The sequence below is a fragment of the Mytilus trossulus genome, chromosome 13 (genome assembly GCF_036588685.1).
Source record: "Mytilus trossulus isolate FHL-02 chromosome 13, PNRI_Mtr1.1.1.hap1, whole genome shotgun sequence".
Taxonomy (NCBI): Eukaryota; Metazoa; Mollusca; class Bivalvia; order Mytilida; family Mytilidae; genus Mytilus; species Mytilus trossulus.
Window position 1 is genome coordinate 32937026 of NC_086385.1, and position 72089 is coordinate 33009114.

Here is a 72089-nt window from a genome sequence, read left to right on the forward strand (position 1 = left end):
GAGCAAAAACCTGCGCAATAATGCCATTAATTTAAGATCCCTTTGAAGTGGACCTCATAAAGATGAAACCTGTATTTAAAGACCACCTGTCGTATCATTTTGCTTTCATTTTTGATCTCTTTAAACAACACTTACAGCTGTGTAAGCTGAATCTTTTTAAAGATAAAGAAAAGTTACTGAAATTTAAATTGATGTACAGTTAAAAAAAAATTAAAACATTTTACAAATCATTATTTTTTTCAGATAATTTCAAGTCGTTAAAAGGAAAATGCAGAAAAAAGCATTTGTTTCAGTTACGTTCTAGTATTTAAAACAAGCAAAAACTTCATAGTTGATCTTTTAAAAAAGTTTTATTCATTATATAAATAATTCTAAGGCCAAGGTACTGCAAATGGGCGACATCTGTAATTCTTTTGATTGATTTAATTCTTTTAAAACGGTGATCGTGTCTAGAAAGTAATTAAAGCCGTTGAATAAGATTTTAAAGCTTTTTTTCCAAATCATCAAATTTCCAATTTTTAATTCATAGATTTTTCGGGAATTAAATGTATGCTATTGATACAGAAATTCAATAGATATGTTCAGTAACATAATGTTATAGTTTTGTCTCTGTCTTCATTCTCACGGTAAAAAACACATCATATATACCAGGATTGATTTATGCGAGACGCACATTTTGTCTACAAATTACCAATCAGTTAATCACGAATCTAATTCGAAGTTGTTTTTCGAGACAAAAGTGCACATTAAGTTGAAATGACTGCACGTCATTAAGTAGTTATTATCATAATGTCATTTTTAACGTATTGGTTTATTTTAATTATGCAGCATACTAGTTAATACAACCGCAACGATGAAGGTGACCATATTATCAATTTACATAGTAATTATAACGGCGATTTATGTATCATTTTGTGGTTTTAAAACTAATGAACCAAGGCCGTGTTCACACCAAACGCCGTGTAGAGTAAACATGTTTACAATTAGTTTAGTGTAGTTTACACTGGTTTCACATTACATTTGTTCACATCTATACACCTTGTTTAGCTACCTGTACATAAGATGTGTTCCCACTTGTAAACTATATGTCATTTAAATGTTCATTACGTAGAACTGAATTCAAAATTTTTGGACAATTTTTCTAGCGGTAAGGGAACAACCATTTGTCTTCAAACGGGGGGTGGGGGTGGAAATGGAAATATTCCGATCCCCAATTTGATAAAAACAAAAAAATGGTCATACAGATGATAAAAAAAAGTCATACAGATGATGCAATTTTTTATTCTGAATCAAGAGTTCCCCCATACATTAGTAATAGTTTTAAATATTGAAAAAAAGTATGTGATCACCAGCATCGAAAAAAAGGGATAAAAACGTACGCGCGAAAAAAAATTCTGACTCAGATAAAAACAATAACCCTCCCTCTTTTTTTAAGTTAAGTGGTTGCTACTTTATGAAAGCCATTTGTATTATTTGTAGTAGTTTGAATATACTAGAGATGTATCGATTACGCATTAGAAAACGTTAGCTGCAGTAGCGTGCTTACAGCCGAAAAAAAAGGATTGAGATATTAGGGATCACTTCATTTTTATCTTTTCTGCTTGTTTCAAATGGTATTTCTTCTCCAAGGAGTATTTGGTAAAGGAATAGGTTAACGTTTTTTTAATTTATTTTAAGTGTTATTTAACGGATCTGAGATACTAGACAAACATATCATTTACCTCACACTTTTTTTAGTCCTGCATTTATGCGTGAATCGTTGTTTGAGTAAAGACCAGTGGCGAATATTTCTGTGTACGTCAAGTCGATTCGGGAAGACCTTTTCGAATGAATTAGGCAGCAACTATTTACTTCATTTTTTTGGAAGGGGAGGGGGAGCCGGGATGGGGGGGTAGGGGGCGGTAGGCTATTGATTTTTTTCAGGACAAATTTTGGTGACAAGTCGAATCAATTTTAGCATTATGTATAGTGGCAGCTGAGGGTGAAACAAACAAAAAAAATTTCAGGGCCAAAAACGGGAAACATTTTTGGTTTCCAAAACAAAATCCGTAGCTCACCACCCCACCACCTTGCCTTTATGTTTTATACTCAACTATAATAGCCCCGCCCGAAAATCACTTGGTTGCTGCCTTATGGGTTCGGCAATGATGCTGCTTGAAGTCTTGATCAGGGGTTAATAAAGTACGTTAATTTTTTTTAACAAAACAAAATCTTAAAATTTAGACAATAATTTCTGTAAAGAACTATAATACTAATAATTATCAAAAAGAGTTTCCTCCTTAAATATATACACGGTAAAACTAATGTCCTAAATGCCTAGTTTTGTGTACACTTAACCTACACAAGGCCTACATTGACTATCGACTGTGTGTAGATAAAACATGATTTAAACTACATGTAAACATTGAGTTTTATCAATGGGAATGCAATTGTGTTTAGTTTACGTGTGAGTAACACTAACACAACACCGAATTTAGGTCAATGTGAACACGGCCCAAGATTGTCAGTTTTCCACTGGCTGCATGTATTATAACAAAATAACAGCCATAACAAAACAAAAAATAAATGTTGCTCAGTCATTAATATTATATTGTGTGTTGTGTACTGCTGTTTGTCATTTGTCACTTGGCTGTTGATGTTGGTTGTTCTCTTTAAGACAAATCTGATGAATTGGCTGTTGATGTTGGTTGTTCTCTTTAAGACAAATCTGATGAATTGGCTGTTGATGTTGGTTGTTCGCCTTTAGAAATATATGGTGAATTGGCTGTTGATGTTGGTTGTTCGCCTTTAGAAATATCTGGTGAATTGTCCGTTGGTGTTTGTTGTTCGCCTGTATCAATATCTAGTGAATTGTCCGTTGATGTTTGTTGTTCGCCTGTATAAATATCTAGTGAATTGGCTGTTGATGGTGGTTGTTTGCTTTTAGAAATATTTTGTGAATTGGCTGTTGATGTTTGTTGTTCGCCGGTAGAAATATCTAGTGAATTGTCCGTTGATGTTGGTTGTTTGCTTTTAGAAATATTTTGTGAATTGGCTGTTGATGTTTGTTGTTCGCCGGTAGAAATATCTAGTGAATTGTCCGTTGGTGTTTGTTGCTCGCCTGTATAAATAGCCAGTGAATTGTCCGTTGGTGTTTGTTGTTCGCCTGTATAAATATCTAGTGAATTGGTTGTTTATGGTGGTTGTTTGCTTTTAGAAATATTTTGTGAATTGGCTGTTGATGTTGGTTGTTCGCCTTTAGAAATATCTGGTGAATTGGCTGTTGATGTTGGTTGTTTGCTTTTAGAAATATTTTGTGAATTGGCTGTTGATGTTTGTTGTTCGCCGGTAGAAATATCTAGTGAATTGTCCGTTGGTGTTTGTTGTTCGCCTGTATGAATATCTAATGAATTGTCCGTTGATGTTTGTTGTTCGCCTGTATAAATATCTAGTGAATTGGCTGTTGATGTTGGTTGTTCGCCTTTAGAAATATCTGGTGAATTGTCCGTTGGTGTTTGTTGTTCGCCTGTATCAATATCTAATGAATTGTCCGTTGATGTTTGTTGTTCGCCTGTATAAATATCTAGTGAATTGGCTGTTGATGTTGGTTGTTCGCCTTTAGAAATATCTGGTGAATTGGCTGTTGATGTTGGTTGTTTGCTTTTAGAAATATTTTGTGAATTGGCTGTTGATGTTTGTTGTTCGCCGGTAGAAATATCTAGTGAATTGTCCGTTGGTGTTTGTTGTTCGCCTGTATCAATATCTAGTGAATTGTCCGTTGGTGTTTGTTGTTCGCCTGTATAAATATCTAGTGAATTGTCCGTTGGTGTTTGTTGTTCGCCTGTATAAATATCTAGTGAATTGGCTGTTGATGTTGGTTGTTCGCCTTTAGAAATATCTGGTGAACTGGCTGTTGATGTTGGTTGTTCGCTTTTAGAAATACTTTGTGAATTGGCTGTTGATGTTTGTTGTTCGCCGGTAGAAATATCTAGTGAATTTTCCGTTGGTGTTTGTTGTTCGCTTGTATAAATATCTAGTGAATTGTCCGTTGGTGTTAGTTGTTCGCCTGTATAAATATCTAGTGAATTGTCCGGTGGTGTTTGTTGTTCGCCTGTATAAATATCTAGTGAATTGTCCGACGGTGTTTGTTGTTCGCCTGTATAAATATCTAGTGAATTGTCCGTTGGTGTTAGTTGTTCGCCTGTATAAATATCTAGTGAATTGTCCGGTGGTGTTTGTTGTTCGCCTGTATAAATATCTAGTGAATTGTCCGACGGTGTTTGTTGTTCGCCTGTATAAATATCTAGTGAAATGTCCGTTGGTGTTTGTTGTTCGTCTGTATAAATATCTAGTGAATTGTCCGTTGGTGTTTGTTGTTCGCCTGTATAAATATCTAGTGAATTGGCTGTTGATGTTGGTTGTTCGCCTTTAGAAATATCTGGTGAATTGGCTGTTGATGTTGGTTGTTCACCCATAGAATTATCTGGGGAATTGGCTGTTGATGTTGGTTGTTCGCCTGTATAAATATCTAGTGAATTGTCCGTTGGTGTTTGTTGTTCGCCTGTATAAATATCTAGTGAATTGTCCGTTGGTGTTTGTTGTTCGCCTGTATAAATATCTAGTGAATTGGCTGTTGATGTTGGTTGTTCGCCTTTAGAAATATCTGGTGAATTGGCTGTTGATGTTGGTTGTTCACCTTTAGAATTATCTGGGGAATTGGCTGTTGATGTTGGTTGTTCGCTTTTAGAAATATTTTGTAAATTGGATGTTGATGTTTGTTGTTCACCTATAGAAGTATCTAGTGAATTGTCCGTTGTTGTTTGTTGTTCGCCGGTATAAATATCTAGTGAATTGTCCGACGGTGTTTGTTGTTCGCCTGTATAAATATCTAGTGAATTGTCCGTTGTTGTTTGTTGTTCGCCGGTATAAATATCTAGTGAATTGTCCGTTGGTGTTTGTTGTTCGCCTGTATAAATAGCCAGTGAATTGTCCGTTGGTGTTTGTTGTTCGCCTGTATACATATCTAGTGAATTGTCCGTTGGTGTTTGTTGTTCGCCTGTATAAATATCTAGTGAATTGTCCGTTGGTGTATGTTGTTCGCTTGTAGACATATCTGGTGAATTAGCTGTTGATGTTAGTTGTTCACTTGTAGACATATCTGGTGAATTGGCTGTTGATGTTGGTTGTTCGCTTTTAGAAATATTATGTGAATTGGCTGATGATGTTTGTTGTTCGCCTGTAGAAATATCTAGTGAATTGTCCGTTGGTGTTTGTTGTTCGCCGGTATAAATATCTAGTGAATTGTCCGACGGTGTTTGTTGTTCGCCTGTATAAATATCTAGTGAATTGTCCGTTGGTGTTTGTTGTTCGCCTGTATAAATAGCCAGTGAATTGTCCGTTGGTGTTTGTTGTTCGCCTGTATACATATCTAGTGAATTGGCTGTTGATGTTGGTTGTTCGCCTGTATAAATATCTAGTGAATTGTCCGTTGGTGTATGTTGTTCGCTTGTAGACATATCTGGTGTATTAGCTGTTGATGTTAGTTGTTCACTTGTAGACATATCTGGTGAAATGGCTGTTGATGTTGGTAGTTCGCTTGTAGACATATCTTGTGAATTGTCTGTTGATGTTGGAAGTTCGCTTGTAGATATATCTGGTGAATTGGCTGTTGATGTTAGTTGTTCGCTTGTAGACATATCTGGTGAATTAGCTGTTGATTTCGGTTGTTCGCTTTTAGACATATCTGTTGAATCGGCTGTTGATGTTGGTTGTTCGCCCGTAGAATTATCTGGTGAAATAGATGTTGATGTTGGTTGTTCGCTTGAAGATATTTCTGGTGAATTGGCTGTTGATGTTGGTTGTTTCCCCGTAAACATATCTTGTAAATTGGCTGTTGGTGTTGGTTGTTCCCTTGTAAACATATCTGGGGAATTGGCTTTTAATGTTGGTTGTTCACCTGCAGAAATATCTGATGAATTGGCTGTTGATGTTGGTTGTTCGCTTCTAGAAACATTTTGTGAATTGACTGTTGATGTTGGTTGATCGCATGTAGAAATATATGGTGAATTGGCTGTTGATATTGGTTGTTCCCTTTCAGACATATTTGAATTGGCTGTCGACGTTTGTTGTTCGCCTGTAGAAATAACTTGTGAATTGGCTGTTGTTGTTTGTTGTTCGCCTGTAGAAATGTCTGGTGAATTGGTTGTTGATGTTTGTTCATATGTTGTATCAATATCGGAAGAATTGGCTTTTGATATTTTTGTAAATGATGTAGAAATATCTGGTGAATTAACTGTTGATGTTTGATGTTCGATTGTAGACATTTCAGTAGATAAATCTGTAGATGTCACTACATTTGATGTTAACCCATGTGTGGACGATTCTGGATGTTCTATTGTTGATGTGGTTGGTACTGTAGCAGATTCTTTAGATGTCATTTCATTTACACTGATATCATGTGTAGAAGACATTTGCCTTTCTGATATGGTTCCTGTGGTAGTTCTTTGTGAATGTTTGTTTGGTTCCGCTACAATAAATAAAAAAAATGATTATCAATTGGATAAAAAATTCATAGGACGGTGAACAAAATTCTTGAAATATTAATACCTTTTAATTCAAACAATTAATAACTCGATTGTTAATCCTATAAAAACTATTTATAAAACATACAATGGTTGAGATGGAGAGTTTATCAATTTTTAAGCGTGAAAAATGGTTAGCTGAGTTATCCACTCGGAGCACATGAGATCACCCCAGGTTTTTGGTGGACTTTACTTTGCTAGTTTTGTAGGTTGTGTTTTATATACTGTTGGTTGTCTTTTGTCTTTTTCTGTGATTGCTTTGTCGTTGTCAGTTTTCTGTCGTTTAATGTGTTTAGATGTACATTAAGTTACTTGTGCCTTTCTTTTATAACCAACAATAATTCATGTAATTCTCAATTATCTGTTTAGATGTTTACTATATCTCTGACGACAATAAACTATAATGACTAAATTTTAATCTGTTAATGAAAACTATCAACAGATGTATTAAGTACCACAAAGTTTGTAAAGTTTAAACACAATGTATTTTAAATTCAATTTATCTTTTAACTTTAGTTTCCGTTGTATAGATGATTTGGTCACACTACATATTTCATAATTTTGTGACTGTTTAACGCATCTATGCCATCTAATTTGAAATCAAGACTACAACAGAAACAGTTGAGTCTGCCTGATATCTTGACTAACATTTAGAAACTGACAAAAGAGGGACGAAATATACCAGAAGGACAGTCAACCTAATAGATTGAAACTATCATAAATATACTGACAATTAGTATTTACTATAAATAAAAATAAAAATGATGCCTGGTTTCTAATTTTGAACATTCCATTACTATATAGTAACACAACGGCATCGCCTGCATTTGGAGTTTATATCTCTAAATGAATACGATATTCCTAGGTTTTTTTCCTGTTGTAGTTTCCATGATACAGGTTTGCTGCCCACAAAGAAGCTATGAACCCAAAAGTTCCAAATGGTTGAAGTTAAAACCATCCTTTCGCAAATTTTACGAACGCCATCCCGAGCTGGGTTATCGTAATGGAATATCCGTTTGTTTGTCGGTATTTTTCTTTTTCAGTCATGGCGTTTGTCAGTATATTTTCTACTTATGATTCTTAATGTCCCCCTGGTATAATTCGCCTCTCTTTTTTAACACTTCTGTATATAACTGTTGTAAACAGGCAATGAAATTACTGAAATAAATGTTTTACGTATAGCCACAGACTAACTACGTATATGTTCTAGTATATTTTAATATACTTGAATGATCTGTCAATTATCATTTATTCCTTACTCCTTGTGCAATACCATGTAATAAAACTCTTATTTGACTGACAGCAAAAAAATATTAAAAAAAAGAGGGGAGCACGATGGCCGTGCATATAAAGACACACAAAACAATGACAACATACTTCATGATCATGTAGCAACATATTCTCAAACAATCGTGGATCAACTCATGTGCTTTAGAGTAGTAACTCATTTAAAGTAAAGATTCTAAAATAATTCGCATTCGGAAATGTCATAGTCACCATGTTTAACTGCGATATTTGTTTTAATAAGAAAGAAAAAGCTTCAATATAGATAGAGTTACATATACTTATTGAAGCTTCAAAAAAAAGAAACCATTTCGGTTTTCTATATCTAGGTATACGCAATCTGGCAATTTGAAATTATTGTGACATTTTTTTAAGGGTTTATACACTCACGTATACTTTTCTCTGGAAACTGTAAATCCAATGGAATGCACAAGTTAATTGTTTTTGTTGGTACACACACTTCACTTAGATCACAGAAATGACCTTTGCACGGACCAGCAAGTTCCTGAATATTAGAAAGGACATAATTACATCACTCCATATATTTCAATCAATATCTTATGTTAAAATTGAGAATGGAAATGGGGAATGTGTTAAAGAGACAACAACCCTACCAAATAAAAAAAAACAACAGCAGAAGGTCACCAACAGGTCTTCAATGTAGCGAGAAATTCCCGCACCCGGAGGCGTCCTACAGCTGGCCCCTAAACAAATATATACTAGTTCAGTGATAACGAACGCCATACTAATTTCCAAATTGTACACAAGAAACTAAAATTGAAATAATACAAGACTAACAAAGGCCAGAGGCTCCTGACTTGGGACAGGCGCAAAAATGCGGCGGGGTTGAACATGTTTGTGAGATCTTAACCCTCCCCCTATACCTCTAACCAATGTAGAAAAATAAACGCATAACAATACGCACATTAAAATTCAGTTCAAGAGAAGTCCGAGTCTGATGTCAGAAGATGTAACCAAAGAAAATAAACAAAATGACAATAATACATAAATAACAACAGACTACTAGCAGTTAACTGACATGCCAGCTCCAGACTTCAATTAAAGTGACTGAAAGATTATGATTTCATCATTTGAACATCAGGCACAACAGGTTAGGATATTTATTGTTATCTATTATATATTTAATATTTATTATCTATTTAATTTCTATCATTTATTCAATATTTACTTATTATTTATCTACTATTTATTTAATATTTATTTAATTTTTATTTAATATTTATCTTATATTTATTTATTATTTATTTATTTAATATTTATTTATTATTTATCTTATAATTATTTACCTAATATGTATTTATTATTTATTAATTATTTATTAATTATTTATTTATTATTTATTTATTATTTATTTATTTATTCATTTATTTATTTTTTATTTATTATTTATTTATTTCTTAATAATTTATTCGTTATTAATTATTTATCTATTATTTATTAATTACTCATTTATTTTTTATTTATTCAATATTTATTTTTTATTTTTTTATTCAATATTTATTTATTATTTGTTTATTATTTATTCAATATTTATTTATTGGCTGTCCCTCTGGTAACTCTCGTCCCTCTTTTATAGTTAATATTCACATTTTATTCAAGCCTCAATTTCTGAAATTTAGAAATAGGTGTTTTTTTTAATTCATGACTCATGTTTCTAAAAGGGAGACAGAAAATACCATAAACAATACTGGCGTATATGCCACTTTTTTCTTATTTGCATAATGCACTGCCTCCTTGACATACCAGGCATTTCTTTTTACAATTTTCATTGTTAGGGTACTCTCTTATTGACGTAGAAGCAACACATTTTTCTAAATTATTATTATATATGTCGTATGACAAGAAAAAACTAAATTAAAAGAATCCATAAGGATGAACAGCATCAGCAAACAAATCATGCTTCTTAATCAAGACCAAGAGTAAGATTAATCTCTTATATTGATATAGAAAAATGTGGTATGAGTGTCAATGAGACAACTATTCATTCAAATAACAAATTTATAAAAGTAGACCATTATATATGTCAAGGGACGGCCTTGGTTTTGATATGTAAAAAAAAAAATACAAATAATTTGACATTGTAAAGAATAAATAATAAAATAATTTGATATTCATATAAATAAATTTTCAAAATTATAACACAGAGTGATAGATACATTAAGTACACATTTATCAGGGAAGATCAAGTTACAAAATGTATTAAAATTATAGAATCTTTCAGTGTAACGGGACGAATAAAAAGTAAAGACAAGATTATTTGATTAAAATAATATAGAATAACATGTACACAATTTTATATAATATTCAGTATAAATAAGAAATGACTGACCCATTCATCCTATAAATAAAAATTCTTTTAAAAGTACATGTATTGGTTACACACTTAACCGTGCAGGTCCAAATGTCTATTATTGGAGATTTTGAAGTAATTTGATGACAAGGAAACACGAAAACAATGAACAGAATTTATCTAATTTGAAGTAAAAACACATTTTAATGTATAACTTTTATATAAGTTTTTTCTAATTATTTAAACGCAGTGACTTCTTTCTTTTAAAAACAAAACCCTTGCAAGAACTTTTTTCAAAAATGAATATGAGCATGGCCAGAGAGCAAAAATGTTGTACAAAAAAATTAGCGGTACATAAAAAATTAAACAAATTGAAAAAAAAAAAATCAAAAAATAACTTAAAAAGGAAAGAAAGAAAGAATGACTGCATTATTTGAAAGATGTATGCTTGAGTGGCCTTTTTGTTTGAAACACTTTGTTTGAGTTGAACAATTATATCATCATTATGACTTTAATAAATGATGAATGCCACCTTTTTTTTTTATTATTGTTCTTTGGAGGGTTCCGTATCAGGGATAATGTATTAAGATCAAACATCTTGAAGGAAGTCTTCGTTCTAAATGCATCAAGTATTTGACTAATATAGTGTATACAATTGAGAGACGAAATGGGAAATGTGTCAAAGCGACGACAACCCGACCATAGAGCAGACAAAAGCCGAAGGCCACCAATGGGTCTTCAATGTAACGAGAAACTCCCGTACTCGTAGGTGTCCTTCAGCTGACCCCTTAAAAAGTATGTATACAGTGATAATGGACGTCATACTAAACTTTGAATTATACACAAGAAACTAAAATAAAAAATTATACAATACTAACAAAGGCCAGGATTCCTGGCTTGGGACAGGCGCAAAATTGCAGCGGGGTTAAACATGAATATGAGATCTCAACCCTCTCCTATTCCTCTAGACAATGAAGAAAAGTAAACGCATAACAGTACGCACATTAAAATTTAGTTAAAGAGAAGTCCGAGTTCGATGTCAGAAGATGTAACAAAAGAAAATCAATAAAATGACAATAATACATAAATAACAAAATACTACTAGCAGTGAAACCTGTTTAAACCGAACCTCTTCGGAACTGAAGATTTTGTGCAGTTTTTGCCGATATTCGGTTTTATCAGGGTAATAACAGAAACAATTTGATATGACGGTGCGTAAGAACATGTTTGGTTTATACGGGTTTTCGGTTTATGCAGGATTCGGTAAAGTCAGGTTTTCCTGAAGTAAGCGCAAGTATTGTATGTAGACCTATACTTTATTCTTATTACCTGTGGAAATGTTGACGCCGCTATAAAACTATTACCAACACTATCAAGTAGTACACTGTTAGTTCCGTCTGGTTCTGCATCATTTAATTGGCACGTTTTGTTCAATGCTATGAAGTTAATAGATTTACATGCTCGAACTCTAGAGCAAAACTGGGCACACAACGACCACATTGGCATAGAAACTTCCAACATCACATGACCTCCGTATATTCTGTCGTTTTGTTTTTGTATTACGACTATTTCACATAATGTCCAAGAAAAAAATAAAATTAAAGAGAATGAAAGGTGACACATGTAGCTGCTTTTGAAATTCCACGAAAAGTACATATATATGGGTGTATTTTTACCCAATAGGCTTAATATGTATTCTTTTTGACTGTGTTGGATAAATATCCTAGTAACTTTAGTTCATTCAATTTATAATGATGACGCTTTAAAATGCTTTTATTTGTCAGGGGATTATTCGTGAAAAAATATTAATTATTTAGTATCTTCCTTATGAACAAAAAGTTGATTTTTTTTATATTGATCAATTTAACACAGTTAAATAGACGACATTTTTACAATGTTTTTTTAATTCAACAAATACATCATATACTTTTAGCAATAGTACTAAACAATACATGAATACGTAAACAGGAAAGTCGTTTCAGAATATTTGTGCTTCGGTGAAGCCTGTGCAATTAGATGCATATTTATTGGTATCTGGAGATTCTATTCAAGTGGTTATCATTTCTAGACTAAAATTGAGTGTTTCCTTTGGGACTGTTCATTGTTTGTCTATAATTATATAAATATTTAACAGTCCGTTTAATCTACGACGCAAAAGTAACATAATTGCAGTCAGAAACTATCAATCCATAAAGTGTTTCCAGATAAAAAAAAAACAAAAAAAACCATTCATTTTTTTGCAATGTGTTTATTGTAAATACTTTATTTCTAGTTATATTCATCGGAGTTCTTTTTCAACTGATTTTTATGATATTTTGTTGTTGTATTGATACACCACTGTCCCATGTTAAGAGAATGATTAGAGCCTTGAAACTAGTTTAACCCGCCACATTCTGTATCATGTGTATGTGCATGTCCAAAGTCAGGAATCTGTTATTCAGTATTATTCATTTGTTGCTGTGTAACATATTTGTTTATCGTTCATTACTTTTAAAAATACAAGAAGAAGGCTATCAGTTTTCTCCTTCGAATTGTTTTAGATTTGGCATTTTTATGGCCTTCAATAGCTAGCCTAGATTTTCAATTTCTTGTCAATTAACAGAATATGCAATATCAAGGAGCGTCAATCTGATGGAACCCGACTCCAATCCCAACTATACACACATTGTATATTGGCTGTATTTTTTTCAAATCCTATTCCTTTATTTTGTCTACATTAGTTTTGAGACCAGATTATTAATCATGTATTACTAAAATATAAAAAGGGATGCATCTAAAAGTTTGCTTTTAAATTTCTTCCATAACACTCAAAATGATTGTTTTGTCCCCAAAAAAAAAATATATATCTATGCATAGCTTTTTTAATTTTCTAAGTAACAGAAAATTAGTGACCATAGGATAAATTTAATAACAAAGTATTACGAATTCCCCGACTTGATATTGAAGAACAAAGAATCTTTTAATGAAAATATTAAAATGTTCTCCCAAATGCAATATTTAACGAAATTCCCTTTGATTGATATGTTTGTAGCTTGTAGTTTTTACTAGTTAGTCAAAGGATTAATTTGAAAAAAACTTATACATTATTCTCATTTGCATTTTTCCCAGATCAGACATTTCGTTTTGTTAAACCTGGTACTTTATACACCACACTGAATTTCAAATTGATTACTACATTTTATATTATATATAATACTTCATATACAAATTGATAAAGCGTGAACTAAAATTGAATATGGCAGAAAACATGAGGAATTCTATATAGCAATTTTTATCAATAAAATGTCATTCAAGATATCTAATGATTTTGATTACCAACTGAATGATTGATATTTCATTGGAAGTGGTATTGAATGGTATTTCAATATGACTTGCAAATACTAAGTATTTATTATCACTGAACTAGTATATATTTGTTTAGGGGCCAGCTGAATGACGCCTCCAGGTGCAGGAATTTTTCGTTACATTGAAGACCTGTTGGTGACCTTCTGCTATTGTCTGCTCTAGGTTGTTGTCTCTTTGCTACATTCCCCATTTTCATTCCCAATTTTTTTTGTTAACAACATTGTGATAAAAATTCTTGATAAATATCTATACATGACGCAGTCTTCGAGATGTGCACATTTATAAAAGTTTTAATTCAACTCTCGCGTAAATCCATATATATTGTAGCGTATGTGCTTATATAACTGTTAATAATGATGTACTAGAATATAAATAAATTTGGTGTATTTAATGTCTTCTGACTGGATAAAAGTATTAGATTAATTTTCAATTTTGTCAATGTTTATGGCGACACGTCCACTCTGACGTTGTGTATTCATACGTCAACAGTCGTAAACGTTGTAATGGTTGATATACAAAATATAGACAGTTCTTTGAGCCTTATTTTTGATAGAAATATATTAATTATGAATGGCAATCATTTATTTTGAATTCATTGAACCATAAAAATTTTTTTTTACTCTTCACATTTTACATAATCCGCTTAAATAAATTTAAAATAAATAATAGCCAACAGATTTCAAAACATGTACAACATTCAAATTATTCTGCGATATTTTATGAAAGTTATTGGTGCATTAACGACAATCAACATCTGCAGGTACATAACGTCATACCAATTGATGCAAACTCTATAGCTGCACGTTATTCCATAGTTTACAAAAGAGGGGCGAAAGATACCAGAGGGACAGTCAAACTCATAAATCTCAAATAAACTGACAACACCATGGCTAAAAATGAAAAAGACAAACAAACAAACAATAGTACACATGACACAACATAGAAAATTGAAGAATAAACAACCCGAACCCAACAAAAAACTAGGAGTGATTTTAGGTGCTCCGGAAGGATAAGCTGATTCTGTTCCACATTTGGCACCCGTCGTTTTGCTTATCTGCATAACGTGCAACCTTAAAATAAGGATAAATTTGCAATGAATTGAAGTTTTGAGGTAGGTGTTGTTTTATTTTCTAATTTGTTTACAAAAAAAAGTAAAATAAAAAAAACACAGAACTCCGAGAAAAATTATACACGAAAGTACACAAAAATCAAAACCTCAAACACATTAAACGAATGGATAACATAATATTGAATTGGTACACACATTTTCTGGTGTAGAAAATGATAGATTAAACCTGGTTTTAAATCTAGCTACACCTCTCTCTTGTATGACAGTCTGATAAAATTACCTTATATTGACAGCGATGTGTGAACAAAACAAACAGACAAAAAAGAGATTAGAATGTCAAAAATAGGGGTACAGCAGTCAACATTGTGTTGTAATATTAATCACAAACAAATATGTAACAAAGACGCACAAAAAGGGTATTCTAACAATTATAAATCCAGCAAGTCAGTCTTGTTACAAAATGTCAACTGTGGATTTTAAGTTGAATATTAACCGACAAAAGAAAAGATTTGGAATGAAAATTATAGAATTTCAAAACGTGTTTTCTAGAATACATTTAAAAAAAACGTAGATTCAAAGTGAAATTAATGTGATATATATTTAGCTTGGTCCTACAAACTGTCTCTGATCATGGGATGTGTGAAACCAACCGCGTCTAAAAGGGAAGTTGATCTAATGTGTTTCTGAAGGGTTAGCAGTTCGAGCTCTATAGTGTCACATGTTTTGTTGACAAAAGGAAGAAAGAAAAACATTTGACTTTCCGTTCTTTAATCAGTTATATATCAAGAAAGGTGAACGTTTTGAATCGTTGGCACGACAAAAAGGCATTCATAAGCAAACACATTTATATCATAAAATGTGAATTTTATTTTCTTCTATGTTTATATCAAGATGAAGTTGTTGGAATTTGTGACATTTTATACAGTATGTTAATGAAATATAGTTTTGTTTATGTAAAAATGATGTACGAAATGTTTGCATGCATAATTTATACAATCATACAATTTTCATGTGATTTTTTTTAATCTAAACTGATGTCAATAAAATATAAAACAATAGTACCGAACATCAAGGTAAATTTAAACGGTGAAAACCATAAAAACTTACAAAATGAAATACTATTTACCTATACATGCTATAGAATGAGTGAAAAACAAATTTTATATTCATGACTTGGAATACCAGGTTTCATAACAAACGTATTAAACTCAGTTATTCAGGTAATTAAGATCTCAATTTTGATAAGTGTGTTAGTTATATAGCTCATATCTGCAAGTTTACAGTTAATCCTTCAAGAACTTGTCAATTATCCTCTAGAGGATTTCTTTCATTGAGATAATCTCTTACCAGTTAACCTATATAATAAGATTTTAGAAGTAGATTTCACCACTGCAACACGTGTGTGACAATATTTTTCCCACTCGAAACAGTTTAATTCTTATATTTAAAGCGCGAGGCCTGAAGAGCTTTTTGAATGATTAAAACGTAACTGTATCTGAAAGGAGAGATAGAGTAATACACGAGTTATAGTGGTGAAATCTGTTTTTCTTATGATTTTAATCCTTCTTTTTCAAAGATTTGCAAAAAGTTGTGTTTTTTATATGTGACTTTATCAGGTCTGGTCAACTTTTTTTTAAAGAAATCACAGTAGGTTATTCAAAAGAAAAACAAGAAAGATTGACGTCAGAAATAAATTTCGACTTTTCCATTACAAAAGTGTCAGTGAGAAGACCGAATAAGAAAAGTAAAATTAGCAGAAAATATAGAGAATTTATAGTTTTCACAACACCCCAATACGCGACTTTAAGGTATAACTGACTGTGTTGCTTGGTGATACTCTAAGCAGATAAGATATTAGATTGCTTAACTTTTAACATCGGCAAACTTTAGCATTATGAATTATATCCTTCATTATAATGTCCACCTAAGCAAGACATCGTATCACGTCCATTGTCACTAGGATGTGCGGCGTGTGTGCTGTTGGATTTAAAATACGATATTTTCAAATGGTCGACTGGCTGAGTATATGACTAGTTTCCGACAGATTCATCGAACGATTGAGATTAATTAAAACTATCGAAGACAATTCCATAATTTGTGCTCCCTTCATCGTCCGTGTACATTTACGCCAAACATTTTTCATTTTAAAAAGATTTTTTTTTTCAAATTGCTCTACAAAATTTAGAAGAAAAAAAACATATTTCAATCTCATTCTTAAAAGCAAATATTGAAAATACTGACCTTTAGCATTTTTCAATTTAGTTTACAATATTAAAAAATGGAAAATGATCTAACGTGGAGCATTTTTCAATTTGAATTACAATATTGAAAAATGAAAAATGCTCAAGCGTGCAACATTTTTCAATTTGTCTTCAAAAATGTTCATTATTTGAATGTCTAATAATGAGAACGAAATGTAAATTGTTTCAATATAGGCGTTTTAAATGTTTAAATTGTTGTCCCTTTTTATTAAATGTTTTACTATTTTCGTTTTCTTTTGTCTTGTTTTAAGCGCAATATGTCTTGTCTGGTTCTGCATCATTTAATTGGCACGTTTTGTTCCATGCTATGAAGTTGATAGATTTACATGCTCTTACTCTAGAGCTAAACTGGGCACACAACGACCACATTGGCATAGATACTTCCAACATCACATGACCTCCGTATATTCTGTCGTTTTGTTTTTTAATTACGACTATTTCACATGAAGTCCAAGAAAAATATAAAATATAAGAGAATTTTCAGGCGACACATGTAGCTGCTTTTGAAGTACCACGAAAAGTACACATATATGTGTGTATTTTTACCCCTTAGGCTTAATATGTATTCTTGTTGACTGGTTTGGAAAAAAATATCTCAGTTAATTTAGATCATTCAATTTTAAATACTCTTAAAAATGGTATTGAATTGTCAGGGGATTATTCGTGAAAAATATAGATATAAATTATTTAGTACAAAAAGTTAAGCTATTTGATATTGACAAATATTACATGGTTAAAAAGAATGTATTAATAAAAACATAAATCATATCCTTTTAGCAATAGTACTAAACAATACATGAATAAAGTAAACAGGAAAGTCGTTTCCGAATATTTGTCCTTCAGTGAAGCCTGTGCAATTAGAAGCATATTCATTGGTATCTGGAGATTCAATTCATGTGGTTATCATTTCTAGATTTAAATTGAGTGTTTCCTATGGGACTGTTCATTGTTTCAATTAGATAAATATTCAACAGTCCGTATAATCTACGACGCAAAAGTCACATAATTGCCGTCAGAAACTATCAATTCATAAAGTGATTTCAGATATAAAACCATTCATTTGTTTATAATGTGTTTATTATGAAAACTTTATTTGTATGTGTATTCTTCAGAGGAGTAACGCATTTTAACTTGATTTTTATATTTTTTTTTATGTTGTATTATTACACCACTGTCCAAGGTTTAGGGGATGATTGAAGCCTTGAAACGCGTTTAACCCGCCACATTCTGCATCATGTGTATGTTCTTGTCCGAAGTCAGGAATCTGTAAATCAGCGCTACTCATGCGTTGCTGTGTAACATATTTGTTTTTCGTTTATTATTTTGTTCATGAAGAAGGCTATCAGTTTTCTTTTTCGAACTGTTTTAATTTGTCATTCAGGGGGCCTGTTATAGTTGACTATGTGTTATGAGGTTTGCTCATTGTGTTAGACCCTACGTTGAATAGTTATTTTTTTTATCAATCTCTTTTAATTTGAATTTAAGTCCGTCAATAATTAAAATTTAAAAATTAAAAATGTCTTGTTAATCAACAGTATATTTAATATCCAGGAGCGTAAATCTGATGGTACCCGACTCAACACCCTACTTTATATACATTGTATCTTGGCGGTATTTTTTCTAAACCCTATTCCTTTATTTTGTCTAAAATAATTTTGAGACCAGATTATTTATCATATATTTCTAAAATACAAAAAGAGATGCATCTAAAGATTTGTTTTCAAATTTCTTCCATAACACTCAACACGAAATTTATAAGGGCAAACAGAAAAGAAATATATCTATGCATATCTTTTTAACTTTCCAACTAACAGAAAATAAGCGACCATAGGGTGAATGTAGTTGCAAAATATTCTGAATTTCCAGACTTGATATTGCAAAAAATTTAAGAAAGAATGTCTTAATGAAAAAATCAAAAAAATCTCTGAAATTCACTATTTTACACAATTTTTAATTGAAATGTTTGTAGCTAGTAGTTTTAAAGGATTGATTTGTGAAAACGTATATGTTATTCTCATTTGCATTTTTCCCAGATCAGACATTCTATTTTGATTTACCTGGTACCTAATACACCACATTGAATTTCAAATTGATTTTTACATCTAATATTTCATATAATATTTTATATGCAAATTTATAAAGCGTGAACTAAACACGAATATGGCAGAAACATGAAGAATACTATATAGGGATGACGACTTTTATCAATAAAATGTCATTTAAGATATCTGACTAATTGATATTTCATTAAAAGTGGTAGTGAATGGTATTTCAATATGACTTGCAAATGATGCAGTATTCATTTACACTGAACTAGTATATATTTGTTTAGGGGCCAGCTGAAGGACGCCTCCAGGTGCTAGAATTTCTCGTTACATTGACCTGTTGGTGACCTTTTGCTGTTGTCTGCTTTAGGTTGTTGTCTGTTTGGCAAATTCCCAATATTCATTCTCAATTTAATTTGTATACAACATTGTGATAAAAATTCTCGATATATATCTATACTTGACGCAGACTCCTAGATGCGCAAATTAATAAAAGTTATAATTCAACTCTCCCGTAAATCCATATATATTGTAGCTTATGTGCATACACAAATGTTAATTATGATGTACTAGAATATAAATAAATATGGTGTAATAACTAGCTTCTAATTGGTTAAACACATTAGTTTTATTTTCAATGTTGTCAATTTTTATTGCGCTACGCTTACTTTGACGTTGTTTATTCATACGCCAACAGGTGTGTACATTGTTATTGTTAATATTAATAATACAAAAGTTCTTTGACCCTTATTTTTTTTTAGAATTTTATTTATTATGAATGGCCATAATTTATTTTGAATTTACTGAACCATAAATTAGTTTTTGACTCTCCACATTTTACATAATCCGCTTCGATAGTAGTTCAATCAATTTAAAGTAAATAATAGCAATTCATTAAATAAATTGCTAGAAAATTACAGAAAGAACTTATATTCATATTCTAATGCAAAACACATATAATAAATGCATAACACATATAATAAATGCATAACACATAAAATAAATGCATAACATATATAATAAATGCATAACACATATAGTGGAGCGGCGAATGTTGAAAAAGTCGCTTAGTTAACGATTTTAAATTACCTAAATACCTCATGGAATTTTAGATCCTTAAATGTTTATCGATTATTCAGCTTTATAAAAATATTTGTCGTCAATATCAAATGTGGTACAAATGACGTAAAAAATAGCCTTTACTGACGTTACCCAACTTGCATGGAATACCCCACTGCCGATTCGGTAGTCAAATTTCACAACCAACCCGTTCTAAAAAATAATTTTTGAATGAAATTTGAATAAAGTTATTCGTGAACTTCATACAACGTACAATGTAAGGGCATTTCCAAATAGTCCTTAAATTTAATGCTTAATGCATCTGAAATTGGTTGAAAATTACACTGTAAAAATCATCGTTTTTCATCTAGCATTATTTGCACGTGCAGTATAGGTATATTTTAAAAGCACAACAATGAAGCCGCCGTATAATACTTCAATCGACCCGATTTACTTTTTGAAGTTAATTCCTAAAAATATAAGTATTTGACCAAATATCTGCTTTTTATCCAGATTTCAAGTTCGAATATTTGTCACAGATTTACCGACATTGTTGTGGTTTCTAGTTATAGTCACACATTCAGCGATTTAGCGAAGGTCATTTGTAGTCATTTTTAAGCATATTTCTTGTTCATTTTATAATTTCCAAAGCCTTGTGATTAATTTTAGTTGTTTGGTATTGTTGTATACTCGCTTTTGTTGAATTGAACTGGGAAAGTGAATTTCATTTTAGGGTTTGTTTGGTTTTCAGGTGTACGTGTGTTTGATTTGTTTTTTTATTCAATCACATGGACAATTTAACAATCTCGTTAAAACGGGTCCCGCTAAATGCCAAAAAAGACCTTATTCTTGACAAAAAGTCTTTTGTTTAATCATCACTTTTGACAAGGTATCAGTCTTTTTTACATGATAAAATAAGTAAGGCATTCTGTAATTCCTCTAAACATAAGGCTTAACTAAAGAGGTACTACAGGGATGCCATTGCCTTTTTTGCTCAACAAGGACAATATAAATCTAGCATTGTATTTGCTAGCGATATTTACATTGGAGACGCTGTTAAGACAGCGAATAACATCAAAGCATAATTAAAAATGGTTGAGATAAAAGCCGACTTAAGTATATGAAGCTCCACCAAAACCAACGACAAATCGGTATGCATGTACTTTATGAAGCAACCTCAATTTTATGACAAAAAATGGAAAATGTTTATATATCTAGGGATTATTATCGTGCAAATAACCAAGTACAAATGCATATCGTTGGAAATGTCAGAAGCAATGTTGTCAACCTATTTGATAAGTTTAGTTACTTGTCTCTTGACAAAGTCTTTTGAAACATTTTCTTCAGTATCAATGAATATTTCGCATGACATTCGGAGAAAATGTGCTACTCTCGTAGAGTGCCTGGTGTCAAATTGTAATAACATAATTACTCCATTTAAAGTCTTATTATGCCGGTCGGTCATGCTCTGTGTTGGTGTGACTTCACTTCAAGTTTTTTTTGGAATCGGTTAAAAGTCGGTATTCAACCTCTTTAGGACAAAACCAAGCTGTTTCGGTAATCATGTAGCCTTAGGTCACCTTACGGCCTTCAACAATGAGCTAATCGCAAATGGCCATACTGCAGTCAGCTATAAAAGGTCCCGATAAGACAGTGTAAAACAATTCAACCGAAAAGCTTTCGGCATGTGAATTCGTATTTAAGCATCACGTACTACGTACAATGTGGCAAAGCAAAGTTTGGATGTCGGCAAATCTAGCCAACCGAAGTAATGGCTTCCATGTGCCTTTGTTGGAAAACTGCGCAACATGACAAGTTAGAGCCAGTTTTCTTTGAGGGACAAATGGCATCGGACTTTCTACAAGATCTAATTAGTTCATGTAAGGGGGAAAACATGCTAGGCAGCACGTGTTTGCAAGGAGCAGGGTCTTCCTTGCACTGATTTATGTCTTTTTTTAAATGTAGGCAGTTGTAATGAAATACCATGAAAATAGTTCTTGTAATATTTGGTAAGTTTATTTTAATTTGCTATAATGTTTTCGACGTTTCATTTGGTATGAAAATAAACTCATCATAGATACCATGACGGTCATATCTCAATTTTAGGAATTTGTTCTACAACACGCTTGCACTAATTGAGTAATATATCAAACTCCATTAACTATAGTAAATGAAAAGGTATCTTGTATTGAGATAGTTTGAATTCATTTTAAGAAAACTCAGTGACACGTCGAATCCTTGAAAACTGAAACAAATGTTTTCATGGCTGCATATTTGGTTTGATATATTAGCTATGCATTTCAGATACTCTTTGAAAACTTTTCAACTATTAAAGTATTCAAGAAATGCTATTTGTGGATGTCAATTATCAATGTTAATATGTTCCTGTTTTCCATTAGGCATTAAAATGTGTATGTACCATGGACTACCTTTAAACAAGTTAAATGAAACGTTGTTCTGACGTCATGTGCAAATATGAAAAAGATTTTGTATGAACTAACGGTTTTCTACATAATACTACTCGTATAATTTATTGAATAGATTATTAATTTTGGAAATATCAATGGTATTGTTTCTTTAGATGAAAGTAGAATTTTTTTAAGTGATGACCTTTGACCTTGATTTTCGATATTATTGTACCAGATTTGATATTGACGACACATATTTTCAAAAAGTACAGGATTTCATCTTTCAAATGAGCTATTAAAATCCCATGAGGTATTTAGGTAATTTAAATTTCTAAAATTGTCCTCTCCGCCGCTCCACTAATATAATAAATGCATAACACATATAATAAATGCATAACACATATAATAAATGCATAACATATTTCAAAACATGTACAACATTCACATTATTCTGCGACATTTCATGAAAGTTCTTGGTGCATTAGCGACATTCAACATCTTCAGGTACATGATGTCATACCAATGCAAACTCTATTGCTGTATGTTATTCCATAAAGTGCAACCTTAAAATTAGGATCAATTTGCATTGAAATGGAGTTTTGAGGTAGGTGTGGTTGTAATTTCTTGATATTTTCAAAAAAAATAATATAAAAAAACCCGCTGAACTCCGCGGTACATCTGCACCCAAACCAAATCTCCAAAATCAAAAACTCATACACATCAAACGAATGGATAACATATTATTGACGTTGTACGCACATGTACTGGTGTAGAAAATGATAGACTAAACCTTGTTATAGAGCTAGCTTAACCTCTCAATTGTATGACAGTCGGATTAAATGACGTTATATTGACAACGATGTGTGAACAAAACAAACCGACAAAATAGGTAAGAATGTAAAAAATAGAGATACAGCAGTCACCATTGTGTTGTAATGTAAATCACAAATCAATATGTATCAAAGAAGCACAAAAAGGATATTCTAACATTAATGAATCCCAGCAAGTCAATCTCGTTACACAATGTGTGGATTTTACGTTAAATATTGGCCGACAAAAACATATTTGGGTTGAGAATTATGAAATTTCAAAACGTTTTTTCTAGAAGGTATGAGAAAACAGTTGATGCAAATTGAAATTAGCTTGATCATACAGTGACTTAAAAAGGTCAGCCATGGCCACTTTCGGTTTAAATTCTTAAATGACCGCATTTCTTGTATGAGATCCCTTTAACATATATCATTTATTATTATTACATGTCCTTCTAGACAGTAATATTCCTCAATTTTATCTCTGGTTAAAATCTGGATATGATTTTAATATGACTGACCAGGCCATGTGTTAATTGCTAACAAATATTTGGCATGCATGAATTACTTCTTGAGTATAAGCCAAATTGATTAAACAAATTAAAAGGATCAGTGTACACAGTTACTTTTATTGAATATAGTTTCAATACATAAAAAAGAAGATAGTATTGCATTTTCGTGTATCTAATTTTGTTGACTTTATTGACAACTTAAATTAAACATACTAGTATATCTTAACTAAATGAACTGCATGACTTTATTTAGAATACAGTATGCCTGTTACATGTATCTGTTGATTATGTTTAAATGATGCATTTTCGTGGTGATGTTTAGCCCATCAAATAATTTTAATGTACAAATGCAAGTACTATAAAAAAAAGTTTCTAATCGTTTTTTACAATGCTTTCTATCAATATATATTTCGAACGCTTGTTATGTTTCACGTTCGAAATTTTTATTCCAAATTTTACCGGTCAAACGTATTATAATCCTCGTACCGATGATAACGATCTATACATAGGCGTAATGTCGTTGAATATCCCAATACTGTTTGTCCCTTCATCATGTTCATTGTCGTTTTAATTGATTTTATAAGAGTAAATTGCACTGTTTATTACATAAAATATGCCATTTTTTTAAAACTATCTTAAAATCCGTATCTATATAATTTAATTTAGGATGTAACACGTCTTCTGATTGGTTGACGTTATTTTGTTATGAGCCCATAGCCATAATTTAGTCATGTGACCGTGACGTCATGAACGTTTTTTCATGGTTTTTTACGGTTTAAATGGAATTTAGAATTAAATTATAAGAAATGACTGTAATATTTTATCTGTCTATTCGAAATAACATAAAAAATATGGTGCACACTGTAAAAAAAACCGCTACGCGCGTTATTCAGTGTGCACCAAATTTTTTTTATGTTATTTCTTCATAGAAAGAAAACATATTACAGTCATTCCTTAAATAAATAACAGTTTCCCTAATAAAATGTTGCTGTTTACAATGAAGCTATTGGTCCAATGGTTCTTTTTGATATAGACGTATTCGTCTCTGTTGTATCATTAATAGAATATATGTGCAACAGATAATCACAGTAATCAAATCAGGATACCAGATTTAGAAAAAGGAAAAAAACCACTGGCAAGCAAACATTTAGAGAGTACCATGTTGATCAAGTATGATGCTTCATAAGGGACAGGATTCACTGGATCCTACATCCGACTATGTGCCACATGTGCAGCAGGATCTGCCTACCCTTTCAGAGCACCTAAGATCATCATTAGTTTTTGGTGGGGTTCGTCTTGCTCAGTGTTTAGTTTTTTATGTTTTTTTGAGTATTATTATTGTCTGTTTGTCTTTTTCATAGTCGATTTATGAGTTTGACTGTTTCTTTTGGGTATCTTTCGCCTCTCTTTTCCAATTGACATTGCCACAACGCCTTCTTGTATTCATCATTTATGACTGAATTGAAACTTATAATCCACGATTTTTTGTTTACATGAGAATTTGAACGGCCTAAAAATGAGAAGCAGGGTCTGCGTATCATTTCGGAGCAACATGCATCAGACATCAACCGACATTGCTCAGTCAACATTTTTAATGTAAATTTTTCCAGACTGTTGTGTGTCCTTTTTCTCTTTGTTTTGTTTTGGAAATGGTTCAAAAATAGTTTCGTTTTCTTCGACTTTTGAGTTCAATACTAATTTCTTTTAGGATTTAAACTTCTTTCACTACCACTTTGTAACACCCAGGTGGATTATATTTTTAGTAATAGAAAACATTTTCTTTCTCTATTCTATGGAATTATACATTGTACGATGCAGTTATATATAAAAAAGAAACTTCTGTTTTAAAATGATTATCATGCTTTGAAAAAAAAAGTATTAGGCCAAAAGAACAAACTCAAGATAAATAAATAAATAACACATAGGAAAACAAATAACAATTAATTCAGTCAGCAAGTATTGAGAATCTTTTATGATTTTATGACTTATTATAATAACTGATATAAAATATATTTGATATAACCCACGTGCATTATTCAGTCCCATTTTTGTACCAGTTGTCGCTATATAGTATTGGCCACAAGCGTTCACTTATTAATTAAGGATTAATAATATAAACAATGATTTTTTTAAAACAATTCAAATAATATTGTTTTTGATTTTAAAAGGATTTTTACACTGTGAAGTCACTTTGGAATGCGTAATTTTTCCGTAGTCAGATCTAACTTAAGATTTGAACAAAAACATCTGATTTGAGTCATCATAATCAAGTTGTGAAGCATCATGAATTATAGATTATTCCTTTTAGGGCACACGCGTTCTGTCGAAGCATTTAATAAGTTTTTATTTATGTACATATCATAGGAATATTAATATAAAATGTAAAAATGTAATTCTAAACGTAATTTCATAAAAAAAAAATTGCTGATCAATTTTAAAAGCAACAGAAAACCGTTTTGTTTTTGGTTAACGTCAGTAACCTACTTTACAAATAGAAATAGATTTTTAAAGTTTGATATGCCATTTAACTGTGATAAAAACTGATTAAACAACATATTTCATTATTTCTTTTTAATGTAAAGCAGTAATGTTGATTCTGGAAAAAAATATTACCGTTCTAATAACTCTGAATGATTATTTGAATTTACTATTAGCCTTGATAACTTGTCAACAGTCGATTGCACACTAAGTGGATCGGAATATCGCCATAATAGTAAACATAGACTTTTTGCACAATTACTTTTTTGGAAAAGTGAAATGGACGTGCAACAATTGAAGATCGACTACCTACACTACAAAACAGTATCATGCTATTTTATCGACTGAGCTGATTGTTACCTATCAGTCTGAATTTTTCTGTTATTTAATTGATAGCACTCTATGGTAGTTAGAACTTAACCATTTCATACGTGTCTTAACCATTTTCGAATAGTTTTTATATAACACATAGGAAATATGCCATTTTCATAGTTTCATAATTCATGGGTGTTACAAATGCGTCACTGATGAGTCTTATGTAGACGAAACGCGCGTCTGGCGTATTAAATTAGAATCCTGGTACCTTTGATAACTATTTACACCACTGGGTCGATGCCACTGCTGGTGGACGTTTCGTCCCCGAGGGTATCACCAGCCCAGTAGTCAGCACTTCGGTGTTGACATGAATATCAATTTTATGGTCATTTCTATAAATTTTCTGTTTACAAAACTTTTAATTTTTCGAAAAACTAAGGATTTTCTTACGCCCAGGAGTAGATTACCTTAGCCGTATTTGGCACAACTTTTAGGAATTTTTGGGTCCTCATTGCTCTTCAACTTTGTATTTGTTTGGCATTTTAACTGTTTTGATCTGAGCGTCACTGATGAGTCTTATGTAGACGAAACGCGCGTCTGGCGTATTAAATTATAATCCTGGTACCTTTGATAACTATTTTAACGATTCTAGACTAGGTCTGAACCATGCGCATCCTAGTTGAACTTTAATTGACCAAGTATTAACTAGCGTATACCTTTTTCTATATAATATTAATTTATTGCATTTCCTCAAATTATGAACTATTTGTTAAAGCTGCTTTTCTCCTTGGTTCGATATTTAAACATTTGTTTTAACCTAAAATGTAGAATTTACATATGTAGCAGTGATACCGAAATTTTACGACAAACATAATATTATCATCAACACCTTATTCTTTATCACTTATACCTATGTATGTACAGAAATGTTCCTTTATCATGTTTATTACTATATCTCAGCCTAATTGTACATTTTTAAACGGCACTTGAAAGAAATTTACACACCATCGTTTTGTCGATTATTCATTAATATGTAATAAAACCGAAGGCAAAATTTTAAGCAACGATTACATGTTACTAATGCACATATCAAATATTAAGAAACAAAAAATATGCATTTGTAATTTCCCTCTTATATAAAGTAGATAGTATACTTCAAAAATTGTTTGAAACATTTTAATATAAATGTTACAATTGACGCATAAATATGTAAACAACTTTTGAAAATAAATAAATAGAGCATAGTAAAACAGAGGTATTTTAACCTTTTTCATATAAAAAAAAAATTACCGACCGGCAGGGACAAGTACTAATTAAATTGTATATGCGTGCGCATTGAATTATTACACGGTTTTATTACTTAATGATTGAAGTTTGATAAAGATAAACACGTACACAAAAGGCCATTGGATGAAAGGAGGACGTTTGGAACGGTTGCCAAGACAATAAACGCACATAAGCAAAATATGAATATAAAATTATTCAAAAATTATATATTTTTTTAAGGATTGTGTTTATGTACAAAATGTTTGCATGCATGACATCATCAGATGATATTTTGAAAAAATGTGTCTTGAATAATGTACAAAAACAATAAACCTTCAAGATATTTTCAAAAAGTAAAAGTTAAAAAAATAATTTAACAGACGTATCAAACTTAGTTTTAAGGTAAATAAGATCACGTATTGATAATTTTTCACTCATTTTTCTTTATCTTCATACTCTAAGCAAATAATACACTATATATTCATTAACGCTTATTATGAGCGAGCTCCTGCCGTAAACTTTAAAGGCATTATGCATGATACCCTTCATTATGATGTCCTCCTAAACCAGACACTATTTCACGTTCATTATTACCAGAATACAAGGCTGACTATGGGTTGTTTGATCTAGCATACGATATAACCCTTGGATCGACATGCTGACTATATGATTTTTTTCCTACAGATTCATTGAACGATGGAGATTCATGAACACTATCTAGGGCAATTCCATAATTTTTGTTCCCTTCATACCGGTAATTTTTAGATGATTTCTTCGAACGCATACAACAAGTGATAATGCAAATTCCCATGCCTAATATGATAACTCCAGAAATTGCACTGATACCAATTAAAAGCGGCACTGTAAAAAAAGTTCATAGAAATGTTATCATAGGATCATATATAATTGAAATATATATATATTATTGAAACGAGCCTCTGTCAATTGAACAAATCAAGGTTCAGTGTTATATATAATCATAATATTAAAAGTAACAATAAGTGTGTTATATGAGCTAGCCTGAGGTATCAAAGCTACTTACTTTATTCTACGAGTCTGGTTTTTGAGTAAATATACGATGATTTAATGCTTGCACTAAAATTGAATGCTGAACTACTTGATTTTTGTTATAAGTAAATATTTTGATTGATGAGGATATATTGGCACCATTAATTGATGCAGACAAAATTTTGTAGACATTGTGTTACACTAATGTTGACATTTGTATCTTACAATCAATCCTAACATAACCAAAAAATAGTGGTCAGTTTTGGTTGATGTGGTCAAGTTATGTTGTTTAACGAGCCACTCTGAAATGTGAAAACCTCTGATTGTTGGTGATGATTCGATTGTCGGATTTACAAGAGGACATGCTGACACTGTTTTGATGCAGAAAAAGTAATGCAGACACTCTGAATAAGAGCCAACAATGAACATGATTTATATTAATAACTGTACACTAGTTGCTTTCATCTATCATAATTATTTTATATTTGCTATGCGCTATTGTCGTAGTGTGTTATGTTTATAAATTTATTGATAAAATACATATGTACATTAACTTTTCAACGACAAATAACGGAGATTTGTTCGTACTTAATTTACAAATGCATTTAAAAAGTATATTTGATATCGTTGGATTTCTGTGAAGTGTTTAGTGGACTTTTTTTCAGATGATAGTAATCTTCTTTCCATACCATAAAATTGTGCATTGCTCACCAGGTATCTTTTCCCATGTAGTTGCAAATTACTTACGTGATTCATCAACAAAACCGGACGAAGAAGGCGCTAATGGTCCTAAAGTAGTTGCTTGTAGCTTTGTAATAGTGTCTGAAGCTGTTGTAAGACGTTCTATTGAAGTGTCTGTTTCAGTAGTTGCTTGTTGTTTTTTCGTAATAATTAACTTAGAAGTTGTCAAAGATTCTTCGTGTTTATGAGTAGTTTCTGATTCTGTAGTTGTCATAAACCTTATCGTAGTAAATAATTCTGTATTTGGTTTGGTATTTGCTGTAGAAGCTGATCCAATTGTTGTTATATGTTCTTGTTCAGTTACTAATTTAGAGGATGCTGGAGGTTCTGTTGTAGTTTTTGATTTGGTAGGTGGTTGTGGCTGTGTTGTAATAGTTGATTTTAGATTTGACTGAGAGTCTGTTAAAGTACCTGCTTCTTTCGATGTTGAAGGTTCTGTTTTGGAAACAGATTCTAGAGTTGTAAGAGGCTCTATTGTTGAAACCGATTCAGTTATTATCCAATGTTCTGTTGGAGTAACTGATTCACTTGTTGCCTCTAGCTTTGCTGTAGTAACTGATTCTGCTGTTGTCACTGGCTCTGTTGTAGTTACTGATTCTGTTGTCAGAGGTTTTGTTGGAGTAACTGATTCTGTTGTTGTCATTGGATCTGTTGAAGTTATTGATTCTGTTGTTTTCAGAGCTTCTTTTGGAGTAACTGATTCAGTCGTTGTCACTGGCTTTGCTGTAGAAGCTGATTCTGTTGTTGTCACTGGCTCTGTTGTAGTGACTGCTTCTGTTGTTGCCATAGGTTCTATTGTAGTAACCGAATCAGTTGTAATCACAGGCTCTAATGTAGTTGCTGATTTTGTTGTTGTCAATGGCACTGTTGTAGTAGCTAATTTAGTTGTTGTCGCATGCTCTGTTGTAGTAACTGATTCAGTTGTTGTCACTTGCTCTGTTGTGGGAACTGGTTCTGTTATTGTTTCAGGCTCTTTTGTAGTAACTGATTCGATTGATGTAAGGGGCTCTGTTGTGGTACCTGATTCGGTAGTTGTCAGAAGCTCTTTTGCTGTTACTGGTTCTGTCGTTGTCAGAAGAATTGTTGTAGTAGCTGTGTCTATTGTCGTGAAATACTCATTTGTAGTCGATAGTTTACTTGTAGATCTGTGGGAATCTGTAGTTGCTGCAACCGTGGAAGTTTCTGGATAACAAGTTGCACAACATTGAACCGGTACAAGTACACAATTTCGAGGGTCCTTTCTATACATGTCTGCACATGTCCAACCGTTGAAAAATATCTGTCCTTTTCTGTCACCGTATAAACAGTTTTCTAAGTTTTAATATAAAACAAAATTATAATTCATTTAAAATTAAACATTCTTTGAATGATTATTTTTGATTATTATTGTTATTATTATCACACAACACTTCCCAGTCGAAATATGTTTTTTTTCATCTATTGTCATTATATTTGCGCTGGTAGTGTCGGTCTTTTATACTAATACAGTTGATTGCTTCTTCTATTTTCTTGATTGTAATCATTATCATAATAATTATCTCATCATTGTGATTATCTATGAATATTGATATATCTGATTATTTACCATATTTTTGTAATATAAATTTATGAGAAGTGGTCTACACGGAATTATTCTAAACAATTATACTAACAAAATTGAATAAATGAGTATTCATTACACTGTAATACATTTATGAAGATTTGTTTTATTCAAAATTATTTCGTTTTTAAAAAGAGCGATACACAATATGCGAAAATAAACTGACAACGCCATTGCTATATTTAAACTTATCGTGTTTAGCCATAAAATATGGAAGAGCTAACTCAATATAACACTTACCATTTCCAGCTGGTGCCTTTATATCTGAGGTACATACTCCAGAAACACACCACTGTGAACAAACATGATTATTAATTACATTGATGCGACTGACAAAAGACGTTCAAATCTTTGTAAACGGTTAAGACGAGACGAATGAAAGTAGCAACAGAACCGTATGCGATTGATTGAACTCCAATTGTCATATACATTTACACAGATGTTGAACAGGGAACTATGACACAATCAGCAAAATTCCAGTTCAGACAGTTGTATCTTACAATAAAACTTGAAAAATCAAGTTGCTAATAAACTAAAGATGACAAAGAAATAAATGTACTGAAAAGTGGCTACGATATAAACAAAAAATCAAAAGTAAAAAACAATCACTCTGATCTGAATTTGTTAAAATAATCTAAAAACGTCGTTGCTGTATTTTTGACTTTTAAACCTCATCGAAACTGTATCAAACGAATGTGACTTCAATTAAACCCCTTTACTAGAAATTGATTACGCATGGTGTAAATATTAAAAGTGAAACAAGGATGTACCTTTTTTTTTTAAAGATACAGGCGGAAAAAAACGACAGCGTTTTTAGTTTCTAAATAACATTTAACTAAACAGAACTGAATGATCAAATTGCTATTTCGTTTAGACATATATTTATGTCCATATGATATTATCAATATATGTGACAGTTGGTAGTCCCTTGAAATCATGTTTATAATAAATAAGATGGGTCCTTAACTAATACACAAACGAAAGGATGATACATGTTATAGAGTACATGCATTATTAGTTAGTATTTTCTTATTAAGTTACCAGTGAATATGACGTATGTGTTAACTCGTTAGACTAGATCTTTGACAGATATTGTCTTAATGATTAATGGTTAACAAAACTTATTCAACCAATTTACTTCAATCAGTCTTAAAATGCATGCACTTTCGACAATTTAATCCCAATCGAAACATGTATTTATGAATATTTAAATAAATGTACGCCAGATTACAACAGAACACATTTTTTACATAATATGTATCATGTGCATTTTTTCCCTATAGGAATTTAGGGAAATGTGTTGTGGTATGTCCATATTGTACTGAAGTGTAGTTTTGATTTGTTCGAACATTTATCATTTGAAGAGTGTTTCTTGACAAGGTAGAATGCCTCACTTAGAGTTCTTTCTTGTAGAGAAGGGGTTAATTAAAGATCATTGGTATGTATCAAAGGTGTTAGCATACAATCGTTCACAAAATGTATAACCCTGTTTTGCTCGACGCTTTTTTCCTAGATAATCCGGAATTTGATACTCTATTTTTCAAAAATACTGGATCCACATCGTATTATATGCATATCAGGTCTTCAAGAGTGTTAATGAAAGAAATGCTGTTATATATATTTTCAATTATTTGTCAAATATTTTAAAATATAGCAGTCAATATTACATATTTCAACACTGTTAGTATAAATTTGAAGCTTTTGGGGGATAAATCAAACGTTTACCCATTCAAAAAATAGATTTGTTTCCTTGTAAACATTGATATATAATATACCTTTTTATTGCCACAACGAGTGCCTTCTCCTGCAATTGATTTATAACAAGATGTAGCTTCTGGATTAGAGCACCATAGAACATTGCATATTGATTCATAATTACCCCCGTACTGTCCCTAAAAAAAGTTAAATCATTTTTATAAGTAAAGTCCGATATGAACGGTACAATATAAAAGTGAATTATTGTCAATTTTTGGAATATATACCGTTCAAATTAGTTAAAAATCATAGTTTCTTATGAAATATAATGCAGTACATAAATCTTCAACAGAATATTTTCTGACATGTCCTAATTCTTCCATTATATATGATGACAAAAAAACTGTGAAACCTTTCGAGTTATGTCGCTCTGTGTAGTTCGTAATTTTAAAAGGGCTTATATGACATTCCTAATAACTTAAAATACATAATAGTTCAATATGCTCACGTCATGAAACCCCGTTAGGTGACTGTAAGAATCTGTTTAACAGTGATTTGTTGTTTTTTGCTTCTTTTCCAGTAGCAATTTATTCATACATACTTATGTTTAGGATAGATTTTCAATATAAAGATAAATATAAAAAAAAGACAATGTGGTATGATTGCCAGTGAGACAACTTTCCACAAGAGACCAAAATGAAACAGACATTAACATCTATAGGTCACCATACGGCCTTCAACAATGAGCTAAGCACATACCGCATAGTCAGCTATAAAAATCCCCGATATGACAATGTAAAACAATTCAAACGATAAAACTAACAACCTAATTTATGTAAAAAAAGAAATGAACGAAAAACAAATATGTAACACATACACAAACGACAACCACTGAATTACAGGCTCCTGACTTTGGTCAGGCACATATATAAATAATGTGGCGGGGTTATTTTTGCCAAAGAAGGTCTACTTTAACACACGTTTTAAGTTGAAATGGGTGAATTGGTATTCTGATACATAAATTTTTCTTGATGATATATATCTAACCATTTGTTTTAGCTTTCATCCTATGTTGGCTTCCAGCACTACTGGCGACCTATATCAACTTGCGTACCGTACAACACTTGGAGGAGGCTTCCACATAATGCAAGCTCTGTCTCCACTCAACAGCTTGATAAATCCAATCATCGTCCTTTCAATAAACCATAGGATGTTTAGACCAAGACGTAAACAAAACTTATCAACTAAACTCATGTTGACAACGTCAAATAAAAGTCCAGGTCGTTCAAGGCGTGACTTGGTACTTGCACATACATAAATAATGAGGCGGGGTTGAACATGTTAGGGGATCCCAACCCTCCCTCTTATCTGGAACAGTGGTATAACAGTACAACATAAGAACGGACTATAAAACTATTTCTTTTTCACAATACTTGAAAAACTGCGCTTACCCTACACATGTATGATCCGATTCCGTTTATTTGAACGCACTGGGCATCGACATCATAAACCTGACCAGCAAGTACCTCTTCATATAATGCTAGTGCCGTTGGGTCAAAATTGGATCCCAGAGACTTCAAACAATTCCCGCTTGGACCTGATCTAAAATGTTGAAAAGGACCTTAAAAATCAGGTAATATTGTAAAGTTGTCGTTACGTTTAATTCTTGTACAAGTCCTGTTAATAGTTCATACTTCGATAAATTCCTCCGTGCATGTACCTCAAATTTGATTAAGGTGATAGTAAATATGTAATTGAAATGCATTATCTTGAACAGAACAGGAAATTTTAGGATTTAAACATTAGAGTGTGTATTAAGAAAATATGCAGACATTAACAACAATGTACACATACATTTTCGCATTTCATTACTTTTCTCAATGTTTTCAAATAAGATTCGAAAGTTTTAAAAGATAAAAGCTTTTTAATCCTCGCGGTTTAGAAATGTATTCCTATCAATATACCCAAATTACCGTTTTTATTTTAGGTTAAGCATATTGCCGGCCTTTATATGTTTATTTTTATATCATCGAAACCGTGACATGAACGATCTAGTGATGAGGTGGTTCCCTTAATAATATTCGATTAAGGAAAAGGTGCTGATTTTTATCTGATAGTAGTTATAGAATGGTTTTGTGTCGTAGTAAAATCCAAAACTACCTGTTTAACGCTTCCAAGCCCTTTTGCGTTTGCGTTAAAATACTCACGATTCAAGAATGTTTATCCGTGATGTGAAATAATCTGTTGAACATGAAGAAAATTTCCATGGATTCGTTGCTGTAGAGCCTTGTTGGGGTTTACTTTGTGAAGCCATTATATAGGCATCACTCGAGCGGCACAAGTTTGTAGTGCCATCATGTTGGGCGCCCAGACTGCAATAGCATCAAAGATTATATATCTTCAATTTTACATTTTTGTTTAATTGGAGACAAAGAATATATATACAAACATGTTTAACCCCGTCGCATTTTTGGCCTTGTAAGTCTTGTATTATTTCAATTTTAGTTTCTTGTGTACAATATTGAAATTAGTGTGGCGTTCATTATCACTGAACTGGTATATATTTGTTTAGGGGCCAGCTGAAGGACGGCTCCGGATGCGGAAATTTCTCGCTACATTGAACACCTGTTGGTTACCTTCTGCTGTTGTTTTTCTTTGGTCGAGTTGTTGTCTCTTTGACACATTCCGCATTTCCATTCTCAATTTTATTTTAGTATTGACCTTTATTTTAGTCGTTGAAAAGACTCTTTCCATTCAAGGCTTTGAAATTGCCACTTTGTTCCGACAATTTTTAAGTATAAAAAGCAATTTAAACTGATGTGTAATTAACTATTCATATTACCTGTGTCCTAGCTCATGTGCTGCTACAGTAATAATAATGAAATTATATCCATCCTGTACGATAGATTTACTATGAGAACCACAAATTACACCTGCCCAGGCCATTCCTAAATAGAGAGTATTGTTGCAAGGTTTTGGCAGATGAATAAGCCATTACTACTATAATAGATTATAATAAAAGATGGTCGTGGGTAATAACGCCGTCAAATCAAGGATCATTGTGTACTGTGATTTTGTTACGGTTCAGCTGGTCATGGCTTGGTTAGGTTAAGGACAAGCATATTGGCCTCAGTTCTTTTCAAATGATCAAATAAAATTAAACTAGATTGTTAACTTGGTGTAATTAGTATTAAAAATTCATCAATGTGAAGATCAAATTTGTAATGGTTTAGATCCCAAATCTGACATATTAGTTCACCTTGGTGTTTTAAGTTTTGTTTGAAGCCTGTTCATGTAAAACAGTTACAGTTTACTAATTTCCTAAAAGGAAAAAAAAACTTTGATAACCAAATTTGGAGAGCGTAATATGCAAATTGTACATAGGACATCTTAACGGTTCGTGTGTTTCCTGTTATAAAATGGTATAGCCGCATGTCTTTAAACTGACATTCGGCAAAATGAATTACAAAAACAGAAAGCATTGCTTCTGTTTCACCAAAGTTTTTTTTCTCCGATGTCAAATGATGGATTATGTGCGGTGTTTACAGAGATATGTATTTATTTGCTATTGAGCTTCATGTAAAGTACTTGCATGACTTTGGCCAACTTAAAATTGTGGGTTGTCATGGTGAATTTTTGAAAGTTCAAAACGATTAAAAAATTCTACAGAAATATTACGTTGAACATGTTGAATGGCAGACTAAGCATTATTTAAGGTTGAAGACCAATTACCCTAGATCAAAAAAGTAAAAAAAAAGATTCTTTTTTCTAAATTTTGCATTTTCAAGATCCACAAGAAAAAATTGTTCACAAGTAATTTTATTACAAAAAAATTCTTCGAACACACCGACTCTTCTTTTGTTTGTCTTGACACAAAATCTTGACCAAAGAACTATATATGAAACTGAGCTCCCGGTCATATTGATATACCTTGTTGAATATGTCAATTTGATATGACCTATGTCTTATTGTCCCTGAGAAACCACCCTTGATGAAAATGTAAGAGTGATCGAAGATTGATGAATGTAAGGGCAATGTATGTTTAATATTGTCAATCCGACATCTGCATATAACATGCAGTCATCCAATACAACCAACCTTGATCTTCCTTTTTATTTAGTATCTGAGAAAGAAATGTACCTTCAAATTTATAAAAATAAAAAAATAAACCATTATAGAAGGAATTTCAGAGGAACTATTCGCGAATAGCATGTACACCTAACAATCTCACATAAAAAATTAGAATTGACCAATGAAACATGAAACTGATGTCAAGGTTAGATGAACCCCGTTCAGTAGCATTGCGTACGCTAATTGCAGTTGACAAAGTTACAGACAAAATAAAAGAATTATGGAGACCAAACATTGACCAATGGGTTATTGTTCGTTGAAACATACAAGCCAGACATACAATATTCACTTACACAGAAGAAAACGCGAACACGAGACCAAGCACAATGACAAAATATTTTATCTAAACATATTAAAATCATCAGGATACAAAATGGTAATCATTCAGATCTTCTCCGCATACTATCTTTTCATAAACTCTTGTATGACATATCAAATTCAGAAAAAAAGACAATTTGATTGACTGGAATATATTCCAGTGAGCAAGGCCTGATTATGAACAAGGTGAGATTTAAAGACTTTTATGTAACCATCAATCTAATTTAAGCAGAAAACTTGTTATTGAAAATTAAGAACTAATTCAAAATAACTGTACCTGTCCAAGGGTGCTTGGCCTCAAAATAGCCGTCAAACTGATATCTGTAATCGGATATGTCCAATAAGTTCACAATTCAGTATGAAAAATGCCCACCCAACAACGTCAGTAATTTCTATGAATCCGAGTTTATTAATGTCTGATCTGTTCAATTTTGGTTCCCGAAAATATAGCTGTCATGGAATCCTATAAAACACTGTTGAAGGGAAACTCTTAGAAAACTGTTAAACGGAAACTTTTAGAAATACCATAGGAGTGAAAAAACTACACATCGTAGATTATGACCATTCTGTATTCAGTATGAAAGTCATATAAAAAGTTCTAATCATTCTACGAATATGGATAATTGTTCCAGTGATGAATAAACTGCAGAATTATAACATCATGTTGTAAACAACTAAACATATTATGTAAACATACCATACATGTTATAAGACCTTACAAAACAAATAAGCAAATCTAAATAAACATGATGGCTAACATATCATGGAACAATTTAACAGAACACCAAAACATTTATTTTCAAACGCATCCATCGATTCGCGTGACTGACGTCATATAATTTAATACGTCACATATTTTTGTCGTTCAATGTTCATACAAACAGTTTTAAAATTTCACATGGGCAGATGGCAATGTTAGCATACAGGTTTAAAAAACCTAAGTATATAAGAATTAATTTCAGAAATATACCGAGATTTAAAATAGTCCAAAAGTTTATAGAATTAAAAAAAATAAGCAAATATTTATTCCACTACCCGATAGAACAATTTTGATGTTCCTGGTTTAACGTATTTTCTAATTCATAATAGAAATTTAACTTAAGCAAAAAAAACAAACAATTTTTGTCACTGGGAAAGCAGTCTATTTGACGCAGGCAATACATGCACTTCAACAAAATATAGTGACGACAGATTAAAATCTCTATCTTTTGCATCCTCATGCTTCCTACTCCGGCGAAATTTTCCTTTAATATAAACATGATAAAGCCTCGTTCGGTTAATTTAAACATGCTAGGCTTTACAAAATCAGACAAAAGCAAAAATGTCGGACAAAATGCAAAACAGACCGAAGGCAATGAGCAAAAGGTAAAATGTTGTAGAAAAATCATAATTATCAGACAAAAGCAAGACTGACAGAAAACAACTAAACACGTCGGACAAAACGTAGTTAAAGAACTTACTACTATACTGGATTAAACACTTTGAGATTGGTAGTCAACAAGCAGAGATACCGACCTAATATTGTATAAACGTGCAAGTCAGTCGTCGAGTTAACTGCCCCGACATACTATATATTCCTACAATATTTCATAACTCTGCTTTATACTTACCAAGAGTAGAAGTTGATCCCAGATGTGATAAGTCATATCTACAAAATGAATGTTTGATTTATTGGAACTGAAACGTTTGTAGTTTTATCTCTCATAAATATTTTCACTTTATTGCAAGAACTATATATTAATTTTGTAACAGGGGATTTCCTTTACAACATTTAATTTACATGTCAAAACAATTAGCTTTCTATTGATCTTAATTGCATAAGTTCAAACTACTGTATCAGTTTATTGTTTAAAATTATTTAATATCAGAAAAATAGCTCTTTTTGTTTTGTTTCAAAGTTTACAAAACGGTTATAGAAATTTTGAAGACATGTTCATTGTCATTTTGTTTTGTGCAACTACATGTATGGTATCCAGTATGACTCATATGATCTTTCATTTATCTAATTGGTCTATTTATCAAACAATATAAATGTGCAAGTTGACTGTCCCTTTGGTATCTTTCGTCCCTCTTTTAATTTTAATATTTCTCTGTCATGTCTGGAGTATTTTGTGACATTTTTTTACGCTTTGTTAGCTTCTCTAAGATTAATAAGTTAAGAATGTCTTCAAGTTCCGTCTTTGGTAAATGCATATCACTATACAAATAAGTAATCAAAAAGTAGAAAAAAAGTAGAAAAGAGTCGTTCCTAAATTGCAAATTTAATATTTTAAAAATAAATTTTCTAACAAAATATTGGATTTGAATTTAATATTTACATTTTAAAAATCTCATTGAAAATATTAATAAAATCTTAAATATGAACCAGTGATCAGACTTACATTTTGAAAGAGTTAAAGTAAATAGCATCGAATGGTCCCTTTCAGGTAAATGGGATGAATTCGCGTTAATCCATGTAATGAACTTGTTTATGCATTCTCGTGCATCAACTGTGTTTGGTGATACAGTTGTATTCTTGATACTTTCAGTCCAAGGGGCGTCATTTTGTGTCTGTTTTAAGAATGAATTTTATTATAACTTACAACGTCTAGGCTATTCTGATAGATACAAATTTTTAACAAGTTCTACGATAGAAAAAATCGACGTAATTATTTTTAACACAACACAATAGAAAATATTTGTCCTGTAAAAAAAGGTTTTCGATCTTATTTTAATTCATCATTAAAACCCGTTGGCAAGTTCTCTTTGGGATATTAAGTGATCCAACATACAACCACTTTGAAGAGAAATCAAATTTGTCACGAACGCTCGACCTTAGTTTAGCATACTGAGAAACTATGCTCTAATTTTGAATTTAAAAGAAACGCACCGGCATATGTATTAAAATATAATAAGCTTCTGCATGTTCTGTGTGTCATTTATTAACTTTAACTAAGACATGTTTCAGTTGTAATAACCCGAATCCAAGTCGACATTATATTGACATTTACAAAATTCGCCATAATAATTCCTCATGAGAAATCTTTGTCGGTTTACTCTCATGTATCAAAGTTTGGGTTACGTGTTTTTGCAAATTTTCGTTTTTGTTTTTTATATTTCATAATTTTTAAATTATATCAAGAAGTAGAACACATAAAATAATACATGAATTATATTATAAAATTTATTACGTCTTTTGTTTTGTAGTTAAGTAAGATTGACGAAATAGCAAGATGTTTCTCAAATGGTGTCTTATCATAACCTTCTATTTCGAAAGGATCACTCTCAGACCATGATAAGTTTTGTTTTACTTATATTCGTCAAAATGTGCCTTTGGATCTATACCCCATAGCAAGATTATGCTGTATATTAAACATTTTGTAAATATCACAATATGCTCTTTGAGCACACAAAACAAAACTTAAAAAAGGCCATACTTCTTGATATGAATTTCGCATCGAAAGTGCATATTTATCGCAATATATCTCATAAATTTAATGGCCGTTCGCAATAAAGTTGTTGTAACGAGTGGAATATGAGCTGTTAACTTTCATTAGCACCTTAATCTAGATTTATCCAAAGAAGTGTTTAACCCGTAGAAGTCTTGCTCTCTAATACTGTTGTTTGACCATTTGTAAATATTTGGAGAATGGTATTTTGGTTCAGCATATCAGTGCATATTTGATGTTTTGAAAATTATTATTACTTAATATGAAAGATTCAATCAGAAATTTAAGCATGAAACAAAAAACAAATAAAACCGATTTTTCGATTTAAACAATTCATCCCAGTTATCATATTAAAACGGGCTAAAACCAACTGATTAATCTATACTTAAACTCAATGATTTGATATCAAATATACCTGTGATATTACTATCCCAGCAAATAAGACAGATATTGTATAATCAGACGTCTGGATATTCTTATACATAGCATCCATCTGAAATTTTTATTGTAAGGGTTTGTATATCAAATACCCACTGCAGTTAAAAAAGGCATTTAGAAATGTTTCTTTTAATAAAATATCAGATTCTGTTGTTTGAATTTTCATCTTTCGTGTCATTAGAAAAATGTATAACCGTGTTGCTTTTTGCATCTGATTGTAGTACTTATATCTATCAATATGCTTTTTTTTATTTTAGCAGTCAATGTAGTCAGTAAATATGTCGTCATTGATTAAATTGGTGATAATCGTTTTTTTAATCATTTGCATACAATATATGCTAGTGCTATCTAACTTTTTAAACATTTTTTTTTGTCATTTCATAATAAAGAAAGAAGTATCACTGGCTATGTTAGTTTTTTTAAACGAGTTATTTCATCTTGCCAGCGGTCTTTACATCTATCAAATATGTAAACTACAAAATGAAGTATAAACCGTTTTCAATGTAGCAATTGTCTTTTCGAGATACCAATATTATATTGTACTGATCAAAAAGTATCTATATTAAGAATAAATGAAACACGTACGATGTTTTAGTTGGGTCTGACCAAGCGTCTATAACCATGACCCATATCAATACGATGAGTAAGTTACGATTATAAATTTTTTTTGATAAAATTACAGGTCTTGTGTCCATGCTTTATTAACAATGATTATTCTCCTTGCATACAGTCATGACAACATTACATGCATTAAAATAGGATCATAGATGGAGAGATACAACGATTGTCATAAATTATATTACAATCACAGATTACTTGTATTTAAGACAAAAAGCTTTAAATAATGAGTATGAGCAAAATAATGTAACTAATACAGTCAATATTTGCTAGATAAAGGCAACAGTAGTATAGTGGTTTTCAAAAGGCATACATCGATTGCAAGAAGCTAAACAAATCCGGGCTAAAAACAAAAACCTAGGGAAACATATCAACTATGATAGAAAAAAAAAAAAAAAGAACAACAGGTATACTAAACATGCTAAAGTGCAACAGTGACAAACGCCAACACTCATCGAAATACACGATTTTAACAACCACCATATTCCTGGCTAGATACAGGACATTTAAAAAAAAGGGTTATTCAAATCAGGTTTAAAGGCTAGCCAAACCTAACTTTTTATGACAATGTTTAAAATAACACTAGGTGACAGAAACAGCACGCACATATGTATGAGCATTCATCAAAGTAAAGCGCAGAAACAAATAATTTAATATTCTACACAACAAACAAACCGCAGAGCAACAACGAACATATAACATCAATGATTAACATCACATGATATCAGAAACAGTGATGCGCTTACGTTTCAAAAAACATGAAATCTCGACTTCATACAATTATTTACACAATATTTGTCCTTACAATTTTTCATGACAATGATGTAGTGAACGGCAGTAGTACTATCAGTTGGATTAAACACGATAATAAATAACCGATTATCCAATCGAGACCATAATTTAACTATAATGTTAAAGTATAACAAAATCAACAAACTCCAAGCCAAATTTAAAAGGATAATTCCATTAAAACTGTCAAAATCAAATGCTTCCAATCAACAGAACGAGTAAAAACTACTGCATATTCCTGAATTGGTACACGTACATTTGGGACAATTTCCCTAATACCGCCTTGAAATGAGGTACTCAAAGGCACGTGTAAACAAAAAATCTCTGTGTAATGATATTTGACACTTTTCTATGATAAACAAGTGATTGAGCTTTTACCATTTGTGTTAATTTAGAAAGTAGGGGAACACAGAATAAATGTGTAAAATATATGGAGCTATTATAAAATGTGTTTAAAGTATAAAATGTTCAAAGAAGTTATTGTGTTAGGATTTTTTTACCACGAGGAGCCGCATCACAAAAGGATACTCGTGGTTTGCTAATTTGCGGAAAAAGTAATCCCACTTCGTACTCCGAAAATTAAACTTCATTGTGTGAAAATGTCTCAGCTTCGAAACGAGCCATCACACATATCCAAGTTAACGATATGGACTGAGCAACAGAAGAAAACTTTACCATTACCACCTATGGAGAAACTAATACGGATCTTAACCCGTGTATTTCCATTCTCAATTTTATGGAAATTTGATTAATTTTACCAAAAAAGGCGTTAACAAAAAAAATGACATTGGTTTGGATACAGAATCCTGAATAAGAATTACAGGAGCGATCAATAATTGTTATTTCTCTAATGTTAAAATCAAACAAAGTGCACTGATATTATTCGGTTTGGAAGATATGTATAGATAAGCTATAATATTACTTATCAATGGCATACTAACGGAAAAGTCTGTAGCAGTACTGATTAATGCATACATGTACCTACCCCATTTATTACAAAGGCATAATACTGGCGTACAGATGAGACTGCCTCAGTTTCCTTTTCAGATGGTGTTGAAGCTTCACTTTGACTGTACCAACTAAAACAAATTCATCATATGACACTCTTTGTTTATTTATTTTGATAATACATAACTATATATTTATATTTTTATTCAAATCGTTTTTTAAAGATATGTCCAAATTCCATTGATATGTTTACCTGAAAATAAGGAGGAGTAATTATTATAATGAAAGAGTTGGAAGATACAGATCTTAAATTGATTTTTTCTTTAATTTGAAGATGTGTTATATTTCAATAAGAGACCAATATTTGGTAAGGTATGTTAAGGGCATAAACCAAATAGTTTCTTGCAAGAGGTATATCACTTAAGGAACCACATTTTATCTTAATCGGTCATTTTGATCTGAGCAGCTCTAAAAAGGCTAAACAATAATTCATTCCATTTTGTTTATGTATTCAGACTATTCAATAGTTTTGATTTACCTGTATACAAAAACACGCGTAATTATCTGAAAAGATACTTAACAGTATTGTACTTAAAAATGTCTAAACAGTCCTGAATCCATCAAATGAAAATATCGGAATATTACCTTAAACTCTAGATAGGACTTACTGTTTTCAAATATGAATGTTGTACATGATGTTAAGATCAAAAGGACCGTTTAAGACTAAAAGTCGTTTATTATGTTTTAGGCACTGTCGAAAGACTCGAGTGTATCATAGCGTTCCTATGTAAATCAAGTATGTGTTAAACTGCATTTGTGTATTTACTTAAAAGAAACATTGGACTTATATATATTATACTATTATATTAAACAATATGTAATTGTAATTTGAATATTTATTGATGGATTATATGCAGCCCACTTAAACTAAAACATTTGATAGTCTTAGCATAGACGGTAGCACAGATTGTGTTTCAACAAAAAACATGTGCAATGATTATCTAAAATCATATGTTATTAATACGTTTTTCATACACTGTTGATTTTGAATTTGTTATATTAATTCAACTCTTTTTCGTTAAAAAAAATTTGTAAACGAAAATTATATTTTTATTAATTCTTTCAAACTTGTCTTGCCCTTTGTGAACCTTTCTATTTCTGTTCATTTGCTTCTATATTACTTACTAATCATAACTGGCATAGTCACAAACAATTAAGAGTTCTATTTGGTTTGATCCTGTAGCTCTTTTCTGTCGATGATGTTTTTTTACTGGTAGACTTTCTAGATCATTATCTAAAATGATATGATTATACAGTTTAATGGATACATCAACTCATCGGCTTGTTGCTGTATAGGCAAAATAATCAATGGTTTGAATTTGTTTTTGAGAAGGTGAAAAACATGAAAAAGGACATCTTAAATAGAGTTTAAAATTTCACGGTAACCATTTAGTAAAGTCGTATAATACACGTAATATCTTGTATACGATATGAATAAGCGACAACATGAGTACACGATTATCTGACGACAGGGCACACTGCCATCTTACAGTGTATCCATAAAACAGACTTAACCCCACTATGTCTTTGCCTTTCTGACAATTAAATTTAGTGGATCGAGTGTTATTGTGTTTTTTCATATGTTTGTGTTCGCCAGTGATTTGTATGTTAAGTGCATCTGGTATATCTTTGCTTCTGTATTTGTTCGTTTTTTATTCCTTGTTGTTATTGTTGATTTTCGAATGTTTTGTTGGGTTTTGATGTGTGTGCTATTGTATTGTAAACTGCTGGTTTTTTTAGAAATAATCGAACACAATTTTTGTTCATAATTGATAGGTATGATACTGAATTGACATTGGTATTTATAAAATGAGTAGTATATGAATGGTCCCTAAAACAAATGTATAATATGTTATCCAGTTTGTATATTAAATTGTCATGCAATGAATCAGTCTCTTGAAAATGTAACTTTTATCTTTGTGTAGTTTGATCGGTTCGTATCAATAGTATGTACATGTTTAAAACATTTACTCACCAACTTGTAATCCATCGTCAAAATCTGTTCGGTTTCTAATTTCTTTAATTATTTCAAATTTGTTGATTCCGGAATGAAGAGGCAAAAATCTGTCTTTTGGAGTTTGAAGAATAAAACTGACATTACCAGAATTGAAAGTGCCAAACTATATTGAAGGAAAAAATACATTTGAATGGATTGGTAATATCTTCGGAACAATGTTGTTTAAGTTACAAAAATCAAAAATAGAAAACATGAAATGAGCTTGTTTGCAGTGAAAATAATAAAGTGTTCTTGATGAGTACTTAATATTATATAAATAATATATAGCTGAGAGGGTGATAGAGCAGATTGGTACCGCGTGAAAACATTGTCAACCGCGGCGAAGCCAAGGTTGACAATGTCTTTTCGAGGGGTTCCAATCTGCTCTTTCACCCTCTCAGCTATGTGTTATTTAATTTATTATACTGAATGTTCTGGTATTACTGTCGATTTTTTAAAATTCAAAGTAATAATCTGTGACATCTTGAACATAACCATCCATATTTAATAAAGCGCACACTTGATCAAACGTCTCCGTGAAGGCCTAGGGTAATATAGTATTTGCCATAGGATAGTGTCGTATTGAATAAAGCGCACATTTGATCAAGCGTCTCCATGAAGGGTAAAAGAGTAAATTGACACCCTAGTATTAGCCAATCAAAATCTGGCATTTTGACATGAAGTATAATATAAAAAAGTTAAAATATAATTGCCAATGAGACTTTCTTCTAAAGACCAAATATCGAGAATGGAAGTTAGACACTAAAAAAGTAAAGATAATTGAACAACAAAACTGTAGAAAAAGATCATTTTCTAATCATATTTAAGATCATCCAGTATATTATAACTTAAAGTTACCACAAAAAAATCATAGTTGTGTGATTTACCTTAATAAGACAGATGAATAAGCTTCATAAATATGTCATCCGGAGTGTAAACTGATATTGTCTGGTTGTTTCACATGACTCAATATCTGTTATCGAATATGGACAAAAGTATTTCGAATAGCAAGAGCGACATAGATATCAACTGTATGTCTGAGAGCTGGGAACTGTAGAAATGGATGATAATTATCGCATGATGTATGTTTGCCGATAAATGTTTTCTGTAATTGGAAGGGGTTGGGTATAAAGGGGTTACATCAAAACCCATTCGTCTGAACCAAACCCACCCAAAAATCATATAAAACAACTAAAAGAACGTAACTTTAATACTGCGGAAAAAGAAAAGTTTTAAATTGCATTATCCCAATTCCCTAAAAGCAAATCAGTCATTCCTTCTTTTATTCTCAATGATAGGCGAATTTAAAAAAAAAAAACGTCACGAGTTTTCAATCAATACAGCCACTATAGTAAAATAGATATGGACATTTGTTTTGTTAATAAATTCTTATTGCAGCCAACATCTCACGGCTCGAGTGAGGTTAGTATTTTCACTAAAATTAACGTTTCATTAATGATCGCAGATATTAAAGCAACCAAAATCATTTTGATAAAAAAAATCGAAAACTAAATTATGATATTTTCCTGGGGAGTTTTCCGGGTCCCTTTTCGGACCCACTGATATACAATCGGCGTACATGATTAAGTTTTAGATTAATTGAACCTCCACATGCTCAACTTAAAAACTTACACTAGGTAAATAATTTTGAGGTTCAATAAGTAAACAATACAAATTCTTTGTGAAAAAGATCGTCTCAGGTATGTAAGATTTTTTTTACGTTGAATAACAATGAAAAATGCACGAACAGTTTTAATAGTAGTAAATAAAAACTTGTGTAAATCAAAATTTTAACCTTGTCAATCATTTCCCATTTTAAACTGGTAGAACAATACTTTGTATCGACGTTTTTGATTATTTTTTTTTGAAATAGTAAGTTTACGTACTATGCACGCATTGTATATTCATCACTGGATATGCAGTAAACAACATTCTATAGCGGCCAATTTGATTGAAGAACATAATTCATGTATATCAACATTTGTATACAAAGGCTTTTATTTTTTGGTTTTTACAATGTAAAAGTGTTATGCCTAGCAGAATAACAATCAATTGGTTTTCTTCGTATTAAAGTCTCTGGAAATTTACAAAATATGCACACATTCAAAAGTTACTATTCCTAATTATAAGTTACTCTTTGAAAAATATATATCATATAAATGTTCTTTACACTCTCTCATTAATTTATCAAGTGAATTTTAGTAAATATTTAAATAAAACCAGATCAAAAAGAACATTTCTCTAATTCTATGAAAATTTATCCCTTTCAGAACCCATTGTACATGTTGTATAAAAAAATAATCAACGTGTGGTTGCTGGTGATCTCAAAAGATCATTGGATGACTTTGAGGGTCATGACCTTTTTGGCTAAATGGATGAATCAAAATTTGATAACAGGTGTTAATGAAATTGACAACTTCGTGCAATGTGAAAGGCACTCGAAGGGGATTTTCGGTTAACAAAAAAAGAAAATGTCTTTTTGATCATTAGAGAAACAGATTCTTACATATTTACTCGTGGATTATCGGATTTATCCAATCTCGATATTTAAATTATAAATTTTAAAGTCCTCGCCGAGGCGGCTCGGACTTTAAAATTGACAATTCAACTATCTCGATTGGATAAATCCGATAATCCACTGGTATCAATGTAAGAATCTATATGTATTCAACTTCATTAAACCAAAAAATTCGCCAGTTATTAGAGGACCGACAGAAAGAGGAACGAAAATACTGATCGGAAAGTTGTATTTAAATATTGGTGATCATCCAAAATAAATAAAAATAAAAAAAAGATTACAACGAAATAATTTGTACTGCCCTCATAGTAAACCCCAATTTTTGGAAGCATACCGTACAAGGTTGAGTTGTGTGTGCGAAAACAATGTCGATTCTGTTCTCAGTATGTAACACGCAGTTTGTAATCAATACTGTCAATATACTCAATAATCAGAGAGTTAAGATTTGAAAGAAGATCTACATAGTAAGCTATTTTTATTCAAAGAAATAAATCTGAAAAAAATAATTGTTACTTTTTGTCCTGTGACTTTTTGTCCGTGACCTTTTGTCTGTGACTTTTTGTGCTGTGACTTTCTGTTCTACATTCTTTAATTATATAATATACTGTTGTTTCAAGTTACACTTCTTACAACAAAAATAAAAGTTGGCCATGTAAAAAAAAAAGAAAATTTGGGTAAAAACTATACAAATATTTTTACAAATGCAAATATGGATATGAAATCTAAAGTATTAATAATTTAAATGTGGGTATGTTGATATAAAACAATTTAAATGTGAATTTTAAATAATTACAAATTTTGTTTGCTAAATCTTATAAATAATTACTAAATGATTAAAACCAATCATACTGTAGACATATTTCATTCTACATTCATATTTATATTCAATGTTAATATGGTAAATAATTATTGTACCAAAATGTGGTTTATATAAATAACAAAGTATGATGGTATCCTAATTCTGCCAAGGATTTTTAAAGTCTTACTATACAAATCCTTCCTTAAACAGAAGAAGTGTAATGTCATCTGTTAGAATATATATTAAGTATTACACATGGACAGGATGTTCCCCATCAAATTTAGGTATTCCTCACACTAGGGTACACGCAACTGTCAAAAAGAAAGAACTTCTTTACCTGTAACCAGTTATACAACTTATCAGTTGGCCGACCATGCCACTACAATTTAAAAAGTTTGTTGATAGATGAAAATGAAAATCATCATTTTAATAATAAAATAAAATGAATTTAAATAGAATTTCTTCATCAAAATTATGAAGTTTATTATTTGAACATAAAAACAAGTTTAATATTTCCCAAATATTAAAAGAAAATTATCATCTACTCCAGGAATAATAAAAAGAATGTATTTATGATCGGTCCCATCAATGATTTCTATAAAATGGATCTCAAACAGAAATGCATTTTATAGATCTAAACATTTTTTTTCTTTTCAGGAGGGAGTATCACAAATATTAATTTTTGATTAAAAAATTATGAAATTCAACACTCAAATTTGAGAATGGAACAAATTATTTGACCTAACGAAAACCCCCCTTTTTTAGCCACGCAAACGCAAAAGAAGAATTGTGGGTCCAAAAGAGACACATGGTCACATTTTTAAAACTGCCTACAAGACATCTATTTTAGTTATCAAATTTGACTGGTAGTTTTGCGAACGGCAATAATTTAAAAGCTGTTTGTCAGTAACTTTGACATATAATCCAAGTAAACACAATCAATTAAACGTTTAATAAATATAAATAAAAAAAAAACTACTTGAGGGATTATTCAGGGCATTCCAACTTAGTTGAACCCAAAGGGTATCTTACTTTACAAAATCAAACATTGATTCTTCAAAGTTTATGTTAGCCATAATAAAAAGGAGTATATAACAGCAATACAGAGTCATAAACAGTGAAGAATAAGTCTGTTCACATTTCAGGCGAAATTTATACTGTTGAGATAGTGTCAAGACATATTTTAAGACTGTCAAGAATGTGTCGAGATATATTCAGACAGCTTTAAGACCTATTTAGACATTATATAGAATGTCATGAATATGTCAAGACACATTCAGACAATATTAAGAATGTCAAGAATATGTCAAGACTGATCAAGACAAATTCAAGACAGTCAAGAATTGGTCGAGACTAATCCAGACTCTTATCAGATGATACAGGAAGTGTCGAGAAATTTTAAGACAATGTTCATACTGTCACGACACTTGTCATGAAAGGGAACGGGATTGTAGTTACGACGTAAGAAACATATCCGATATCATTTGTGAAACGGTTATTCCATAACGGTCAACCAACTCATGATGGCGTCCGTAAAATTTACGAAGGGATGATTTCAACTCCACCATTTGGAACTCTTGGTTTAATAGCTTCCTTGTGAGCAGCAAACCTCTATCAAGAAAATCATAATAGGAAATACACAGAGAAACAAGTTATCAGTATGCTTGAATTTCTCATTCCCAACTTATTTGTGGTATTTGTAAAGCTGATACATGATGAGATAAGGTAGCTATTCATTAAAATTAGGCCGTTAGTTTTCCTGTTTTAATTCTTTTACATTGTCATGTCGGGGCCTTTTTTAGATACCCATGCGGTTGGGCTTTTCCCATTGTTGAAATACCGTACAGTGAAACTATAGTTGTTAATTTGTGTGTCAATTTTAACTCTTGCGGAGAGTTGTCTCATTGGCAATCATACCACATCTTCTTTTTTTATATATACTAACAGCTATAGGTATATCATTTGTTTCAGGCATATCGATAATGACAGTGACCAATGGTGGCACGTTGGGTGATTGGGGTGATTCAAAATATTGTTCAGAGGGACAGTTTGCTATAGGATACGTAATGAAGGTTTGCAAAGTTTTCATTCAGTATGATAGTTTTAAGATAAAAAGTCGTGTTTAATTTTTTGATATTGCACTTATATTTTTTTGATGATTTGTGATCGAATCACTTGCTAGAATCAAGTTCTTACAGCGATTTACTAATGTTGCCTTTATTTATGGATCAAAATTTGAACATAAAAAAATCAAAGATCTTCCATCAACACCAAAGTTTCCAACAAGAAGAATACCTGAACATGTTGAGAAATGACAACTTCACTTGAAGTTCTTGGCACCCCAAAAAACCAAACAAAAACCAACCCAACAATGTCATAACATTTAAAAAAAAGCTACATGTTACCTTCAAATTGAACATTTAATGGTGAAAATAAGGAGTATGTATATCTTGAGATAAGTGATTCAAACGTTACGAATATCCTTATTGGTGGAAAATACACTTTTGTTTTAAGAAAATACCCGATTGATGTATGTTGGTCGTTATACGTTGTATGTTTTGTTTGCACTATGTCGCATTTCATTATTTTTTATTTCTCATTCGGCTCGCTAGATCATGCAAATACCCCTAAGAGTGTACAGCATATCGGAAAATTAACGACGTTGCTACTAAACCAATTATTAAAATAATGTTAATCAGAGAAAGCAGTTGTTATTTCAAAATTTGGATGATTCTCAATGACATACCACGAAATAGGTTTTGTAAGTGAACTCATGTGTTTTAATATGGTTAAATTTAAACTTTTTGTACACGTAACAATATAGTTTGTGTTTCAAGAACTGCGGATGATTACAGAACAAATAAAACAAATCTTAAAACTGCGTAGTATGCTGTTCAAACCGAAAGTGTTTTGTTTTATTATTATTATTATTTTTTTTATCCAAAGATTGAGAAAAATCAAGGTGGTGGAGATGAGACTTCACTAAACGACATTCGTCTACACTGTGCTAATCCGGATTGTTCTGACAATCATGGGACAAGAGGGACCATTCGGATTCTGGAGAGACGTAGCAATGTGTCCTTATGGTAAAGTTATGGTGTCTTATTCTCTTCAGTTTGAAAGATTGGTAATATAATTTATATATTTTTATATTTAGGTTTTCAAATTCTAATTCATTTCAATATCACATATATTTTTTTTAAATTCGTTGCAATAAATATAACTATTCATGCTTGATTTGTTTTTTTGTCATTTGACGAAAATTCTCTTCGATTGCAATAAAGTTTGAAATAAATCTAGGCGTGTCTTTATAATATATTTGTTCGTTTATCTTCGTTAAAACAAAGGTTTGTACTTAAAAACAAGCTGATTTTTAATATATTTTGTTATAAGATATTTGTCTTACCTATAATTGTTATATACGTTTGTTAACTTTTTCAGTATTTTGATGGCGTATTTTCATTCAATTAAATACATCACAACCCACATTTCTTCATAGGCGAATAATTTTCTAAAAGGGATTAATGTCGGGTAGTAAATATATTTCATTTGTATGATTGAATGAATATAGATATAGGAAGATGTGGTATGAGTGTCAATGAGACAACTCTCCGTCCAAGGAATAATTTATAAATGTAAACCATTATAGTTCAAGGTACGGCCTTCAACACGGAGCCTTTGCTCACACCGAGCAATAAAGGACCGAAAAATACTAGTGTAAAACCGTTCAAACGGGAAAACCAACAGTCTGTAATCTATATAAAAACTTAGGACAGGTGCAAACAATTGACCTGTGAAGAAAAATCAGTAATTGATACTAGTTCCTACCCTCTTGATGTCTTCTATAAAACAACTTAAAATACTTAAATAAATACCAGAATTAAACTTTTGTACGTCAGACACAAGTTTCGTCTACATGCAAATGATATAAAGATATTTCTGGTCAAAGAGAGAACGATATTTGTAACAAATGAGAATATCCGTATGGATATTTTTAAAGTATAAGCTTGTACTGGGATTGATGTTCAGATCATTTATTCTAGAATATAGCCTTTTATATTGGAAAGAAACAAACACATACAGTAAGTACAAACTCTGTACATGTATCAATGACTTAGCACTAAAACCAATTACCTCTGACATTATTTAATTCATATGTTCAAATTGAATTTCCCAAAACTTCCAAAGTTTTTTGCTAAATGATGCCACAGCTAGGGTCCTTTAGTTTGTAAAGTTGCTATAGAACTCATAATAGACTCAGTTCATAGGTGTTTTTTTTATTATTTCATTTATGAATTGTAGTTTTCTACCATTTTATCCACATCATTAAAAAAAATGGTCTTTAGTTTAATGATTGGTGGTGTCAAACATGTGCAGCTTACTGGATCTGTCTGCCTAATTCTAACACCCAAATATAAACAACATAAATGCTTAATCACTGTTTAATTTACTGCTATGTTAAAACGCACTAATGACTTTCAATATATGTGTAAGAGTTATCTCCCATATACCAGGTCTACCCCTTAAGTAAAAGCAAACAAGTGGTCTAAGAGAACATTTGGTATCTTAGTACAGGTTTAACCTATATTAAACACAATAAAATGGATTTCAAATAACTAGTCTTACTCGTTTAAGGCCTTTTTTCTGTAACGAAAGAGGAAAGTATGCTAGATACACTTACTGGAAATGTGAGGATATGATTGAAGCTTTAAACTTTCTGCTAGATAACATTTATGTACGTTTCGGCGATAAAGTGTATCGTCAGGTAGTAGGTATTCATATGGGCACCAACTGTGCCCCTTTAATAGCAGATTTATTTCTATATTGCTATGAATCTCAGTTTATGACCAAACTCAGTAAAGACCCATCATTGTTATATTTGGTTGATACATTCAAAAATACCTACCGTTATCTGGATGATATTTTTTCGTTGAATAATCCAGAGTTCTCTAAATATACTTCAGAAATTTACCCAAACGAACTTACTTTAACTAAATCTAACATTAACAGCAGCAGTTGTCCTTTTCTAGATTTAGACATTTCAATTTCAAACGTGAAACTTCACACTAAAATTTACGACAAAAGAGACGATTTTTCATTTCCTATTGTTAATTTTCCTTTTTTAGACGGCGATGTGCCTTTGGCTCCATCATACGGTGTTTATATATCGTAAATCGTTCGGTTTGCCCGTGTGTGTTCTGATGTCATAGATTTTAACGAACGTAATCAATGCATCACTGGTAAATTGTTGTGTCAGGGATTTCGATACCACAAATTACTTAAAACTTTTACTAAATTCTTTCATAGATACAAAGATTTGATTAGTAAATTTGGCTATACCTGTAGAAAGCTTATTGAAAATGGTATTTCACATCCTAAATTTTATGGAAATATTGTACTTAAAGCGAGGAAATCACTATGTGATCCTTGTAAACTCATCGAACCTTTAAACAAACTTATAAGTAAGGGTTATCGTACCAATATTGTAATTAGATCTCTGAATATAGTTCACATTGGCACTAATATTGATTTTGTTATTAGCAACTTAAAACATAACTAAATTTCATTATCTTTTGAGGCGAGATGTATAGAGACACAGACACGTTAATTTTTATTTCTATAGAAGTCGCTCTTCACTATCCTACTACCTGTCGATACATTTATTTTTGGCATTGCACAAGTCATGTCTTCTTTGACTATTAATGACGTTAAAATACTAAATCCCTGGGATGTGTTTTATTTGATTTTAGTTTCTGATGCATGATTTTTTATTATTAATTGGTTTTGGCTTTTAACTAGCTGTCAGTAACTGCGAGTACTCTCAAATCGTATTTTCTTGTTAGTTCGACCTGTACACTATCATAACTAGCTTTGATTATTTGTAATATCTTCTTACTATTCTTACTACATTTGTATAAACTTCAAGATTATAATTATTTTTTTAAAACCGTTTTTTTTCTAATGTGAATATTGATTGGTTAAATATTTCTCAGTCATGTCCTGCCATGGCTTTGTTTGAATTTGTTTGTTAGTTTTTTGGTCATGAATGTGTGTCTTTAGTATTTAATTAACTGTGCATTTGTATTCAGATATCGCAGATCAAATTTATTCGTTCATTGTGTAATCATACGTTTTTTGATTGAGTTAAGTCTGCCAATTGATATTTTATCGTATGTTTTTCTATGTTGTGATGTTATGCTATTGTTTCAGAAAAAGGGAGAAGGTTTGGATCCATTAAAACGTTTAATCCCGCTGCAAATGTTTGCACCTGTCCTAAGTCAGGAATCTGATGTACAGTAGTTGTCGTTTGTTTATGTAATATATACGTGTTTCTCGTTTCTCGTTTTGTTTATATAGATTAGACCGTTGGTTTTCCCGTTTGAATGGTTTTACACTAGTAATTTTGGGGTCCTTTATAGCTTGTTGTTCGGTGTGAGCCAAGGCTCTGTGTTGAAGGCCGTACTTTAACCTATAATGATTTACTTTTTAAATTGTTATTTGGATGGAGAGTTGTCTCATTGGCACTCACACCACATCTTCCTATATCTATTATAATAGATGTTTGCGTAATTCAGGTGGTCGTTTAAGCAGGTTTTACTGTACAATATTTGCAACCACTGTGTCCTGTTTACCAATTCCTTAAAACCAGGGCATTTTTGCTGTTGGTGTTGAATAAGGACATGTGGCAGCTACACACAATACATGCGACACTGTTATACATAGTTTCAACATATTAGCTGAATTATTCTTATAAATCATGATAGGTTACCAAAATTGAAATTGATAATAGAAAATAATTCTGAAATCATTTGCACATTTGTGTATATTCAACTGACAATGTCTTATTCGAAGTATTTAAATTGGGAAATGTAGCAAATTAAGCAAGATAAATCGATTATCAGGTTATCTGCATACAAATATTGTAAAATATTAGCTTCTTGACACAATATGAAGGATTTTTTTTATCTTGTCGCTGCTCTAACTCGACATAAAACTTGATATTATGTCTCGAAGTTGATATTAGACGATATCAACATGTTGACGATCTCAAGTCCTTCACCATTCATATGATACCACAATTGCTAAAATATGTGCTCCCTAGTTAAGAATTTACAACAACGCGTGGGAAGTATTTTGTTTTAAATATTACTACTTTCAAGGATGTTCCTTTTTTTCGACTTGGCCCGATTAGGTGTTACATCTTACAAAGTATTATTTTTGCAAAGAATTTCTCTTTCGAGCCGGTGCTCAGAGCCGACTTAAACTTGCAGTAAGGTGTGAGTATTTATGTTCCGTGTTGAAAGCCTAACTTTGACTTTGAGATGAAGAACAACAAAACAAGCGCTGTTCCTTTGCTTTTTGTCTGGTTTGGGTTTGCTCTGCATGAACTGATTTTTTGATGTCATGGATGGATACTCCATATTCTTTTTTGATTTTGCCATTTGATTTTCGTAATTAAATTTAACCGTTTTTGTATTACATGACTATTATGATTACTAGTACATGTAATAGAAAAACGATAAAATTTTATTACGAAATGGCAAAATCAAAAGCTCAAATACATCATACGAATGGATAACAACTGTCATATTACTGACGTGTTACAGGCATTTTTCTATGTAGAAAATGGTAGATTGAACCTGGTTTTATAGCTAGATAAACTTCTCACTTGTATGACAGTTGCATTAAATTCAAACGATAGATGAAATTGTAATTGATAAAGCTACCATTCTATTTTAATTTGTTGTGATTTAATACTTGCTGGTATTCATATGAGTTTGCGAAATATTTATATTTATCAAAGTTGTACATATATCGATGCTAGTTTGTTTTGATTGGTAAGGAACATGTGTTTGTGCTATTTAAAGAAAGATCTGTTTGATAGGATATGTAAAGTATGCGGGAAAAATTTCATGCACGGGTGGTTTGATGGTAGTTAAAGTCATTCGAGTCATTCGAGTCATTGCAATCAAGTGCTCTAGATGCTTTTTCCGATTTCTTACAATTTAATACATTCAACCTTGTATTGGAAATTCTGAAAATCAAAGAGACTGTTCCTATAATATTTGTAGAGAATACCAATGCAACTGTTGCTAGTGCTTCGTGTCATCTAGAAAAACAACACTGGACCTAAATCCACATACATCTGCTTTGGATGCCAGGCTATTGGTCACTGGAGACGAAACTGTCCAAAGTTTAATAATCCAACAAATTGCGGACAAAGATATGAATGATAAGTATTATTTTGATTTTGTTGACAATGGTAATCGTTATTTAAACGAGCAGTTAAATACTTTACAATTGGAATATAAATATAAGCAATCAATTAGTGTACAATCTGATAAAGATAGACTGGAAAAAATCATTTCGATTATTGAAAAAAGATAGAAGCAAATTCCTTTTATTACAACATCGGTATTTAGTAAAAACAATAAATCTGCTATTGATCATGCAAAAGTTGTATAACAAGCTTGTACTGATCTTTTTGGTTAATGATTGTATTGAAGAAGTTAAAACCAGACCTCACGTTATTCATCCATTAACAATTTCGACACATTCTTTGCCTTTTGTTAGTGTACGCTTTTAGTCGGGGTCACCGGCAGAGTAATTTCTATGTCGCCTGTCATAGGTAATGTAACTAGATTAATGACTAGAAATTTGTATAGATTGATTGAGTCACGTGTTTCGTGGGACTATAGTTTTATCTTGACTGAGGGAACAAGAGGTGAGTTAGTTTTGGAAACATGAACTTTCTGCTTTAAAATTCAAAATGCTTTTCAGAGTTTACAATACAATACAATACAATATTTTATTTTTTTCAAATTAAAGGGCCAAGTAAGAGCATAACATAAATAACAACATGACATAAAAATTACAGAGTGATTAAAGAAACATTAAAAAATAGTTCAAATGCATAAGGAAAGGGTCAGTGGTCAAGGGGAGATAATTTTTCTAGTATAAGGTTCCATATATAATTGTGTATTCGGATGCTAGCAGTTTTGCTTATGGAGTTCATTTATGTTTGTTAGAGAATCAGATTTGTCATAAAATGTGGACTGGTGGAGGGACAGGATTAAGTTGGACATGGAGAAAAAAGAAGGCTATATAATTATGTATAGATACTTTTCAAGGTCAGTTATTTATGCAGGAAAGTCTTAGAGTGGTTTACGGACAGTCATAATTGTGTGGGTATAGTGGAGGCTGGTAGTGGTTAAAACGCAACAACACTATAGGCGATATCAATATTTTCTAGTTATGTAAAAAAATCTATTAATTTAGATATTGAATGGATACCTAGATATAAAAATGTTAAAGCAGATGCTATAAGCAAGGTTTTTTGATTTTGATGATTGGGGCGTCAGTGTTGAGTTTTCTTTTTGAATTTATAGACTTTATGTAGGACATCATTCAGTTGATAGATTTGCTGACAGTAATAACAAGATAATTTAATTATTTAATTCTAGATGTTATACACCAGGTTTATCAGGTGTAATTGCTTTTGTTTTGACTGGAAGGAGTACATTAATTGGTTGCCCCCCCCCCCCCCCCCCCCCAACCTATACATTTAGTATGTATAGTTATTAAACATTAAATTGTGCCATTTTGGCCTTGTTATATCAGAATAATTTGGTATGCAAACATTATGTGGCCGAAATGTTTGAATTCAAGGATACTAAAGACATTTTTATTCATGGTTCATAAAAAGAAATCATTGTTTGGTTCAAATGATTTTAAAGGCATTGTAATTGCTGTACCCTTTGTGATCTAATATTGATATAAAAGATTGGATTTTGAATAATGATAAATTTTCTTTATTTTGTGTAGTTGGTTATGGTTTAGGTATTTTCTACTCAACATTATTGTCTAGTACTGTGGATTCGTGGGTTTCGTGGGTCACAGCGAATTTCAGAATTCAACGAAGAATAATCCCGATAAATGTGTATGGAGTCGGATGTCAATTTCCGGTTATGTTATGCAGTTCTAGTAAAGTGTTGACTAGCGATAAACATTAAAACATAACACGTGTTTTTTTATTGAAAGAAGATACAAGTATTTTAATCAAATCAATAATAAATATATCGAATAACAGTGGTAATTTACTTTTTAAAATTGATTAAAACTGCACATGTAAAATAACTGCAAGTTGTTGATAACCGTGTCATAGTTTGGTTTACTAGTGATTAAAAATCAATAGGATTAATTACGGGGATATTGCTCGTAGGTAATATTGTTTATGACAGGAACATTTATTTTTACACCTTTTACTTATATGACTGTTTATTATATCGTGATTAGGGAAATGAGCGTTCATTCATAAAGTTTTGATTGCCTTATAGAATCCCGATAAGCATTTATAAATTGTAAAACAAACAAATAATTAGTTGTTTTTGTCCATTATTGTAATAGAAGTTTTTGATGAACACTTTTACCAAAAATGACCAAGCGAGGATTTTAAATTTGACAATTCAAAACTTTTTCAATGAATTTCTTCTTTTTTTGTTTGTTTTATTATTGATCAAACCAAGGAGCCGGGTTAAATGATCTCCTAAATCAAAAAGAAATCCACGAATTACGTATCTGATTTTTTCTTTTGTAATCAGCGATCCACGAATTTACGTATACCACGAAACGTCTTTTTTTCTCTATCCACGAAAATTGATACCCACGAAAATAAATGAATCCACAGTATAACATTATAGATATGTCGATTGGCTAGAGTGACGCTTAAGATGTGCCGTTTGGCTAGAATAACAATATAAACATGCCGATTGGCTAGAATGACAATATTCACAGGTGGCCACTTGGCTAAAATAACAATATAGATTGCCGCTTGGCTAAAATAACAATACAGATTGCCGCTTGGCTAGAATATCAATACAGATTGCCGCTTGGCTAGAATGACAATATTTACAGGTGGCCGCTTGGCTCATTACGATATCCTGGGGGTATTCGTCATAATACTTCATAAAAGCTTCTCCTGCGTGCTCTGTTTTGCTGCGGACAATCGGAATATAGATGGACAAACCATTCCATTGGTTGCATTAATGGCGATAACAAGGTTGCTAACATTTATAGTATGTGGCATCAGAATTGCTTTAGACAGAATTGCATACCACTGATACATACCTAAGAAAATTCATAGATGTCATTTATCTAACCCGTATAAGAGACTAGGTAGTGAAAGTGAAAATGAAAATTTTCTTTTTATGTGATAATGTTGTCTTTCGCGAGTGAAATTTAATGATATAAACTTTCATATTATATTTTGGAACATATCACAATATATACTACAATGAACAATTCTATGGTTATTGTTTATACTCGCATACCGGCTTAAAAAGAAGGATAAGCAATAATGAAAAATTAATACGCTTATATTACTGTCATCACTTTTGTGTTTACAGGAAATATTATAAAAACTTCATTTTCTATAAACCAGTGTATATGAAATTTAGCATTATTCAAAGTTTTTCTTTCCCGAGGCAATTTTTTCAAAATTTTCATTTTAATGCTCTGCAATTTCGTCTTTGATTTGATATTTCGATTGTTTTGATTTGAGAGACACTGCTGAGTCTTATATAGACGCGCATCTGAAGTACGCAATTATATTACCTTAGCTGTATTTGGCAAAACTTTTAGGAATTTTTGGTCCTCAATGCTCTTCAACTTCGTACTTTATTTGGCCTTTTTAACATTTTTTTATTCGAGCGTCGCTGATGAGTCTTTTGTAGACGAAACGCGCGTCTGGCGTAAATATAAAATTTCAATCCTGGTATCAATGATGAGTTTATTTACTATAAGCCTGTTATCTTTGATAAGTTTTAGGTGAATAAACGTACGAATGCATCTCTTTGATAAATAGAAGTCATTAGGTCAGAGTTTATATTCAATAGTACAATGTATATTTTTTTAAGGTGATGCACTGATGATTCAAATATCAAGTACCTGAAGTTTGTCAAAAAATATACGATTGATTTTCTAAACAAATTCAGACATTTAGGTCAAATGAAGGCAACGATGATAATCAATGGATCGTAGAATGGGTATACACAGTATACAAAAAACACCATTTAATGTCAAAGAAAAAACGAATTTTGGAAAAAGAAGAAAAACTGCAACTGAAAAAAAATGTCTCTCATCGTCGAACGGTATCTTAACAATTTAACGGTACAACGAGGACTTCGTTAAAAAACCGAAATCAACTACTAGGAAATCAGGTGCCCTAAAGTATTCATGATCCAATAGTTAAGTATACTGTTTATGACATTAACAAACCTGTCATACTTTATATGTGAGAGAAGAAAAAATCGATTACAAGTCAGATGTCCCAGGCTTCAGACAACATGCTTTCTTGTTTTGTAGAACAGGAAATAGTTAATGTTCAAACTAATCAGTGCAATACTAGTTTTCAACGCCATGGTAAAAAATATGAAACAACGAAAACACATAACAAACCATCACATTGCATAAAACACTTATTAAACTTTAAAAAGTAAAATCACAAAAATACCAAACTCCGAGGAAATTTCAAAACGGAAAGTCCCTAATCAAATGGCAAAATCAAAAGCTCAAACACATCAAACAAATGGATAACAGTTGTCATATTCCTTACTTAATACAGGCATCTTCGTATGTAGAAAATGTTGGATTAAACCTGGTTTTATAGCTAGCTTAACCTCTCGCTTGTATGACATTCCCATAAAATTCCATTATATTGACAACAATGTGTGAAAAAAACAAACAGACATAATATGTAAAAATGTAAAAAAAAAGGGGTACAACAGTAAACATAATGTTATAATCCTAATCACAAAAAAAACAAACAAAAAAATATATGTAACAAAAAAACACATGAAGGCATATAGACAAGGCACACAAACAAAAATGAAAGACAAAGTACAAAATTTACCATGGCACAATAACAAAATGACGCGATGTATAAGTACCGAGCCACGGCAAACGGATATCACCAAAAATAGACTAAACAGTTACAGTAATATTCAAAAAGACAAATAAAAGAAAACGTTAAGTTGAGTAGGTCCTTGTGGCTGTTTTATTTCAACATCATCGGTTGTAGGAAAATCTGAAGTTGTGTTTATGTTGTTCTAGATTAAGCAGATGTGTAGGTTGTTTAGTCGTAAAAAGGCATACTGCCTAATATGAAAATTAAATGCTGTTTAAAATATTGAATGTTATATGGAAAGCTTTTCAGACAACAATGCATGTGTATTTATTTAGAATATGTTCAAAGATATTACATGAAAAAGTATAACAAAAATACCGAACTTCTAGGCAAATTAACTGTTATTTGCGGCTACTCCGCTACGCACGCAGTATTAAGGAGTAAGAGCAAAGACTGGTCGGCTCGGACTCAGAATGATGTGTTTGGATAAGGTGAAATGATCTCCTGTGGACTGTTACCTTGTGAACATGCAAGTTGAAAATCCGACTCAGCGTGTCGGTCTAGTACAAAGCAGGGTTAATTTTCATATTACATTAACATGTTCTCGTCCTATTGATTCATATTAATTTGCCGCTGGAGTTTAAACAGTCATCCATCATTATCGCCATCCCTGTAGTTAGTGTAACAGTTGTGGACTAAAATGAAATTCCTTTTACATCAATAACTGTGCATTTCAATTGAAAAAAAGGATATAAAACAATATCACTTCAATGGCAAATCCAAAAAGGGGAAGTCCAAAAAGGAGAAGTCCAAAAAGGAGAAGTCCAAAAAGGAGAAGTCCAAACAACTGACAGAATCAGACGCTTTCAATCAACTGAACAAATGAAACAACTGCTTTTTTCCTGATTTGGTAGAATCATTTTCCGAAGAAAATAAATAAAATTGATAAAATTATAAGATTATCCTCCCGATTCGCATATATCACTTTGCTTTGTTTTATTGCGTCCTATAGTTTTTGGGTTGTGTAAGGTAATATGACGATGATTATGGATGCCTAAGTAAATGCATGTTCAGAACGTGAACATGATAATATGAATACAATCCCTGCTTTGAACTAAAACGAATATCATTTTATTCGTCGTGGGTCATAAGCTAAGATAACAAAGAGAATGATGAAATTTTACCCAAACTGTACACAACATTCTTATTCTGATTCGACCAGTCTTTTCTTATTCTCCCTCATGTCGCGTGCTTACTCGAAACTGCAAATCCTAATTTCAAGGTCTTAATATTGACCGGATAGAGGTTGAGACAGTTGAGCGCTTTAATTCTTTGAAGACAAGTATTTGATTTGAATACCACTGATGAAAGTTGATTAAATACATTTTCCGGGCATGTATATGGTTCTTCAAATATCAACAAATTAGGCTATAGTATTCAGTTTAAGATAATTTTTCTACAGGTACAGCCTAACTCGCAAATTAAATCTTTGAATCTATGGAGGAATTAGGTTAAGGTCTTAAGGTATTTGTGGTAACGAAATCTGTAATCACAAAATGGACTGCTTATATTATTAGTATTATTTTTAAAAGTGACGTTATATTTCGAAAGGACATAGCTCCAAACTTCCCTTGTAAAATACTTGTATCCATATTGGACAATGTGTCAGTTGTAAATGTCATAGTTAAGATAAATATAGTGCCCGTAGATTTTTTGAAAAGCTGACCCTCTGCACGTTTCTGTCAGATAACAAGATATTAGCTCTGTGGTGTTCTGAAATGATGTATTTAATTGGAACATGTTTTCTCGGTATAGGAATAAAAGAGATTTTGAATAAGACAAATGATAACTTTCATGAAAAATATTTTTTTTGGTTAAGAACCTTGTCATTTGTGATTTTTCCCTTTAGCTTCATCATCATTGCACCTAAGCAGGACTACGACTTCAATAGTTAGACACGTTAGACCCATCGACCACCAATGTCACGATAAGAAATAAAAAAGCTATTCCAACCTTCAAATTTTTTTTTTTAAATCCCATCAAGATTGTGATGGCCCCCTTTAATAGATTTTTCAAATAATGAATCTCAACTAAGGTTTTGGTGCATGGAAATCATTATGAAAAGGAATATGTATGATAATGGCAATTATTCGTCCCCTTAAATTGTTAAATAGTAAAATTCATCACACCTTTCAAAATAATGAAAGCTTAATAAATGAACACGTTGAAATATTCTATTCTACTATGGAAACGTCGGTGCAGAAAGGTCACTTTTGATGTCACTGTGATGTCATAAATATGCTGGAGTTGATATATTTGACACAAATTTCTATATTAGGGATGAATTTTTTTACAAAATATATCTGAGCGACACCCAGCCGTACCAAAAATTATATTTTTCATGAGTTTATATAATTATGTGTACAATACATCTTACAGCAAATTTCGTTTTGGGTGAAGTTGTTGCTCAAATCTTTAAATCAATACCTCAAAAAGGGCTCTGTATGTAGAGCATGAAGTTGTTGACTTAATTCAGGAAATTTGAATCCCTAAGGAAAATATGTAAGACAAAAAAAAAGAAAGTAATGCTGATGTCTTACAGACAAATTTCTTGTGACAGAAAAAGAGAGGATAAAAGTACCAAAGGGACATCCAAACTCATAAGTCGAAAATAAACTGACAACGCCATGCCTAAACAAGAAAAAGACCAACAGACAAACAGCAAAACACAAAACACAACTAGAAAACTAAAGACTGAGCAACATTAACTATACCAAAAACTGGAGATGATCTCAGGTGCTCTGGAAGGGTAAACAGATCCTGCTTCACATGTGACACCTGTCATTTTGCTTATGTTAGTACAAACCCGATGATAAGTCTTATTCGGTACGTCACATTCGGGGAAAGGGGACAGCTGCAGAACCAATATACACGACTTAAGGAACTGATCCAGGAGTCAACCACCGAATTTGAAATGGCTGCTTACTAAATATAAATTCACATCTGAACGAGAAAAATGTGGAGCTACAAAAATACGTCGATCGTCAGTGTGGAACATTCGATTAATTTTACTAAGGGGACTCTGTGACATTTCAATATGTAGAGACATTTCAAGTTAAAGCATGAATGAATAATAAAACTCACAATCTGGCATATTGCGAAACATGCCCAAACGTGTAAGGAAAGTTATATTGGGCAAACAGGAAATGCCACCTTTGACAGGACCAGGGTGAATAAACATCATTAAAATTAACCCCTTGCAGTGAACGTTTTCATCGATGTGGTCCGAGTACACAGTTATTTCGTAGTGCATTTCTTTTAGACAATAAATGTAAATAAAAAAAATCCCACCTGCGCTTTCTCAATAACATTTTTACAGTGTGTTGTACTACTTTTGGGACAAATTATATCAAAATTATAGAAAACTTCATCAGCTCTAACTTAAAATATGGACAATTTTGTGTTAAGGGGGTCTTGAAATCTTTTGACAGCTTCCGAAGTGCTAATTTTTGACCTTTTTCAGCTGGACCTAATCACTACTTTACCTGAATATTTATGACCCAAATTTTTTTACAGTGTCATTTCACCCCCCAACTTGCTATATGAGGCATAAAACATGGAGAATTAAATTTGGAAGGGGTATAACAAAAATTGGCAAGTAACACACTGTCCACATTAAGGACTATATTCGTGAACAACGAAAATCAAAGGACGATAACTGTGTACTCGGACCTAATAGGATAGAAAAAGTTGACCAATCTTTATAAAACTTGGTATGACACAAGCCTAATATATTATAAGACTGCTTACAAAGTTTCATAGCAATAGGATATATATTATAGACACTATGATTAATTCTATATTCAACTTTACGTGTTAAATTTGGACGTTAAAATTGAGAAATTTCAACTATCAACATTTGGGGCTTTTAAAATTAAAATATTGCAAAAAAAAAACTTTTACAATGCCTCAATATATAAAACATCATGTATTTAAAGCAATAGAGTACTCATTTTATATATCAGACTTAGCATATTTTTTCAAAAGTCAAATTTATATGAGCCTGTGCCTAAAAATGGAGGTTTTCCAATGAAGGGGAGCCTTACATGAAGATGTAATATTTTCCAGCAATTTTAAATTTGTGAAGCTTTTTGATTATAAATGATCCTTACACATGTACTTAATGTACTTTAAATGGAAAGAAAACTTACAAATAACATATCATACTAGTTTAAAAGGGTCTTAGGCCAAGTATGACTAAAAATAATTTAGGGTCAATTTAGGCCGTAGCACATATTTACATTGAAAAATGCATATTGAAGCTATAGGAAATAAAAAATTGTGTCTTTTCTATCATTTCTATACTCAGGTGACATGATACAATGAATCTGAGCACAAAAAGCCTCTTACATTCAACTTTTTGAGCAGACAGTATGGTTTGATACAAAGATTTTTCACTTTTTAGTGAAATACTTGCATGCAATTTTAGTCTCAACAGGCTTATATTTGAACCACATGGTATCCTACAGAGGTAAAGAAAGATATTATGTGAAATGAAACAGGTACAAAAGACATTGTTAAGTGCTTTTTATACAAATGTAGTGAGGTCTTTATTATGGACTTCAACTTTTATGTACCATGCTCCTCACATTTAACTTGATCCAAATAGGGCGTTAGATGAGGGTCATTTATACAACACACTTTGCTCATATTGTCTGAGATAATCTTCTTTTCTGTAAATTCAGAGTTCACAAATGAGTAATACAACTGGATTAAATCATAGAAACACAAAAATTGACACATGAAAACATGTCAGATAGAAAGTCAAAATGCCACTTATGCACCAAAATTGAAAAAGCTATGAAATGCTTATTTTGACCATTAAATGCCAAAATTGGTCATTTTTGCAGAAATTCTATCAAATAAAAGTTTAAATCCTTTAGTTTTATGCTATTTGACAAATTGACACCATCAAATCATTCAGGGAAGTTGCCAAAGTACAGATTCTATATTTCCTGATTTCACCTCTTAGGTCCGAGTACACAGTTATTTCGTAGTGCATTTCTTTTAGACAATAAATGTAAATAAAAAAAATCCCACCTGCGCTTTCTCAATAACATTTTTACAGTGTGTTGTACTACTTTTGGGACAAATTATATCAAAATTATAGAAAACTTCATCAGCTCTAACTCAAAATATGGACAATTTTGTGTTAAGGGGGTCTTGAAATCTTTTGACAGCTTCCGAAGTGCTTATTTTTGACCTTTTTCAGCTGGACCTAATCACTACTTTACCTGAATATTTATGACCCAAATTTTTTTACAGTGTCATTTCACCCCCCAACTTGCTATATGAGACATAAAACATGGAGAATTAAATTTGGAAGGGGTATAACAAAAATTGGCAAGTAACACACTGTCCACATTAAGGACTATATTCGTGAACAACGAAAATCAAAGGACGATAACTGTGTATTCCTTGGGAATAGGAAATTCATTAAATTCCCATTTTTAGCTCACCTGGCCAAAAGGGTCAAATGAGCTTTTCTCATCACTTGGCGTCCGTCGTCGTCGTCGTCTGTTAACTTTTACAAAAATCTGTTTCCTCTGAAACTACTGGTCCAAATGTAACCAAACGTGGCCACAATCATCATCATTGGGGTATCTAGTTTAAAAAATGTGTCCGATGACTCCGTCTGACAACCAAGATGGCCGACATGGCTCAATATAGACCATAGGGTTAAACTGCAAGTTTTTTATATTATTTTGAAAACCGTTATAAATAGGGAAAATCTGACAAGGGCAAAAATGTTCAGAATGTTGAGCCTTACAAATTGTTACAATACGTCAAAACTGTCACACGACTCCTTAAAGGAGTTATTGCCCTTAAATGACAAATTCATGTTTGCCAATTATCTTGAAAAGTATAATAGATAGAGAGAAACTTTCATTAACAAAATTGATCAGCAAGACTAGATCTACAAATAAGTCTATGGTAGAAATCATCAGTCGAATTCTTATTAGAGTTATTGCACTTTGATGATAATTTTTACCAATTTTATGCGTTTTTGCCTTATATATCTTAAAAAATATAATAGATAGGTAGAAATTAAAATAAGCAAAATAGATCAGCAACACAAGATCTAGAATTAAGATAAATGGAGGAAATCATATGACGACTCCTTATTAGAGTCATTGCCCTTTAATGATGATTTTGTTTACCATTGTTTTGTGTTTCGCCTTATATGATAAAAATTATAATAGATAAATAAACATTTTAAATCACAAAAATGATCAGCCCTTAAATGAGTTTTTTTTACCCTCTTTTGTGTTTTGAGCAAAAAATAAAGAAGATAGAGAAAAATTAGACAGACTAAATGATCACCAATACCAAGATCATCAAAACAGAGATTTTGGCCATGAATTCTATTCTCGTCTACATTGTTAGAGAGTGTCGTTTTTTTAATATGCACATAGATCAAGGTGAGCGACACATGCTCTCTGGAGCATCTAGTTAAAAGTCTTAATTGAAAATGATTCCTTTCGAATATCTAACATGTCAAAAGAGGAATACGTTAAGATTATTCACATTTACTAGTTATTTAACAGTTTCTTATCAAAAGATACTGGTTTTAAAATAATTTTTCTTGTGATCAGTTTAATAAAAAATATAAGCAGTATTTTTGGCAAGCTTATATAAGTATAGTAGGCATTTGTGGAATTTGTCATATACCTACCATTAGAATTATAATTACACATTCAGGTAGCATTTAAATCTTTTGTCGTCTCAAAGTGTAAATATGAACAGTTTATAATAAAAAAAAACTAACTCAAATGATGTTTTTTTTAATTTTTGTACATGTAATAATGCGTACACATTAATTATTGTACATAGTTACGTCCAGGTTGAACATGCTGTAAATGTACGGAATATAATAGAATGGACAAACATCATTTAATTAAATCAACATGAGTCGTGAAAACAAATGTTCACAATTGTCGTTGCAGTGGATAGGTTTGGACATTAGAAATTAATTTCAGCAAGACTTCAAGTGGAGAATCAAACGATCAACTAAGAAGCATGTTGATTATATTTAATTTTCATGCTAATACATACATTTTCTGTTTTTTATTAAGAGAATGAAGGCATACAACGGACGTGTGTGTTTAACCTAATTATTCGTGGCATTTCACATGGAGTTTGGTATATCTTATAATCTTTTATGTTTTCTGAAATTGGCAGACTATATTGTCGACGTTTTTCATATCAACAGAAACAAATCTAAAATATACAAATAATCACAACACTGGGTCCTTAGTTTTTTGCTTTATGAATCATTTGAGTATCTACGTTTTCTTTCACGGTGTCGATGATTCTCTCCCAACGGTAAGTCTGGTATGCCCGAAGCATGAACAGTGATTCCAAATACTATAGAGTACACTTATGTACATATCAACAAACAAAGTTTATCCACAAGATTAGTCCGTTGATTAAAAGGGACAAAGAGTGCAAAGGCGAGAAGAAATTGCCAATTTTTTTTTTACAAACTATTTAATTTGGTAATGAAGCAAATGCGGAAGCAAAAGTGTAATCGTGTAAAAGAAGGACGACACCCAACATTAATATTTTAAATTTACTTCGCTGCGGTTGGTTAATATTTATATTGTGTAACTTGCTTGTTGCAATTTCTCGTGATTTGCAAGTGTACCGTTTGTAAAGTATCCTCTGAATGAAATTGTTGTTGATTTTGCTACACTAAAATAAGGTAAGACACATAATATTTAGAACCATAAGATAAAAAGAAGTACCCTGTTTCTCGGGTAAAGCGTATGGTTCTCTGCTGTATTTGCTGGACGACAAATTATATCCTAACAGAAATCCAGTATTGACACCTTTAACAATCATGTACAAAACAATAGATTTTTTCGAAAACCCCAGAATATGTAGAAGAAGTGTAGACAATCAAATAGACTTATTGCACAGTATAGAGTAGTGGTTGAACACGCCATCGGAGAATTAAAAATTGAAAATTGATGGGGGCTTTGTGGCGACATCCAAGACGGAGATTCAAATATGCATGTCGTTCGAAAAACTCATTTACATAATAAAAAAATCATTTGAATTTACTATGTATCTCTGTCGTTGTTGTTTGTTTCTTTCAAATATTTTCAGATGACTCCTTGTTTTTCGTCAACTGTAATCGTAAGTCTAAGTGTAATCCTAGGTACAGACCTAGTTTCCGCAAATGTCTAAAAGAGAGGCGAAAGATACCAGAGGGACATTCAAACTCATAAGTCGAAAATAAACTGACAACGTCATGGCTAAAAAAGAAAAAGACCAAGAGACAAACAATAGTAAACAAAACACAAAATAGAAAATAGAAAACTAAAGACTGATCAACACGAATCCCACCAAAAACTGGGGGTGATCTCAGGTGATCTAACTATCCTTGTACATACGAGTTTTCAGTCCATAATTATATTATATTGGAATACGTTGATGTGTATTGCCTTTATATATCTAGCAGTATCTTTAACTTAAAATTCCGTTATATAGATGATGTCTTCTGACTAAATCTCGATTAAAAGTTTTGTAATTATTTTGAACGCATTTACCTCATCGAATTTGAAATAAAGGATACAACATATATAGCTATGTATGCCTCTCATCATGATTTTATCTAGAAGTTGACAATGACAGTCGGTTGGGATAATATCGTCTTGACACAATGGATGATTTTACCTTTCCAATCTTGATGTTTACATGTCAATGGAGAAAAATACAATCAGCGCCTGTTTATTGAGTATATATCTCCCAGTTTATACAATTTTTAAGAATGTCCGTTTTCAGTATGATGTTTTTCATAGAGAATTGTTCCTGACTTGTTTCTGTTATTCTATTCTTAACTTAATTATGTTAATGTCACACTTTTAACAATATATGCCCGAAACATATTTGTCGATGTGCATAAAAATAAAAGCAAATATTATCTATACATCTTTCTCTTAATAGATGAGATGCAACGATAGTTAACCGATTTTCAAATCTGAAAAATCATTAACAAGATTTTAGTTATGGTAACAATTATAGAAAAAAAAGAAAAAGAAGATCGCATGAACTCCAAAAGAAGTGAGAACTAGTGCTATGACAGGTTGTGCGTTATAATATGCAGACACCATCGTCATTCGAATCCACATTCCTAGTAACAACGCTATTAAAGATTTTGAAGTTGTAGTGTACTCTTTTTAAGAACACGATCGATCAAACATGTTTTACTCAAACAGTGCCAATGATAATAATGGCAGTCGAAGAACTAAGAATTCATAGTCATACATAAAAGTCATTTAGTGTCTAGTGGAGAACTAAGCCATTGGCCATATCTTCATATTGTTATATGTTTATACATGTATATATATTATTTAGACATTTTTGAGAACCAGATATTGCAGTAACGAACTACACATCAACATTTCTTTTTCGCTATTGTTTGTCTTTTTTGTTATCTATTTCGAATATATGGTTCTGGTCTGTTTTTTTTATACTGTAAAATATTTTGAGGATATTTGTTAGCATTTGGTATGTATTATTAGAGATTGTCTAAAACGACAATTATGTTTTAAAAATTTTCAGACAATGTATAGTATTGCAAATTAAAAAAGCTCTGAAATAGGCTTCGCCAAAAAAAAAAAAAGCATTTCTAATTATGATTATCTTCATTGTCTGTAAGTAGTTATTAACGGTACCAGGATTATAATTTAATACGCAAGACGCGCGTTTCGTCTACATAAGACTCATCAGTGATGCTCATATTAAAATAGTTATAAAACCAAACAAGTACAAAGTTGAAGAGCATTGAGGACCCAAAATACTAAAAGGTTTTGCCAAATACGGCTAAGGTAATCTAATCCTTGGATAGAGAAATCCTTAGTGTTTCGAACAATTCAATGTTTTGTAACAGGAAATTAAAAAAAAAATGACCATATATTTGATATTCATGTCAACACCGAAGTGCTGACTACTGGGCTGCTGATACCCTCTGTAACATTTTCTTAAATCGGAACAATTAATTTCATAGTTAATTTCAATTGTTCAATTTAATTTGGATCTGGAAATGAGCGAAGCTCAGTGACTTCGGTTTTAAGAAAAAAAAAAAATTCTTACCGACCTTTTTCAATAATCATGGGATCCTACAAACCAGGAATTTATTTGGCGTGAGAAAATAATATGTCATATACACTCATTTAATACAATGTTCATGAATAAGAACCATATCAATTTGATCTCCCTTGTTGGTACATTTGTAATAAGTACGATCAAGAACAACATGAAAGTCAATTGATCTGAAGTAATAGTCTCTGAGATGAAGAATTTCTAAC

The 72089-nt window shown here is 31.6% G+C and overlaps 1 protein-coding gene across 1 annotated transcript; it reads right to left on the bottom strand.

Annotated features, from left to right (window-relative positions):
* Nucleotides 1-3173: 3173 nt before the first annotated feature.
* On the bottom strand, nt 3174-35712 carry LOC134694284 (mucin-2-like). Its single transcript, XM_063555289.1, has 9 exons — nt 35609-35712; nt 34974-35138; nt 34218-34368; nt 32847-32963; nt 31312-31363; nt 29478-30782; nt 28405-28583; nt 8235-8349; nt 3174-6505 (listed from the first exon to the last, which is right to left on the bottom strand). Exons 1-9 carry the CDS (start codon nt 35710-35712, stop codon nt 3174-3176), a joined length of 5520 nt encoding a protein of 1839 aa, XP_063411359.1.
* Between the last annotated feature and the right edge of the window lie 36377 nt (nt 35713-72089).

Coding starts and splice junctions, on each gene's coding strand:
- LOC134694284 (XM_063555289.1), bottom strand. CDS start 35,712: ATGGCCTGGGCAGGTGTAATTTGTGGTTCTCATAGTAAATCTATCGTA. Junction 28,584..29,477: donor CGGTTTTGTTGATGAATCAC/GTAAGTAATTTG, acceptor CTTTTTTTACAG/TGCCGCTTTTAATTGGTATC. Junction 6,506..8,234: donor GTTTCCAGAGAAAAGTATAC/GTGAGTGTATAA, acceptor TATTTATTGTAG/CGGAACCAAACAAACATTCA.